Below are 72,089 nucleotides of genomic sequence, written 5' to 3'. Positions count from 1 at the left end.
AGAGAGAGAGAGAGAGAGAGAGAGAGAGAGAGAGAGAGAGAGAGAGAGAGAGAGAGAGAGAGAGAGAGAGAGGAGAGCACGCACAGGAGAAGATGAGAAACCATTTTCAGTGAAGGGAACCTCCCTGAGTTACTGCAGATGATGTTGAGCAAAAGCGTCTCTCACATCCCTCCTGCCATAGAGCCATCAAGGAAATAGAGTCACCCACAGGCCCACCGAGACACTAGAAACCCCAAAGAAGACAAAAACACAAGAAGGGGTAGTTGACTGAATGGAGACATATCCAATGTTTGCACTTCCATCCCTGTGCTAGGAGGCGGCAGAGTTGACTCAGGACACTGACTGCAGACAGCCTTGGGTGGTCAGCCACCACCATCCCAGCTGAGGCGGTCACCGGGGGCCAGTCCACAGCTCAGCTCCTCTTCCCTGAGGCAGAGGAGTCAGCAGCATCCTGTCGCAGTGCTCACAGCAGCATTTAGCCGCGGGTTCTTCCGATCTTCGCAGTTCCGTCATGCAGCCTGTGGCTCCTTCCCGGTAGTTCTGGCACAGCCCTGGGTGTTTTCAGCATTTGCAGTTGAATCCTGGCTCCCCTGTAATACATCCCTGTGAATGCTAATGCATAGCATGTGTAGAGTGGAGCACAGACCGGTGTGAAGCAATCCTACATGCAGGTTCGGCGAAGGATTGGGGAGGTGTTGCTGGTGAGGACGAGATTATCAGATGTGGTTCAACCGAACCCCACAGACAGCCGGGCTTCTCACATACAAGGCGAGTGAAGACGTGTGTGCAGTATCACTTCAAGGCCCCGCCCTTCCATTTCTCCACATTTACACGGAAGCCCACATCTGTTCCTGGACAATGTTGGTCCTCAAGCAAGGATCTTTTACGGCTTCTCGCTTCTACTGGTGTGCTTTAGAGAATGAAGAGAAGTTGGTGGTTCTGAGAGAAACAGAAGCGAGAAGAGAAGCACTGGCGAGAGGCAGTTCAGGCAGGTACCTTCCTGGCTCCCCACTGCCACCAGCAACCTGCAGAGTCCAGGGAGGGGCCCCCGGGGGCAGGGGAGGGGCCAGGAAAGGGTTCTCAAGCTCTGACATTGGACTGAAGCCTGATGGAAGCTGCTAATAACTTTACATTCAGACAAGATCACAAACAACTGCAGAATCCAGAGTTGTGTATGTGTTCCCACTTGCATAGGAGCCATGCCTTTCTCCACGCGGTGAGCAAGCTTCAGTGCCATCTGTAAAATGTCTTCTGTGCTATCACAGACAGTTATTCCAGCTGGCCAGCCACAAGATAAAGAGTCCAGCTGGATAAGCAATGGCTCTCTAAACTGTTGCAACGAGGTGAGTTCTACTTCTATTTTTTGTTGTCTTTGATATGGTAAAGGTAATGTACAGAGGGGTTACAGTTATTTACGTAATGTAGTGACTTCCTCACTGATGACACTGGATGAAGAAAGAAAGCACAAAAATACTAAATCCAATCTCTTGGTCTATGTGATAGGTAAAAACTGTGGCCATACACGAAAGTTAGTTAGGAGATTGCTTGTGATGATTTATTGAAGATTCCTTAGCCCTAAGTTCCTAAACAATCTTCATAAAAGATAGTTATTATAAACTTGATTATTTTCCTAGAAAAGCATAAGAGCTGCCCTTTACAAATTCATATTAATTATATCTGGAAAATTCTATACTTGCAGAAGGTTAAGTTTTAATGTGTTAATAAAAAAGAATGACTAAATATCTTTTGTGTGGTTAAAATAATACACAGTTCCAAGACAAGTAATTTGACTCCTACAGAATGCCAGTAAAATAAAACCAATTAATAATTGAATTGAAACCTCTAAGTGTTTTGTCTCTGCCTAGCCCAAGCAGAACTAGTGCAATAAACAGCATAATTAACAGAAAAGAAGGAAAATCTAAAGCGCATGGTGATATTGGTGTTTGTGCAGACGTTTTGGTGACTTGCATAGATTTAATTAGACATAGATATGTGCGAGGGACCAGGGCAAATATCTCCATTTTACAAACAATAGGGGCTAAGGCTTGCTTTGATTGCATGCCGGTGTGGATCCCTCATCCATTTCTTTGATTTTCATATGGTGGCCACTTCCGACATGGCTTGGATGACGTTGGACCTCTGTAGTCTGTGCACTGGGGCACGGTCCTTTGCAGGGCAGTGGATGTACAGCAGGAGGCCCCAGTGAGGCCCTCAGGCACTGCAAGCCTAGGTGGGGCCTCAGGGGCAACCCCCTTGAGAGGGCAGTGACAAGAAGGTCTCCGGTTTCCTGTGTTGAGTGGTGGTGTATTTTCCCCACACCCTCCTACCCACATGTCAGCCGTGAGTTCCTCTTCAGAGCCACGCCCAGGAACTGTCAATGCGACCGCAGCAGTGGGGAACACTTCAACTTGGGCTTTCAGCTTCCTAATCTGTAGCTAAACAAATCTCTGTTTTTCAAAATTTGTGTGCGCAAGTGAGTTGCTAAAGGAAGATAAAAATGCCAACACAGTCTCTATCTCTTTTGCAAGTATTTATGAATGGAATATCTACTCCTCAGTTCATCATCAAGATCAGTGACCACAGTCCTGCATAAGGATGCTTTTATAGATCGTCTTGTGTCTCAACAATTTTCTGTGAAATTGCTAATGCCTGATATCTCTGTCTGTGACATACTTAGTGACCATCTTAGTAACTGAAGTCGTTACCACTTGACACTTGATGTTCTGCATTATAGCATGAGTCATATCTTTATCTTGTCAGAGACACACAAAGGGAGGATCTGCAGGAAGATGAAGGTAGAAATCAGAATGGTGTTTCTACAAGCCTGGGCATGCGCAAGATGCCAGAAAAATTGTGCGAGGCCAGAAGAGAGGCCTAAAGCACCGCCTCCCCCCAACCCCCACCCCGCAACTGCCCTGCAAAGAAGCTAGCCCAGACGGTGCCTTGGCCTCTACTGGCCTTAGCTTCCAACTTCCTTAACTGTGGGGAATAAATATCTGCTACTGAAAGCCACTGACTCTGTGACATTTTATTATAGAAAACCCAGAAAGCTAATGCAAATGTTATCCTCCTTCTACCAGCAGTTCAGGAAGCGAATACAGATGCTAAGCTCACAAGAAACAAAGTCACAAACTGCTGAGCCAGGCTTACAACCACTCCCAGGATGCTGTGGGCCTCACAAGGAATTCCACTGGTGGGTCCTCACTTCTTGGTGACAGTTCTCCTTGTAGGCTTTATGTAGTAAAAGAAGAATAGACATTCGTTCCAAAAAATGTTGATTATTTACTTGTTGAAAACTCTTCTACTATCTCTGTTCTTTGTAATAAGTCTGCTCCCCTGACATGTACTTTTGGCTGATAGAAATGCCCTATAGTCACCTTTTGCCCTGTTTCATTGAAGAGTATGAGAGAATCAGTATCATCGGTAGAGCCACAAGTCACTGATTTACCAATTTTAAGCTGCTGAATATTTTCCAGAGCTCTTCATAGTAAAGGTTACAGAGTAAACAGTTCTTTTTTTATATTTTTTATTGTAATTAATAAAAGGGTTACATGATATTTGCCAGATAGAAGGTGCATTAATTCACATACATTGATACCCTTTCACATGTCTTGGTACCCATTACCCTCTCCCCACCCTCCCCCATCTTGGTCTCCCCCCTTCCCTATCAAATTTCAAATAACCAAATACAAACAAATTCAATATATCAGATAACAAAGTGAGATATTGTAACAATATGGGATACCCAAGGGACAGCAAAGGAGATGAGAGATAACATAGTACATTAAGGACAACAATCATTCATTATATGGCTTTTGTTTCAATATCCTGGAGGTCCTTTCAATTAGCTTCATACTATATGGCCTTATGTATCAAGGTTTTGCTCTATTGCAAATCTCTGCTAGTAGAGCCCAAGGTTTCTACTGATTATGACAAATGAGGGAAACCATTGGCCTAAGTTCCTTTGAGTCTGGCTTACTTCACTTAATATGATTTTTTTCTAAGTCTTTCCATTTCCTAACAAATGGGTCGATGCCGTTTTTTCTGACAGCAGCGTAGAATTCCATTGTGTACAAATACCACAACTTGTTGATCCACTCATCAACTGAGGGACATCTAGGTTGGTTCCATATCTTTGCTATGGTGAATAATGCTGCAATGAATATTGTTGTGCTAGTGGATTTAAATTAATTAGGAAGCCCACAGAGTGGGAGAAGATCTTCACCAACCATACAATGGACAAAGGCCTCATATCTAAAATATATTAACAGCTCAAAAAATTGAATCACTCCAAAACTAATCTCCAAAGTAACAACCATCCCATTAAAAAATGGGCCAAAGACTTAAAGAGAGTCTTCTCTGAAGAAGAAACAAAAATGGCCTATAGACACATGAAGAAATGCTCAACATCTCTGGTCATAAAAGAAATGCAAATCAAAACAACGCTAAGATTCCACCTCACTCCAGTTAGAATGGCCAGGATTAGGAAAACGAATGACAACAGATGCTGGAGGGGATGTGGCCAGGAGGGATCACTACTACACTGTTGGTGGGAGTGCAAACTCGTTCAACCACTATGGAAAGCAGTGTGGCAGTGCCTCAAAATACTAAACATAGAGCTCCCCTATGACCCAGCAATTCCACTACTTGGCATTTACCCAACCATCCAGAATCTAGGGCATAGTAAACAGTTCTTTCAGAAAGATTCAACTGTTGTGACAAGAAACTCAAGTAAATGTCATCCTAGCCCAAGCACTCATAAATCTATTATCTTTATCCCTTTAAAGAATTATTTTGTCTTCCTGATCTCCATCTCTGCAAATAAGTGTCAGACTGATGATAAAAGTTTTTTAGTGCTACATTTGAGTTTAATGTAAACTCCTATGTATGTTGGGTAATACACGAGTGATATGTGCAAAGGTGATTGTGTGGGTATGCGTGGGTATTCATATAGTAATGAATACTCTCTCAGTATTTGAAGTAGATTCTAATGGAGAGTATATGTACTGAGCACTTGAAATATAATCATTTTTTAAAGCTCACTGAGGTAAACCTTCCTCAGATATAGGAAAAGGTCACTACCTTTAAAATAGTAAGAAGTGGACAGGTTAAAGAACAGAAAGGAAGGAAGACAAGTGGAGTAGCAAAGCACTGAGGAAATCCTGAAAACAACTGAGAACCGTTTGAAATCAGGACTTGGGGAGGGGTCTCATATCACAGTGGTGATGATGAACTGATGAAGAAGTGTTTGTGCTCCAGTAAATTCATAAATTCTCTCATTTGATGGTCAACATTTTTTTCATCATGGTAGAGTTGCTTATTCTTCAAGGCAACAGCTTGCAAAAGTAACATTAGGTTAACTTGTCCCATTATGTAGGTGGCAATTGGCACCTATACGTTAATTTCTTTTCATTAAGTGAATCCTGATGGATTGGAGGATTATTTCAAAATTTTCAGTATGTCATGAGCAGAAATGATTCACATCTCCCAGGCTCTGGCAGGCAGTTGTTTTCTTCCTAATATTCAAGTGGACAAAATAATTTCCAACACATTTAAAAATTTTTAAATTCCATTTGCCATTTTTCTCCCAGGCTGTTATCTGCTCCATGCTTAGCTGGAGATGACAGTCATTTCTCAGCAGGAGGAGTTGGTGGGAAGCTCATGCTTATCCCTCATTACCTACGCCTTGTTAGCTTGGTTGTGTTGAACCAAGAGTTCCCATGGGCCAGAAGCAATTCCTACTCATCCACTTACTATAACGATTTCAAAGAGAATAGAATCATAATGAAAAATTAAGCCATATTACTTTCATACTTTGTAAATAACACATTTCTACATTCATGCGGATTTATGGTTATTGGTTTGCACATATCTAACCATCCTTGTCTTCCTGGAACAAAGACAAGTGTTGAGCGTTAACTGTCACTTATGTAAACTAGACGGAATAAAACAGGTAAAGCAAAAAGCCAAAGTCTCATAGAGTAAAAGAAGGACAACTAGGAAGAAGAAGGGGAAATGGAGAGGCAGGAGGGGTGTGAAGGGCAATAGGAGGGCAAACACTTTCAAAGTCCATGGCACACATGTATTGAAATGCCACGTTGACACCCCCTAAACTATGCCTAATTTAATATATGCCAAGAAAAGTCAGAAAGAGACATTTCCAGGTGGCAGTATGTGTCTGGCATTATATAAAGTGTCTTTCACATGAGGCCTGGTGGGTCTTGAGCTTCTATCACGCAAACTAAATCTCATGATGGTTATTAGATGAAACAAGATATAATCGCACGCCTCTTTAGAGTCCATCACCAATGAGCATGAACAGACGGGCAAGACTCTACAGAAGTGCATCAGGGTCTCGTCTGGTTGGGATGGGGCACGCATGCTTTGTGTGTGTGGTCAAAGCGCCATTCAAGTCTGGACCCGGGGCGGCGTGCCTGGCTCAACTGACCCAGACACAGGCACCAGGAAGTCGCCTGCTTCCCTGCTTGCTGCGCCTGAGCAGATTCGAAATTCCTAAACTCCCCAGTGCGGATACTTCAAAGTTGAGTATGGTGTGTTGCTGTGTGCCCATCCCGTATTTAGCCATCTAAAGCCAGGTTGGTCAGCAGGCATTTTGCTGGTTCCCTTATGATTGATGTCTCAGGGGGAATCACCCAGTAAGTTGCTTATCCACATGTGGCTTGCCCACATGTGGTCTTCAGGAGACCGGCAGGGTTGTGGCAGTGGGCCAAATCACAGGTGCTGTCCACCTAAACACATATCCTTTGTGAGGGGTGCCCATAACCATCCATTATGATGTCTCCCAGGTCACCACCATGGCCAAGCCTGGCTTCCTTGGCTGTGGTAGAGAGTGAGTTAAATCCCTACCGAGTCAACTGTGCTGTCAGCCTTATCCTTCAATGAGTGTCTAAGAACCTGCAAAGACAGCCACAGAGGAAGAGGAATTAAGCATGAGCGTGTGGAGGGAATGTGCACAGGAACTAAGAATGAGGGTGTGGAGGGAGTGTGCACAGGAATTAAGAATGAGTGTGTGCAGGAGTGTGCACAGGAACTAAGAATGAGTGTGTGGAGGGAGTGTGCACAGGAACTAAGAATGAGCGTGTGGAGGGAGTGTGCACAGGTATTAAGAATGAGTGTGTGGAGGAGTGTGCATAGGAATAAGAAAGAGCGTGTGGAGGAGTGTGCACAGGAATCAAGAATGAGTGTGTAGAGGAGTGTGCACAGGAACGAAGATTGAGTGTGTGGAGGGAGTGTGCACAGGAATTACAAATGGGCATGTGGAGGGAGTGTGCACAGGAATTAAGAATGAGTGTGTGGAGGAGTGTGCACAGGAATCAAGAATGGGTGTGTGGAGGGAGTGAGCACAGGAACTAAGAATGAGTGTCTGGAGGTGTGTGCACAGGAACTAAGAATGAGTGTGTGGAGGAGTGTGCACAGGAATAAGAATGGGTGTGTGGAGGAGTGTGCACAGGAATAAGAATGAGTGTGTGGAGGAGTGTGCACAGGAATAAGAATGAGTGTGTGGAGGAGGGTACAGAGGAATAAGAATGAGTGTGTGGAGGAGTGTGCACAGGAATAAGAATGAGCGTGTGGAGGAGTGTGCACAGGAACTTAGAATGAGTGTGTAGAGGGAGTGTGCACAAGAATAAGAATGAGTGTGTGGAGGAGTGTGCACAGGAACTAAGAATGAGTGTGTGGAGGAGTGTGCACAGGAATAAGAATGAGCGTGTGGAGGAGTGTGAACAGGAATAATAATGAGTGTGTGGAGGAGTGTGCACAGGAATAAGAATGAGCGTGTGGAGGAGGGTGCACAGGAATAAGAATGAGTGTGTGGAGGAGTGTGCACAGGAATAAGAATGAGAGTGTGGAGGAGTGTGCACAGGAATGAGTGTGTGGAGGAGTGTGCGCAGGAACAAAGAATGAGTGTGTAGAGGGAGTGTGCACAAGAATAAGAATGAGTGAGTGGAGGGAGTGTGCACAGGAATAAGAATGAGTGTCTGGAGGAGTGTGCACAGGAATAAGAAAGAGTGTGTGGAGGAGTGTGCACAGGAATAAGAATGAGCGTGTGGAGGAGTGTGCACAAGAATAAGAAAGAGCGTGTGGAGGAGTGTGCACAGGAATAAGAATGAGTGTGTGGAGGAGTGTGCACAGGAATAAGAATGAGTGTGTGGAGGAGTATGCACAGGAATAAGAATGAGTGTGTGGAGGAGTGTGCACAGGAATAAGAATGAGTGTGTGGAGGAGTGTGCACAGGAATAAGAATGAGTGTCTGGAGGAGTGTGCACAGGAATAAGAAAGAGTGTGTGGAGGAGTGTGCACAGGAATAAGAATGAGCATGTGGAGTACTGTGCACAGGAATAAGAATGAGCGTGCTCAGGCCCTGAGTTCAAGCCCCAGGACTGGCAAAAAAAGAGGAAGTATTCACGTACATAGCCACCCAAGAGCCTATCCTTATATTTACCACTTAAAAACTGGCTCTTGATAACAGGATAAATGTTTTCTCCTCATTCGACCCGTGGCTCATTTTTTTTTTAATATTCAAGACAAATCTGTGAGACAGAAGATGCATTCCATGAAAAAGTTGCTCAACAGATCATGTCTTTGTCTGTAGAAACTCGGTTCACGTTTGTTAAGTGAAAGACTCAGTCCCAAACTGTCAGGCTCAGGAAAGCTGACTAAATAACCCCACGTAAGTCCACTAACAAATGAGCTCCCTTAGATATATAATTTTCTCTCTTTTTTCTTTGCTAGTCCAGTGGCCTGAACTCAGGGCCTGAGCCCTGTCCTTGGACTTTCTCAAGGCTAAAGCCCTACCACTTGAATCTCAGCACTACTTCCAGCTTTTTCTATGTATGTGGTACTGAGAAATCACCCCCAGGTCTTCGTGCATGCTAGGCAAGCACTCTACCACTAGGCCAAACTCCTAGCCCTAAGTCTATAGTTTTCTAGATTCAAAGTCATTTCTTTCCTCCAAGTGCCACGATGTGGTCATGCCATCCACAGAAGTAAACACAGATTAATGTAAAAAGCACTAAATGTAGCGTTTCAAACACAAGGTTTGGTACCTGGACAAGATGCTGCAAGAACTTCCTAACGTCTGCCATTTTGCCTTCTGCAATGAGGTTCCATCCTGCACACAGCACAGGGATCGTGGTGTTTCATAACATCTGACTACATCAATGCCCGACGGCCTCCTCTGTCTTCCCTGCACTTTCTGGTTCTTCTTCCCAGAATTTCATCCCACAGGGTGGCAAGAATTCACTGTGTGAAGTGCAGACTTTCGGCCTATGACAACAAATGCCTAAAGGGTTTGGTTGGGACACAGCAAAAAGTTGTTTTCCAGTTCTCCCAAGTTCGCAGGGATCACGTATTCGCAGGTGCCCTGGGTTTTTCTCCCCACGGAGTGTGTTAAAACGCAGCAGGGATTCTAAGATGCTGCACAGCGTTCTTTCACTTCCTGCCCTTGAGTTTCGCCATCAGCGCGGTAAGAGCCACAATCCAGTAACACAAACCACACCTGGCTTTGTGGTCTGTAACATGCCCGGCGGCCACCGCCCTGAGGTCCTCTTCCACTGTGTCATCTTGTCCCTGTTCTTCTGCTCTGTCAGACAAGTCAGGCTTGAGTGCTATATCTCAGCAGGGCACAGGCGTCAGTGGCACATATCTGGAGTCACTCTGTCCTGGAGTGCTGTCAAACCATCTCAGGGAACAGCACAAAGGGAGGAGCCAGAGGCAAGAGGTGGGGACGGTGCATCGAAGAAAAGCAGAATGTGGGAAGGAGGCAAGTCTCTGCTATGAACCATACTGGGACAGGGGCTAGCTTGGCGCTGAATGGATATTTTAAGCTATGCAGATAAAGTTAATAAATCATAATGCATATGGTAGGATAATATACTGTATTATCTGTATAGAATAGAGAATAGAAAGAAAATTTGAATTAGTATAGGCTGTTCTAGAAAAGGGATTTATATATTTATTATTTATTAATTTTCTATTTTATGAATTTTGCATGTATTATTAGAAAAAGTACATATGGGAGAGACAAGAAGTTACCTTCAATATCTGGGGAAAATTCCTATATACATGTTTGCTCATGTTTCAATTCATTATCAAGGTAAGTAATTGGTTAAGGTTCTATAGGAGGTCCCACCATGCCTGGCGCTTTCTAGAAAGGCAGAATCTTTATCCAGTCCTGGCCCCTCATCAGTCAGTGTCCTAGGAAATCTCAGAGCGTATGCATGAACTGTGGACTCAGAAACTCTTTCAGCAGCACACCACAGTTTCAGCACCATTATGACATTTAGGTATTATTTTCTTCTTCTTCTTCTTCTTCTTCTTCTTCTTCTTCTTCTTCTTCTTCTTCTTCTTCTTCTTCTTCTTCTTCTTCTTCTGCTTCTTCTTCTGCTTCTGCTTCTGCTTCTGCTTCTGCTTCTTCTGCTTCTTCTGCTTCTTCTCCTTCTTTGCCAGAGGGGGTAAAATGATCAGGGTGCAGAGATGATGGAAGTTTGATGTCAGAACTTTGCAATGTGGGTGCCACCGTGGAGCTGGGAATTACTCACTGGTACTTGAGTCAGCCACCCTCAAATAGAACGAAGCCTGCCACAGAGCTGGGGTAGGTGAGCGTGTAGGGAAGGGAGGGGGTGGCCACACCTGTGCCCATCTAATTCCAGCACCGCTCAGCTCTGTCACAAGATGCCTGAAGCCCAGGAGCCTCGGTGACTCAGAGGGGTGGATGAGAGAGGAGTGGAGGCAGATGGTTCTCTCTTGCTCTTTTCTTTTTTAGAGTTTGTCAATGACAGTGGGTGGTTCCGCCATCCCACCACCACGCTCACAAAGGCGAGAGGTGCTTGGATGGGCCGGACATCTGTTTACTCAGGAGCCAAGGATGCACCCTCGTCACACTGACGTCGTGCGTGTTTCTGCAGGAGAAGCATGCCGTGTGTGACAGGTCAGGAGGATCTGTCTAGAGGAAGTATGACCATGGGAAAGTAGAGCGTCTGATCCATGGCTTCTGTGGAATTTGCCTGCTGTGAATCAGAGCACGGGCGCAGCCACGCTGGCATCTGTGGGATCTTGTGGAGGTGGCAGTTGTTCCTCAGCGATTCCAGGCTTCTGGAATGGGGTGGAGCTACCAGGCCTCCGGAGTGAAGCCTCTAGGGTGAGGCTGGTCCCCCCAGGCCTCCAGAGTGAGGCCTTCAGAGTGAGGCCTCCAGGGTGAGGCCTCCAGAGTGAGGCCTCCAGAGTGAGGCTGGCCTCCCAGGCTTCTGGAGTAAAGCCTCCAGGGTGAGGCTGTCCTCCAGGCCTCCAGAGTGAGGCCTCCAGGGTGAGGCTGGCCTCCCAGGCTTCTAGAGTAAAGCCTCCAGGGTGAGACTGGCCTCCTAGGCCTCCAGGGTGAGACCTCCTGAGTGAGGCTGGCCTCCCATGCTTCTGGAGTAAAGCCTCCAGGGTGAGGCTGGCCTCCCATGCTTCTGGAGTAAAGCCTTCAGGGTGAGGCTGGCCTCCTAGGCCTCCAGGGTGAGGCTGGTCCCCCTCAGGCCTCCAGGATGATGCCTCCAGGGTGAGGCTGTCCCCCAGGACTCCAGGGTGAGGCTGGTCCCCCTCAGGCCTCCAGGATGATGCCTCCAGGGTGAGGCTGTCCCCCAGGACTCCAGGGTGAGGCTGGTCCCCCTCAGGCCTCCAGAGTGAGGCTGGCCTCCCAGGCTTCCGGAGTGAAGCCTCCAGGGTGAGGCTGTCTCCCAGGCCTCCAGAGTGAGGCCACCAGGGTGAGGCTGGTCCCCCAGGCCTCCGGGGTAAGGCTGAGCTCCCACACTCCTGACAAAGGCTGACTGGCAGGTGCCATGTATGGCCAGGATGTAGACAGCTGACGCTCAGCCCAAGTTTATTTTTGCAGGCATTTTAGGAATGAACTGTTCACAAGGAGAAAGCTTGTGTGTGGTAATCGTGCCACCGATACTGTGCATGGGATCTCAACCCACCCAGGCTGCAAAGCTGCACCGAAACCAAGCAGTTGGGAAAGAAGGAGAGGGCGCTCCCTACCAAACCACCTGTGGGACAGGGTGCAGCGGAGGGACACGTGGTGGTCCAGGGGTGAGTTAGGAAATAGAATGAAGGCACAAACAGGGAGAATAATGAGAAGCAGCTGCTAGCTTGAAGTGCTCCTGCTGGGGATCTCAACAGTGTTCTGGGCTAGGGCTTGCGTGAACTCCAAGGGTCCAAGGTGAAAAGACTCAACACCCGGCCTGTCACTCCATGGGAGAGGGAACCAAAGATATACGGATGAGAAATGCCCACAGGGGAGGCAGGGCTGCCATCTCCTGCTTACTCTTGGCCTAAGAGCAAAAGGAGGACAAAGACATCCACGGCAAAGGGATGCTACTATAATGTCCACATTCAACCACAACTGACATCCACACAGAATATACTGTGACGTCCACATCCCCCAATGTGACATCCACATCCCCATGCAGTGACCCCCACACCCCACCACAGTCACGACACACTTGACCACTGTGACCACAACTCTACCACGTGACCCAACACTCCACCACTGTGACCCACATTCTACCACTGTGACCCCACACTCTACCACTGCGACATCCACACTCCACCACTGCGACATCCACACTCCACCACTGCGACATCCACACTCCACCACTGTGACATCCACACTATGACATCCACACTCCACCACTGTGACATCCACACTCCACCACTGTGACATCCACACTCCACCACTATGACATCCACATTCCACCACTGCAACATCCACAATCCACCACTGTGACATCCACACTCCACCACTATGACATCCGCACTCCACCACTGCGACATCCACATTCCACCACTGTGACCCCAAAATCCACCGCTGTGACATCCACACTCCACCACTGTGACATCCACACTCAACCACTGTGACATCCACATTCCACCACTGTGACATCCACACTCCACCAATGTGACATCCACACTCCACCACTGTGACCCCACAATCCACCACTGTGACATCTGCACTCCACCACTGTGACATCCACACTCCAGCATTGTGACATCCACACTCCACCACTGTGACATCCACACTCCAGCATTCTGACCCCACAATCCACCACTGTGACATCCACACTCCACCACTGTGACATCCACACTCCACCACTGTGACATCCACACTCCAGCATTGTGACATCCACACTCCACCACTGTGACATCCACACTCCACCACTGTGACCCCACACTCCACCACTGTGACATCCACACTCCAGCACTGTGACATCCACACTCCAGCACTGTGACATCCACACTCCACCACTGTGACATCCACACTCCACCACTGTGACATCCACACAGTCCACCACTGTGACATCCACACAGTCCACCACTGTGACATCCACACAATCCACCACTGTGACATTCACACTCCAGCACTGTGACATCCACACTCCACCACTGTGACATCCACACAATCCACCACTGTGACATGCACACTCCACCACTGTGACATGCACACTCCACCACTGTGACATCCACACTCAACCACTGTGACATCCACACTCCACCACTATGGCATCCACACTCCACCACTGTGACATCTACACTCCAGCACTGTGACCCCAAAATCCACCACTGTGACATCCACACTCCACCCCTGGGACATTCTCACTCCACCACTGTGGCATCCACACTCCACCACTGTGTCATCCATACTCCACCACTGTGACATCCACACTCTACCACTGTGATATCCACACCCCACCACTGTGACATCCACACAATCCACCACTGTGACCCTACAATCCACCCCGTGACATCCACTATTCACCACTGTGACCACACACTCCACCACTGTGACATCCACACTCCACCACTGTGACATCCATACTCCACCACTGTGACATCCACACTCCAGCACTGTGACATCCACACTCCACCACTGTGACATCCACACTCCACCACTGTGATATCCACACCCCACCACTGTGACATCCACACTCCACCACTGTGACATCCACACAATCCACCACTGTGACATCCACACCCCACCACTCTGGCATCCACACTCCACCACTGTGACCCCACAATCCACCACTGTGACATCCACACAATCCACCACTGTGACATTCACACTCCACCACTGTGACATCCACTATTCACCACTGTGACCCTGTTTTTAGCACTCTTTGCCTCCTGACCAGTAGGAAGGGGAAAGAGAATACGCCCCGACTAAGACGAGACCGAGAAAGGATAGGGCCGGCTGGCCACCTTCACCCAGCCCTCCCTTCTCCAGAGGGAAGACACAGAGGCGCCAGGGAGAATGTCACAGCAGACTCGTTTAATGGGAAGATACCAGGGGCTAAAGTAAGAAGCAGGATTGTCTATTAACATAAAAGTAGGTGGGGGGGTAGGTGCAGTCAGAGAGGGTGGCAGGGCCAATCCATGGGTTCGAGGTAGCCTTATTTTACATCACAAACCATAGCCAAACCTCCCAACCAGGAGACAGGCAGGCTGGAGCTCCAAAACCAGGAAGTGAGCACTGGGCCATGAGGTAGGCCTTTTACCTTTGATGTGACGTCCCCCACATCTCCTTCCTTTTGTTTTATTAAGCAGGTATTTGCCTTACTTGAGAAGTGTGCCTGTCTTAGGTTGTCCCCCTCTGGAGATCTTACCCATCATTGACTACCACTCTAGCACTTCAGGCTGTAGGGTTGGCATACCCAAATGGAGGTTTGAAATAAGGGGGATGGCCAACGTCAGCAAATGAGTACACCTGCACATCCCGGTAAGGGCCGGGGTCAACCTCACAGAGTTCCCAGTCCGCCATTTCATAGCACAGCATATTGTCGCCAGACCACCATTAGCTGAACAGCTTCCCCTGATCCTGCTTTCTAAGACACTGAAGGAGCTTATGGATTACACAGGATCTGAATGTGAATACAAAACCCACTGTAACCAAGGGGCCCGCCCACAAAGGGGAGAAGGCAAGGGAGCCAACCATAGTTCAGTCCATAGATAGTTTGTATCGAGTTCATTTTGGAGGCATTTGAGAACCTCCTGCATCCTTTTTAAGCAGATCAAGACTATTTGGAGGACTCCTGCAGTCAGGAAATCAAGTTGAGATTGTAGGTAGTGTCTTTGTGGATGGTGTGGATGATGCTCAGGATGAGGAGAAGGAAGGTGACTGAGGATTCCAACCACAGCTAAGCAGGGAGTCCGGTATGGTCTCCTTATTCCTGTGAACGAGAGGGAGAAAGCATACCTCAAGAGGGGGTGCTCTTGGGTAATTAATTTTTTGTTTGCTGACAATATTTTAAATCTCTAGCTGGTACCCAAATTGGGTTTGGTTCTCCCACCGAGAAAACACATTCAAATCCTCTCCCCACATTAATGAGGGGATCAGGGCCTCTCCAGTAAGAGGATCTCTTCAACGGACTTCAACCTTTAAATAAGGCGTCTGATTAGACCAATGTCTCTGAAAGGCAGTCAGAGGCTGATCCTTGGAAAAATTTAAAATAATGTAAGTATTGCTGTCCTCAATTGGTCATAGGGGTTGCCTCCCCCATTTTTTTTTTTTGCCAGTCTTGGGCTTGAGCTCAGGGCCTGAGCACTGTCCTTGGACTTTCTCAAGGCTAGAGCTCTACCACTTGAGCCTCAGCACCACTTCTGGCTTTTTCTATATATGTGGTACCGAGGAATCGAACCCGGGTCTTCGTGCATGCTAGGCAAGCACTTTAACCACTAGGCCAAACTCCCAGGCCCCCATTTTGTTTTATTAAAACAAGGCCCATTATCCATTTTAACCTGTAGGGGTAAACTTTTAAATGCAGATTTTAGAATCTTTAGAACCGGTTTCTTGTGTTTCAATTATGAATTTATCCATTGTTTGGATGCTGACAATTTAACCTTGAACATGTTTACTCACACCTATTCACACACACATTCATAAAGATCTTAAAGCACGCAAAATTAATATCGGCCGTTCATTTTAAGAGGATTCGTGTACACACACTCACACAAACCACAAGGATCCATATTTAGGATGGTTATCAATTTTACCATAATACTTTTTGCAGATGAAAGTTGGGTGGGAGTCTTAAACCTATGGGAACTAAGACTGAGGTCTGCATCCTGCCACCCCTGGTCTCTACTGTCACTACTAAGCCTGCTGAGTGGGAGGGGCCACACCAGGCCCTAGACCTACCCCAGGTGGGGACAAACTTTTGTTTTAAAAACAGAGAAGCAGACTTTTAAGAAACTCCTAAATTCTGATGGCATGCCTGGCCTTAAACTACCAGAGTGACGGAAAGACCGTGGGTCCTGGATTCGGGAATTCAGGGGGCGCCTCCCCTACGGAAATTTCCATTCCTTGGTAGCTGGCCTATGGAGGCCATCCTAACCTACTCTCAAACAGAACCAGACATTGACTTACAACAGAAAATGGGACTCAATCGGATACATTTAACACAACAACACAAACTCAGATGAACGCTCTCACCAAACAACTTATTTAGACAGACATACAGGGTGGTCGGCCGACTTTTACTTACCTCCGGAGGCCTCTGCTTTAAACCTGGGTGTCTTTTCCAAAAAAGGTTGTTAAAGGAAAACCACTGTTTCTAGAAAAAAGCAATCTTTTATCTCAATAGCATAAATATACAAATTATTAGGAACTGATGAAAGACTTGGGAGCCCTGGTTGGGTGACCCCATGAGCATACTGCAGGGAGAAACCTGTATTTGAAACTTGTATTTGCCTGATCCTTATTAACTTTAGTAGCTCCAATTGTTTTTCTGGCCAATAGGCCACTGCTCCCCATGCGATTAGACTGTGGCCTCTAGAATTGGGGGAGCAGTTGTATGTCAATTTTTTCATAACTAATGCAGTCATCATAGAATGTCACAACATCTATATCTTGTCTCTCCCTAGAGATTATAGGGCAGGTCCTCTTTAAGAGCAGTGGCTGAATGGCTCTGGCCAGGACAGGGGCATGCCAATGTGCCAATTGCTAAGATGCTGCTAGGCCAGCTAGCCCAGGAGCTGGGGCCTACAGCAGTTTTTAGGTGGAGTTAGGCCTTTTGTCTGGCCTGAAAGACTTCCCTGTGGGGGATCCATCCCCCAGGGCTATTTCTTTTGAATTGGCCTTGCTGGCCACACCCATAACAAACTCCTCTCCCAGCACCATTGGAAGAGGTAAGCATGCCTAGGCCTTTTGGGCTTGTAGGGCCGCAACCAGAGCCTGTGACTGGTGGGCCTGAGTGTCCACAGCTATCCAGCTGAAGGCTAGCACTTTGCCACTTTGAGCTCCAAAGCAACTCTGCCCCAGCATTCTTCTGCTGGCAGATTAGACAACACAGTCTCACAGGGACTTTGCTTTGCCCGGATTGGCTCAAAACTGCAGCTTTCAACTAAGCAATCATTTTGGTAGTCCTAATTTTTCTTGAAATATTTAGGACAACTTCACTCTCAAATTTTGTTCAGAAATCCATTTCTAATGTTCTTTAAAACTTTTACAGAGGGCCGGGAGTTTGGCCTAGTGGTAGAGTGCTTGCCTAGCATGCACAAAGACCCGGGTTCGATTCCTTGATACCACGTACTTAGAAAAAGCCAGAAGTGGTGCTGAGGCTCAAGTGGTAGAGTTCTATCCTTGAGAGAAAAAAAATCCAAGGACAGTGCTCAGGCTCTGAGCTTATGCCAGGACTGGAAAAAAAAAAAAAAAAAAAAAAAAAAAACCACTTTTACAGATATTTGCTTAAACACTTAACACTTTAGTCTTTATTTGCATTTGAAAAACCTTTAAGGGCTCAAGGAACTTCCTTTGTCTCCAGGCCTCCTAGGGCTCAAGGCACTCCCTTTGCCTTTTAGAAGAGGCTTTTTGTTTGTTTGTTTTTTTGTTTTGCAGTTTAGATTACTGTCTAAAACTCCAACAGTTCAAACTCAAATAAGTTTTTCTAAATCTGGACTTAGTTTCCTTCTTTTTCTAAGATACGTCCAATTGAAGGAAATAAACTTTTAAACATTCCTTTAAAATACTAATCACATTAGCATCCCATAAGTCATGGGAACTGGGGGATTAACAGCCTGGTTCCTCTCAGCCTGGGCATGGCACTCCTAATTTAAAAAAGGCACACCAGTTGAGATACAGGGGGCCAGAAAGCTCAGCCTTAGTTAAATTCTTCCAGTCCTGGGTGGTACACTGATGAGCCAGGCCTTGAAGGATGGTTTTGGCCTAGGGCGAATTAGGCCCATCTTTGGAGACTACTTTCTTAAGCTCTTTTAGGGCTGGTCTGTTGCCCCCAGGGTTAGGTTAGCATTTACCAAGCATGGTCGGGGGGAGTAAAATGGTGGCTTGACCCGAGCTTTTGGTTTGGGGGAGGAGCCGCCGCTGTATGGATAGTTAACCTCCTCTTCTGGTGCAGGGGAGGAGCAAGATGGCGACTTGACCTCCTCTTCCGCCTTAACATGTGGTGAAGTGTGGGAGGAAGGATAGTAAAATGGTGGAGGCCACTCTGCCCCCCAATTGTCTGCCGCAAATTCTGGGGCAGGAGCATTTGGTGTAGGGCTCTGGGGCCTGATCCCAGGATCAAAGGGGCCCAAAAATCCCTTCTCAGGGTGAGGCTCTAAACCCTTTCTTTCCTGAGCTGCAGAAGAGCCAACTCTCCACAACTCTGAGCTCTCCTCAATTAAAGTTTCCTTGGCCCTAGATGTACCTGAGCCAGGATAGAAGCAGGCCTTAAGGGCAGGCAGGGTCGTAGAGACCCCGAGGGGAGGGTCCTCTCCCAAGGTAATCTTCCTCCTTCTCACCAGGCACTCCACGCGGTGCGATGTGGCCCAATTGAAAAGAATGGCCGCCATTAAGGCGGCGCATGTTAAGGCCTCCTCGACCTTCTCAGTCTGGGGGTCTGAAATCTCCAAACCTCTGCTTTTAAATCTAGATGCTAGGAGCGCCGGCTCCTCATTCTTGGTGTGGGGTTGCCCCATCTTTTCAGGGAGACTCGTACCTCGTCATCCGCTTGGCTCGGCTCACAGACAATTCCGCTTCTGATGAGCGTTCCTCTCGTGCCCCACGTTGGGCGCCAGAAATGTGGGGGTTTTTAGAACTCTTTGCCTCCTGACCAGCAGGAAGGGCAAAGAGAACACGCCCCGACTAAGACGAGACCGAGAAAGGATAGGGCCGGCTGGCCACCTTCACCCAGCCCTCCCTTCTCCAGAGGGAAGACACAGAGGGGCCAGGGAGAATGTCACAGCAGACTTGTTTAATGGGAAGATACCAGGGGCTAAAGTAAGAAGCAGGAATCTATTAACATAAAAGTAGGCAGGGCAGGGGGAGGTAGATGCGGTCAGAGAGGGCGGCGAGGCCAATCCATGGGTTCGAGGTAGCCTTATTTTACATCACAAACCATAGCCAAACCTCCCAACCAGGAGACAGGCAGGCTGGATCTCCAAAACCAGGAAGTGAGCACTGGGCCATGGGGTAGGCCTTTTACCTTTGATGTGATGTGCCCCACATGACCCCACACTGCACCACTGTGACATCCACACTCCACCACTGTGACATCTACAATCCACCACTGTGACCCCACAAATCACCATTATGACACCACAATCTACCACTGTGACATCCACGCATCACCACTGTGGCATCCACACTCCACCACTGTGACCCCACAAACCACCACTGTGACATCCACACCCCAGCACTGTGACATCCACACTCCACCAGTGTGACATCCACACCCCAGCACTGTGACATCCACAATCATCCATTATGACATCCAGAATCTCATACTGTGCCACTCTCCTGGAGCACAGTTAGTACTGCAGTTCCCCCCTCTGATGTCCGTTCCCCTCTTCTGCGTGAGAGAATCAGGGTTCTGTGGATAGTCCAGACACTGTGACCACATCCATGTCTCACCACCTCCAAGTTCATATCCCAGGCATATCATTGTATCTATCCTTTTACAAGTGTGGGAACGAAGACACACCAAGTGCCTGAACGTCTAAATAAGTTTGAGTGTCTGGTTACAGATTCCACCTCCCAAGTGCATGTGGCTCTATGTGGTTGGTGATTTGCATTATATCATTTAACCCACCTGAGCACACGTGTAAAATCCACTTCAGTTCAAATACTGTCAGAATAATAAACCCAAAGAGAGTTCATTTCTGTATCCAGCAGCCTGATATTTATTATCTTTATTTTATTAGCACATTTTCCTTTCATCACCAAGCGAACTGTATGAAGTTTATAGAGATGATACGTTTTCATACTTGTGAAAAGTGGAACGACAGCCTTAATCATTAGGAAGGTGAGGTGTATAACCTCAGTACTCACAAAGGAAAGGTGAGGTGTGTGACCTCAATATTCACATTAGGAAAGGTGACATGTATGACGTCAATATTCACATAGGAAAGGTGAGATGTATGATGTCAGTATTCACATAGGAAAGGTGAGGTGTGACCTCAATATTCACATAGGAAAGGTGAGATGTATGACGTCAGTATTCACATGGAAAAGGTGAGGTGTGACCTCAATATTCACATAGGAAAGGTGAGATGTATGACGTCAGTATTCACATAGGAAAGGTGAGGTGTATGACCTCAGTATTCACATAGGAAAGGTGAGGTGTATGACCTCTGTATTCACATAGGAAAGCTGAGGTGTATGACCTCAGTATTCACATAGGAAAGGTGAGATGTATGACGTCAAAATTCACATAGGAAAGGTGAGGTGTAACCTCAGTATTCACATAGGAAAGGTGAGATGTATGACCTCAGTATTCACATAGGAAAGGTGAGATGCATGACCTCAGTATTCACATAGGAAAGGTGAGATGTATGACGTCAAAATTCACATAGGAAAGGTGAGGTGTAACCTCAGTATTCACATAGGAAAGGTGAGGTGTATGACGTCAGTATTCACATGGGAAAGGTGAGGTGTGACCTCAGTATTCACATAGGAAAGGTGAGATGTATGACCTCAGTATTCACATAGGAAAGGTGAGATGTATGACGTCAGTATTCACATAGGAAAGGTGAGATGTATGACCTCAGTATTCACATAGGAAAGGTGAGGTGTATGACCTGAGTATTCACATAGGAATGGTGAGATGTATGACCTCAGTATTCACATAGGAAAGGTGAGGTGTATGACCTCAGTATTCACATTAGGAAAGGTGAGGTGTATGTCCTCAGCATTCACATAGGAAAGGTGAGGTGTGATGTCAGTATTCACATAGGAAAGGTGAGGTGTATGACCTGAGTATTCACATAGGAATGGTGAGGTGTGACCTCAGTATTCACATAGGAAAGGTGAGATATATGACCTCAGTATTCACATAGGAAAGGTGAGATGCATGACCTCAGTATTCACATAGGAAAGGTGAGGTGTATAACCTCAGTATTCACATAGGAAAGGTGAGATGCATGACCTCAGTATTCACATAGGAAAGGTGAGATGTATGACGTCAGTATTCACATAGGAAAGGTGAGGGGTATGACCTCAGAATTCACATAGGAAAGGTGAGGTGTGACCTCAGTATCCACATAGGAAAGGTGAGGGGTATGACATCAGTATTCACATAGGAAAGGTGAGGGGTATTACCTCAATATTCACATTAGGAAAGGTGAGGTGTATGACCTCAGCATTCACATAGGAAAGGTGAGGTGTGATGTCAGTATTCACATAGGAAAGGTGAGGGGTATGACCTCAGTATTGACATAGGAAAGGTGAGGTGTGACCTCAGTATTGACATAGGAAAGATGAGGTGTGACCTCAGAATTCATAAAGGACAGGTGAGGTGTGTGACCTCAGTATTTGCATCAGCTGTATGACCACACCCCAATGTATGTACTTTACAAAACCAAGAGAAACTGCCCAGATGCCAGTGCAGCAGGAATATTTTAGAAAGCTCTTTGCAGTTATTTTTCTCATTTCATTTTCCTTCTTCTCATGTTAATTGCTTACCTCTTGGAGGGACAGTGGCATTTCCAGATTGTTTTTAATTGCATTTGGGCTCTGACTTTCAGGAAACCTAAGGCCCCCCAGAAGTGTGGAATGGCAGGGATCCTCCTTCCCCGTGTGGACTCCGACAGTAGATGGGAGGGTCACTTCACAGCCTCCCACGGGGGATTTGTAATTCATGGCTTCTGACCCTGGTTAGAGACCAGCCCTCTGGTGATGTGCATTTTCTCAGCCATTTTCAGCCTCGTGCATTTCAGTGCTCAGTGTCTCAGGAAAGCTCTGCAATCTATTGTGGAAGAGGTGAAGTGTGAACAAGATGCCCCACAAAGCCACAGATTGCCTCAAAGGGCGTAGTCTACCCAGAGAAACTGGTTTTAGAGAGACATCAAATAGTTTCTACTGGGTGAATACGGTTGATCTTCAGTTTATTTTCACTCCAGGCAGATTCGTCTCTTTCATGGCTGACCTGCTGTGCCCAGACTCCATAGCAACAGAATTGGGCTTTGAAAATACTTCCAGTAAATGCACCAGTGTTCACTGGAGCTTGAACCTCAAGACCCAATGTGGCGTGTGTGCATATGCATGTGCATACACTTATGTGTGTCTGAGTGTGTGCACATGTGTGTCAGAGAAGAGAAAGGTTCTTCTCTTGCTTATTATTATATTTTGCACACACGGCACAGCAACGTCTATTCATAAAATCTATAACACAATGTAATTTTGAATCAATATTTTATATCTTGTGTTTATAAAATAAAATCTCTATCCATACCTTGTATATTTTTAATGAACGCTCACAAGAAACCAGCCCCACTTGCTTAGTGCTTGGACAGCCCACTCACTTGTGAGAACTGTGAACCTCGGAGGCAGGGGACAGCCTGGCCGCAGCGTGGTGGGGGGTGAGTGTGGAGGCCCCCCTGTCTCCAAGGCAGAAGCTGTCCATGTCCTCATAGGTATGGATTATCGTTCTACGAGTGCGTGGAGAGCCCTCTGAGTCCACTGCAGAGTCAGGGTTGATGCTCCTTCTTCCCCTGTGTGTTCACGGTGGTGAGTGACCTACCCAGCTCTGACTATCGACAAGCTACTTAGTTGTTTCAACATTAGTACAAATACGAAGCAGTTTCAGTTCAAAATTCCTCATCTGTTCTCTGCCTCACCATGATTCTGTTATCATTAATTCATCTCAGGTGTGTTTTGTTTTGACATGTTCATGCAGGATTACAATGCACCTTGATCCAAACACTCCTGCAATGTCTCCCTCCCCTTCCCCTTCCCAAACCAATCTCAATGAGCTGCATTCCCCGCACACACAGCCAGTGTGACATCCCTCAGCTTGGCCCTTCCCTTACTCTCCGTGACTTCACCCTGCCTGAGACTCGCTATTATTGGGCATTTTTGTGAGACAGTTACTGAGAGTGGTGTGTGTGTGTGTGTGTGTGTGTGTGTGTGTTGTGATGTTGGTGTTGGTGGTGGTTTTCATCATAGTTAGCCTTGCAATATTCCCAAGCTCCCTGGCTAACTGCTTTCCTCCTACATTTGGGATTGGTTACATTAATGAGTAACAGCTGAATTTCCTCCTGATTTCCCCCAAATTTTGCCTTGTTCTTACCTTTGCACACTATTCCTCGAGTGGAGTTTTTAATGTCATACCTTCTGCACGTGAACTGGTGGCTCTGTCATGCTGACGACACAGGAGCAAGGCCTTTGTACCAGGAATCCGCCCCTCTCCACAGCCGAAGCTGTCACTGCGGGCCTGCTCTCCCCAGGGCTCTTCCCTTCTAGAATTATCTCCTGAAGCGTTGGCATTCTCGCATGGAGGGAAATGTAAGGTCTGTCCTGTCGCAGGACTTAACAGTGGATGCCCTGTGGTGCCGGGAGTCCCTGGAGACTTCCCTTCACTGGTCCGTGACATATTCATTTCCTCTACGTGTTGGCAATGGTGACTAACGTAATTATAGGTATGTAGAGTTCTTTCTTTTGTTAGGCTTTATGAGCAACACGTGGTACTGACATCCATGGCACGAAGAAGTCACGTACATCACGAAGAAGTCATGTATAGTTCGCTTCACACAAAAGGACTGGATTGGTTCCAGTCCCAGCTTTCCCACACAAGTGACTTACAGAGTTCATTTAAAACTTTGTATCTGGTATTCCTCATCAAGAGGAAGAAATACAACCTTAGACTTTCTGGAATGGATCAAAATTCAGATGCTGCATATGAAGAGAGTTATTCCTCAGTACCTATGTAGCGCATGTTTCAGGATCTGTGCAGACCTGGAGTTGTCTCCCGTTTCCTATGTGGAGTGCATTCTAGAACCTCTGCTGGAAGAGCTGTGCCCCAGCACTGTGTAGGGTGGGCTCTCGGCCCTGCCCACGCAGCTCCAGGCCCTGTGCACATGTGTGAGTCTGTAGACGCTCACAGCCCTCACCTGAGGTGTGCGAATTTTGTTCTCGTGTCACCTCGGGCCATCTCTAGAAGGGCAGTGGGTTCTGGTGCAGTACTCGAATTACTTAGAAGTCCTTTCCCCTTGTCATTTAGAGTATCATGACCAGAAAAAAGCCCGTGCATGTTCAAAATACACTCAATTTTTCAAGCATTTGACTCGACCACTGCTCAAATCTATGTTGCTGAAATCCACAGCTGCAGAAGGCTAATGACCTGTGTGCATCCATTAGTTCATTCTGCCTCCTGTTTCCCTTTGCTCCTTTGACCACCTCTGCAATCCCCAGCCAGGCCATCAGGGGATATCTGATGGTACACATTTTGGTTAATTTTTCTACACATTACTGCATAGTTAGACACACAAGTTCACAACTGGTTACTTGGGTTGATAAAACCAGTGGATTGATTTGACTTCGTTCCTAAGAGATAAGATGCTTGACACTTAGCATGTGTGGAATTCTGACCCACTGCTCGCTTTGGTCACAGTCTCAGTTCTGGCAGCAACACACGGAAGACAGTTTCTGCAAGGTTAAACTTCAGAATTGTGAGAATTGTAGGAAAGCTTCACCACTTACCAGATTTGTGATTTGTGCCAACCTTTTAGTCTCCTTTTAGCTAGGATTTTGCTTTTTATGAAATGTATAGAGGGTGTTTCCATTGTAGATAAAGTCAGATAATTAACACTTTGTTTTATCGAAATTAAATTTACTTCCTCAGTGTACTACATTTTGGTAAACTTTTATTTCATCCCTGCATTTTTATAATTTTTGTCATTGTTTGGGTCTAATCCTCCCCCCTTACTTACCCTGTCTACTACCTATATTTCTATTTATTATCCATAATCATAAGAATGTATTGCATTGGCTTTCTACTACTAGTCTCAGGGTGGTCGCTGCCCCCCCCCCCCCTCTCTCTCTCTCTCTCTCTCTCTCTCTCTCTCTCTCTCTCACACACACACACACACCTCTGTGTGTGTGTGTGTGTGTGTGTGTGTGTGTGTGTGTGTGTGTGTGTGTATTGTAATTGTAGGTGAGCACATCTTCCCTCTAGTGACCCTTGTAGTCCTCAGTGGATGGTTTCCTTATTAGGTAAGTGGTCAAACAGTCGCGACATAAACGTTACCGTTATAACTAAATTAAAGACGAACTCTGGCTGGGATTTTGTTTTTACAGCCTTGTTCAAGTGGCATTTATTTCGGCACCCGAAGGGAACCCCCTCCACATTACACAGTCTCTCCATAGTCCCTCCTCTCCCCTGGACTTGGATGACTCTGGCGAGTGGAACTGCAGCCTGATCTTTCTATGTCACTGAACTCAGGTTCTCAAGGTTCCCCTCTGCTGTGACCCGCAGGCACGTTGCCCTGTCTGTGGCTGAGTGAAGTTCCCGTGTGTGTCCACCACATCCATCATCCCTCTTCAGACGCTGACGGGCGCTGACGGTACATCCAGGTTCTCACCACTGTGGAGAGACTTAGTGCACAATTGTGCTTGGTCAGTACCTGTTGAATACCTGTTTTCAGGCAAATTCTCTCGATCCTAGCCAGCCCTTGTCATTTTCCATTCCTTCTTGTCAGAGACGTCCTCACATGTGACATGGCGTTACTCATGGTGGGTTCCATTTGTATTTCCCTAAGGACTAAAAACATTGAACTTTGCTCGTCTTCCTCCCTCCCTTCCTTCTTTCCTCCATCCTTCCCTCCTTCCTGCCTTCTTCCCACCTTCCCTCCCTCCCTCTCCCTTTCTTCCTTTCTTTCCTTCTTTCTTTCATATTCAGAGACTCATCTTCTTGCTATCAGCTAGTGCTCTACCATTTGAGCCATGCCCCCACTTGCAACTTTTTGCTGGTTAATCAGAGCTAAGTGTCCTCTGAATTTTTCTTCTTGGATAGCTTTGAACCATAGCCTCCTGAGTAACTGAGATTATTCGTTTCAGCCATCCCTGTTTCTTGGCTAGCGCTAAGCGTCTCTCATACTTCTTCATCATGTATATGCCTTTACTCTACAAATTTATATCCTAGTCTTTATTACTTAAATTTGGTCGTTGCTATTGTAATTTCTAAAATAAACCCTGAAGAGTTGAGAAGTTATACATTTTAAGATTTGAAGCTATTTTCTTTTACTTCGTGAAAATGTTTGACTGTCTTGATAGTTTATTTTAATGAATAAAGGCTTTGAATATTTCGGTGAGGTCTAACTTTCCTACCATGTCAAACTCTATCCCACAGGATGGACTGATGCTTTTGTTAAGAGTCGTCGTTGCTGAGGTTGCAGTGGTATTCCAGAGCTATGCTTCAAAGGCCTGGAAGTTTCAGGCACAGGGACGTGTGAGAGTGACCATCACACAATGCACTTGTCAGTCAAGGTCGAGTTGTACAAGAATTCATACATAAAATACTGTCTTTTTTATGGTGCTAAGGTTTGAACTCAAGGCCTCACGTGTTCTAGATAGACACTCTATTACTTGAGCCATGACTCAATCATAAGAATATTTTGTGTTTTATTTTTCAGTTTTAGGGTGACTGAAGTTAAAGAGTCTTCTTTGTTCTCTCTCTTTAATTAAAACTATTTTCATTATTTTAAAGTCATCTCTACTAGCAAAATTTGATACAGCCTGTCTTTCCTCTTGAGGGAAAAGTCACACAGGTTCAAGACTGGAAATGTAAGAAAGACTTCCAAATATCAGTGCATTATTTTATGCCTTCATACCAAGTACGATAAGAGGCTTAAGCAGAATTTTTGGAGTGCATTTGGTTATTGTGAAGGTGATGTACAAAGGGTTTACAGCTACGAAAGTAAGATAAAGAGCAGATTTCTTTTGAGCAATGTCATCCCTCCCCTGTTTTCTTCCAGTTTTCCCTGCCCACCCCACCCCTAGCTCGTGTCATTCATTTTCCACAGTGTCTAGTGAGTGTCCCTGCTGCATGTATCCTCTCTATCCCTCCACTATGCCGTGTTCTGTGACCTGTGGCCCTCCAACGCCAGATAAATGAATATACAGAACAAATGAGAGAAGGAAAAAACCAGCAGCAAAGAGATGAACTTCTCCTCTCATTCTCTGGAGTTCATCTTGCTAGAGGTTGGTTTATACACTCGGATGTCCATAGCTGTTGAGTCTCTGTGCTCCTCTCCTGAGAACATAGACTTCTTCAGTTTCACTGCGTGCGAGTTAAACAGAACTTCTGAATGAGTTCCAGAACTCAGTTCCTGGAAGTCAACCCCATGCAGCGGCAAAACAAATAAACATGGTCTTTCTCCCCTCTTAAAAAACCCTAAACACTGCCCGTTTTTATTTAATTTGATCATTTCTGGTGACATAAACAAATGGTCATGTAAACATAGGCTAATTGTGTGTAATAATTTCATCATGAGAAGTACTCTGTATCCTCAGGCTGAAGAGGCAGTGTAGGAAGGCCTGTTTTTACCCTTGTTACCAGCATGGGTGCTTGGAATCAGGATCTCAGGCTTCCTTGCTTGGCTTTTGTTCAGCTGTTCCAGCCACAGCAGTACCTGCTTGTCACCGATTACTCTGGAGATGGCAACCCACAGGCTTCTGCCTGGGCTGGCTTGCAAATGCCATCAGTAGGAGCTCAGTCTTCTGGGTGGCCGGGACTGTGAGCTTGGGGCACTAGGGCCTGGCTGAATCTTTCTGACACCATGTTTGTGTATAAAGGCCTGTAATTACTTATACTTCAAATTGGAGCTCCAGATTTATGGAGAATTTTTGAGAAACCAGCAGTTCACAGTTTATCAGAGCACTGTGTCACACTGGTGGTGTGTGTAGCACAATGCCTGTGGCTTCAGTTTCCAGGTCTACCCAATGCCCGAGACTAACCCCCACCACCCTCTTGCTAAGAAAACATTCTGAGAACTGGATGGCCTCTGCACACTTTGTGAAAGTTTGAGGCCAGAAAGAACAATGATGAAGATTTCAAAACCATACAGGTCTACACTTTTCTAAAGCTCTGATGGTTAATTAGCATTGGCGTGACCCCACCAGCTCCTTTGTGCACAGCAGTGCTCTTTCAATCAGGCCAGTATTCATCAAGTCTCAGACTACTTTTTTCCATGCATTTTTCTTGTAATTAATAGAAGGGTTACATTATATTCACCAGATAGAAGGCACATTACTTCACACACATTGATACCCTTTCTCATGTCTTGGTCCCCATTTCCCTCCCCCCCACCCCTCATCTTGTTTTCCCCCCTTCCCTATCCTATTTCAAATAACCAAATAAGCATATATACAATATATTAGATAACCAGTTGAAATACTGTAACAATATGAGATAACCAAGGACAGCAAAAGAGATGAGAGATAACATAGTACATGAAGGACAACCATCACTCATTATATGGCTTTTGTCTCTGTATCCTGGAGGTCCTTTCATTTAGCATCATACTATATGGCCTTATGTATCTAGGTTTTGTTCTATTGTAGATCTCTGCTAGGAGAGCCCAAGGTTTCTACTGATTATGACAAATGAGGGAAACCATGGAGCCTATGTTCCTTTGAGTCTGGCTTACGTGCATGTTCACGGTTGAGGGTGCCTGCACGAGTTACCACGTCCACCCACCATTCCCTCTGCGAAAGGGGAGGACGAGAGACGAGACATACCAACCGCGTGATTCCTTCAGATTCCCAGCTTCTGCCCAGGCCTGGCCTCGAACCCAGGGCTTCTCACCAACCCAGCCCATCCATAGTGGCACTGGTGTATTTAAATGTTGGACCATGTTCTATGTTTCCTACTCTGAGAAAATGTCAAAACTTTCCCCAGGAGAGACAGAAAATACCTGTAGTTAATATTTCATCCAGAGTGGAGCCAGGATGAATCTGCCTGTCATCTGAACCACAGAAGTGTGCCAGGCCAGAGGAAAAGGAAGGCAGAGGAAAGGAGAACAGGAAGACCAAGAGAAAAGGAGACCAGCCATGAGCAGAAAGATCTCTGATCCTCTGTGAAGACAGATACAGCAAGGGGGAAAGTTAGAAAATCCACCTTCTCCCCCCCTCCACCCTCTGCACTCCAAACCCGTGGGGGTAGAGTTTTTGGTGCAGTGGATGTTGAGTGTGACACAGTAGAAGGCCAGCATTCATGTTGTCTTTAGGGTAGACATCCCTTGGGCGTCGTCAAAGCCTCACCTTAGTGGCTCTGTAGAGCCAGAGTGTAAGTCAAGAGCCACAGGTCTGAGCTTCAGGAATTGGGGCTATTGTGAAAGAACTCTGAGAATTAACAGGTTAATTATGCCTGAGTGTGTGTGGGGGGTCACATCCCATAACGTAGACTTCCGAAAGAAGTGCTTCCACAAATATGTCTGTATCCTTTCATGCACGTACCTTTGACGGTCCGTGTGTACATACAGTAGTGTTATGCATGGTGCTAGGAGAGGATGCTGTGCAAAACGTTCTGTGGGCCTGAAGTCATGGCAGAAAACAAAGGAGGCAGGCGAGTGCTGCACACTGAGTGAGCTAGAACCTTCCATGAGATTTGCCAGAGGCCAGATTGGCACATCCACCCCTCAGGGGCCACCCCGCGGCAAGGGCTGGATCTGCCTTCCTCAGATCTGCCTGGCTAGCCAAACGTTGAACTGGGAACGTGCTGAGCTGGCTTCTGCCTAACCTGGGGTGTCCCGTGGCACAGCACCTCGTTTTGCTTTCCTCAGCGTTGAGTTCCAGGGCTCAGAAATTCAGCCTCAGAACTTGGTGTCCCAGGAGCCCAGATTCACCAGCATGGCTGTTTGTGATGCTTCAGCCCCATGCACGTCCACCCTCCCTCCGCCCATCGCCCCTCCATGTGAGCATGCATGCGCGCTCACGTCGGGGAGAGCACACCTTGCACTTGAATGAGGGTGCCTACCTGCTCTGGAAGTTACGTTACAAGGTTCAGTCAGCCCACTGGCTTCATGAGCAGCTAAATTCTGCCTGTGATTTGATAAGAGCGATCACTCTTTTGAAGCTATTGTTCACATCTGAAAAGATGATAATGATAACTTCTATCTTTTCATCTCCTTATTGGAATCCCCGCTGGAAGCTATGAAGAATGAATGAATGTGAGTTAAGGTACTAATGTCAGCACATGCAACCCCTGGAAGCTTCAAAATGGGTGTCCAGTGAGGACTTCCTCTCCCTGCTCTCTCTTGGCTGTCAGAGCCTGGTTGTTTGTCTCGGGCAAGGCATACAATCGTGTAACTGACTGTAATAAAACACGGAATGGAGTCTGGGCAATTTGCGCACACCCCATCCTTAACCAGCCCCTAAACAAGGCTGTAATAAAGACAGCTACATATGCATGCACTTAAACGGTGTGTTACAAGGGCTACAGTCACGCCTTTCCTCGAGGAAGAATATTTATTTGTATGGCACCATTTGCTTGTTTGCTTATTGGTATTTCCCTTAATAGGTGACAGAATTGGTTAGTTTTTCTTTTTTATTTAAAGCTGATCATAAACAACAACTTAGTTACTCTTTGAACAATAGGGGGACATTTGAACATTCTACAGTTTGGGCTATTGTTTATTTTATGGGGGGTATTATTTATAATGCCACATTGGACTTAGCCCATCCTCATCTTTGTAGGGTGGTATGTTTTCCATTTCCCTTTGCTAGATAATGAGGAATAGAATTCAGGGATAATAGGAAGGCTTGTTTTATCTTAAATCTTCTAAATACAATTGAAAAGTGATTTCCAATTTGGCTGCAGTATTTTGCATTCTGGCCAGGCCAGCACTATAGAAGGGTTCTAACTTACATCCCTGCCAAGGCTTCCTCTCCTCCGTGCATTCTCTCTGGTCACCTCCCCCTTCTGGATTCTGTGCAGCGACACAGATTTCATGTCAGAGTTCTGTGAAAGGAAGAAACTGCAATAGAAAAGGAGGGCGCTGCTTCTCTGCTGCCCCGCCTGAGCTCCTCCTAACCCGGGGCATGGCCCCTCCCTCCATCTCCCGGAACCCACTCTCTCCTTCCCTGTGGTCTCAAGGCCAAGGTGGAAATGGCCTGGTTCTCCTCAGTGCCCAAGTGTGTTAGTGGACTTTGAAAGACGTACCTCAGTGGTTGAGGTCAGTGCTGTCTACGTGAGTTGTTTCTGTAGGTGGGGTTTCTCTGGATGACAGAGAACATGAGAACATTAGAAGCAGAACATGTATGAGTCCTGGTGCTGGGCTTGTTGGAAGTTCATAAGATTAGCATTGGATTAAGTGCTTTAGGAAATCTATCCTAGAGTGACACTTAAAACCAAGAGCATTAAATTGCTATGTATAGTTCATTCTTGGAAGGTGAAAAACTTACAGGCCAAGTAAAATACTTTAGTAAAAAGATATAAATTAGTTTTTATTCAGAGTAAGAAAGAATGCACTGCAGGAAAGTTGTTTACTTGTTATGTTCCAATTCTGGGGCTTAACTCAGGACTGTTTTATCCTTGAGCTTCTTTTGGCTCAAGGCTAGTGCTCTGTCACTTGAGACACAGCTTCACTTCTGGCTTTCTGGGGGCTTTAGAAGAAGGAAAGTGTCACATAATCTTTCCTTTGCAAGCTGGCTTTGAACCCCGATCCTTAGATCTCAGCCTCTTGAATAGCTAGGATCACAGGCATGAACCATTGGCACTGGGCTGGGAAATGTATTTATATAAAAATGACTAAATGAGATAAATTTGATTGCATGTACCATTGGGTGTTTATAATATGGATTTGAGTTAAGCTGTCTTCTCTCTCCACCTTTTTGAAGAAAGCTGGGCTGTCAAAATCTATAAATTAATTGGAGTCTATGTTTGTTACTTCCTGAATGGGAAGTATTTGTCTTATATCAAAACCATTCTGTGTGTGTATGTGTGTGTGTGTGTGTGTGTACATGCAAATATCTAAGATCACAAGTTCAGTATTTGTATAATTGTTGGACCATTACTAAAATTTTTTTAAATTCAAGTATCATTTCAAAAGCAGGGCTTTATAAGGGCCAGAAAAATTTTTAAAAAATACTTGCTTTCTCAAGATTAGGATAAGGACAGGAAAAGGAAACCGACTGTTCAGAGCTTGTGGACCATGTAATCAGGTACAAACCATCACCAATGGAGCTGTGCAATGCATTTAGCTCTGTGAAGGAAGTTGATGAACTACCAAATTTTACCTTTACTGTGTAATTTATAAACAAATCTGCTGGCATGCAAATTATAACTTGTCCTAGAACACTTCTTTCACTAATTAAAGCCTGCAGAAGCCTGAGAAGGGCTGAATAATTAATACGACGGTCACATGTTTCTTAGTTAAGTGAAGTATTACCAAATTAGATGTCAAGATTGGGGAAAACGAAGTACTTAAAGACAGCATTAGTTTTTGAACTCTTTACTTTCTGAATGGCATCCATGGAACCTTGTGTGGCTTCAGCACCCACATCCTGTGGTCCCCAAGACCCAGCAGAGAACTGTGGCACCCACCATCTGCTTCCTGCTCCTTCATCGGCCCCCTTCCCTGCCCACCCGGGGCGGGGTCCCGGCCTCCTCCCTCCCGGCCTTCCCTTAGCTGCACACCAGTGCTGCAGGTGAAAAGAACAGAGTGCTGAGCGTGAGAGGGCCTGTGGGCGTGCCCCCCTCCACTATGGCCTCCCCAGAGGACCTTGTGCTGCTTCCTTTCTTATCCTTCCGAATGCTATGGCATCTAGCAGGCTTGTGTATGAATCAAATCAAAGAGAAGGAAAACACTTATTTTTCTCCATTTCACTGTGCCTGGGCCGTGGTATGTGCACTGGGTCAGGACGCCGTCTACTTGGTAGTGAGTATGGCTGATGGCCCGGCTATCTCACGGAATCCCCGGTGGGCACTGCACAAAGGCCCTGGAGCTCTTTAGGAGCTGGCCCTCACGGGAGGCCTTCCATTAAGGACAGGGGCTACAGGGGGATGGAAGGGGACATGGGGTGATTGGCCCCTTTCTTTGTTCTTTTGACTTCCAGACTGTCACACAGCCAGTGAGAGACTTCTGTTCTGTTTGCACCAGGCTGTGCTGCCCACTGACTCAGAGCTGGCAGATCAAGTCACCAAGAGTCAATAAACCTTCTCTCTTCATAAGTCGATGGTCTCAGCTCTTTTGTTGGAGAAGCAGAAATCTAATGCATGGAGAACCAAGACTGGGTGTGTGATATTTACTCCTTTGAACCATTAGAGTCCTGATAAGCTATGTGCTGTGTGAAAATGGAACCCGGGAATGTGATGAGATGGGTCTCAGAGGGAGGAGAAGGAAGGGAGGATAACACAGCAGGGCGTACCCTCATGATGAAATGTGTAATAACAAATACGTGAAAATAATAAAACACACCATAAATTGTCTAATAATAAACGAAGGCTGGCTGTGGAGGTATGGTGAGTTGAGTAGGTTTGCCTTTACCTTCCTCAAGTAAACAAAATGAAATAATTGCATGATGGTAAAATAATGTGAAATAGTGGAATAGCCCTCTGGCTTTCACACGCACGGAGTTGCAGAGTGAGGAACCCTTCGTGTCAGAGGGCCCAGCACAGCACAACAAGTAAGCACCCATCCATTCGTGGGAGCAAGCACAGGTTCTGATGCACTTTACCTTTGTTTTTCCCAGACTCTGCCACTCAGGTGGCAGCTAACAAGAAGTTAGGCCTGAGCCCCACTTTTCACCATCTACACTATCCTACCATCTACCCTGTCCTCACTCAGCACTCGTGGACACAGAGGTTCTTCTGGAGAAGGTGGAACTTACGCTTGTTGACCTCCTTTTACTATCAGGAAGTGCTAATGTCATAGGCTAGGACAGAAGAAGCATCTTGGTACCTGCGTGCATGTATATGGAGCCCATGGGATGTAAATGTCAATGCCGGAAGATAATGTGGTTTTTATATACTATGTGATCTTTGCAATGACAGGAATTCTAAATGCAGATATTCCAGACACTGCACTTTTCCCGAGCTTCCCATGGAGGCCAACAGACCAATGGACTCGGGCCAGGAGTTCAGAACGAAGACTAGACCCCGACCTCTGAATGAATAATCAATTAATAACAAAGTTTAAGATTCTAGTAGTCAAGGCAAACTCACGATGTCACAGTGTTTATTGAGGTTAGATGCTCCTAGGGCTCATGTGACCACTTGTGGTCCCTTTGTCCCTTTCTGGTTAACGTCTGGTGAGAATGGTCTTCCCAGGGGAGAAGACTCCTGGGGAAGGCCTCGCGTCGTGGGAGGCATGGCGTGCCACTCGTGTGCTCAGACACGACTGATTTGCAGCAGCTGCTATGCTCATGCGTCATCGAGGACGTCAGTGTGTTTTTAACATGCTAATCATGGTAAGCACGGACAGGAGGAATGAATGTGAAAGACACATTCTTACTCGGCCTGGATCTGAAGAGCATGAGTCCATTGCAGGAACTGTTGAGAAGGTCCCGTCAGATTGTGGCAGATGCCAGAGGCACCTAATCCCTAAGGCAGGAACTGGTGATTTGAAACTAAAAGAATGGAGACTCCAGCTACAGAGAAAACTGCACACGACACACTGGGCGTCGGCCAGCGATGGGGAGGCTTGGAGGGCAGGACTGGGCGGGGCTGGCCCCCGGGGCTGTCCAGTGCCAGCTGCCAGAGACATGCTTCCCTCTCAGAACCTCAGAACTCGTCCTGCCTGTCTTCTGTTGGTAATTCGTTTGTTTTGTCATGTTACTGTGTATGTATCTGTCTAAGAATTCTGTTCCCTGTGCTCCTCAGAGCAAATATTTGGGCAGTTTTGAAAATTGCTTTCTGGTCATTTTTTATGAACAAAATTTGGTCCATATGCAAATAATGTGCCACTCCACTGTTTATATGCTCCAAGTAGCTGAGAATATTTATGTGTTTAAGTTTTCCCACATTTCATTGCATCAAAAGGAGGCCTTGCACAGATTTTACGTAAGTCTTTTTCAATTTCACCAAATCGTATTTTTGAACTCCTATATGCTTGTGTGCTGCTTTAAATCATTTTTAAGTGGAGTTATTTGATTAACATTTTGTAATGTTATTGACCTTTGATATTTACTTGAACTTGAAATTTGTATTAAATTGCAAAATATTTGTTGTTCAGTACCTTTTCATAAAATGTTGTTCTTTAAAATATTTGAACTATATACATACTCAAGGAAAATAATATGGAATAGTCCATTTCTATCAGGCATTAAGTTTTTATTTTAGACTTATTTACGTATAAGCACAAACAATAATTCCAAAGCAACACTTCTTTTTGGTGCCTGTAGCTTGAGAAATTATTTCCGTAACATGTTAGCACCAACGTGTCAGATACCCTTGGACTCTGTGGGCCTATGTGACAAAACTGATTAAAATGATTGGAATTGCTTCTTCTGCTTCCCATGACTATGACCAGTGACCCTTCTGCCATTGCACAGCACATCATTCCTAGAGGACTTTTCCCGACTGGGCTTTGCTTACTCTTTTTCTTCAGGCTGGATGGTGCTATTTGTCCTGTGCTTAGTCTGAGCAGGCGATGTGCAGAAGAAATGTTCAGAGAAAGCTGGCTCTCCAGCTTGGAGATCAGGTAGTCAAACCAGCCATAGAGGAAACGAGCATAAACATAGGGTAGACACACGCAGGCTGTAGGTATGGGCAAAACAGGCAAAGCAATGAGGTGGAATAGGAAAGGGCTGAATTTTAACACAGCCTGGAGGACCAAGAGGAACTTGGATAATGTGGAAGGAAAAAGAGGGAGGAAAGAGATATTAATTTCCTATGCATTCCCGAAGCACTCTCCCCATTCATGTCTGTCACATGGATTAAATCCAAAACCATTTTCCTGAATCATTTTTTTGAGATTAAAATTTGGAATGTACCAAATATATTAATTATATTAGGGTTACCACAGTTATTTTTGTGAAAGCTACTAGTGGAACCATAAACCTTTCTGAATTCAAATGGTTTTTCCCCTTGATTAATGGACCAGGAATTCTGTGTAGTTGATGTGCTTACCTATAGAGTTAATTGAAGCGAGAAAAAGGAGGATGAATAACTTCTTGCATTTTTTATTATAAATGTCATTTCAATAAGTCACTGATGCAGAAGAGGGAAACCATGATAAAATTACCCGCTGTCCATTCCATCAAAACCCGAGGGTGCTCAGCATGTGGATTAAAGGAACTCGTCCTCTCCCTTAAGGCGTGTATTTCTGGGGAAATCGCCGAGGCTTCAGCTCTTCACCGAGCTGGGGATGACCTGCGTGGAGTCAGTGCGCCCAGGGACATGAAGGTAAGGGTTTGCTCTTGGCTGGGCGATGTGCTGTTGCCTGCCGCATCTCCTTCTTTGAGGGCAGCTTTGCCCTTCCATCCACAATTCTAAAACTGTCTTCATCAGGAAAATTTACTTGAAAAGCACTTAGACTATTCACAAAAACATGAGAATTCAGTGATTGCTCCTCTGAGGAGTTTCAGAAGTGACTGACAGCTTCCGTTTGGGGACCTCTCTTGAGGTCTATATATTGCTAGGTCGTTCCCCTAAAGAAAAACAGGGAGACTTTCGTGAGAATTCCACAACTGCTTAGGAGATGAAAGCACCTCGAAGGGAAGGGCTTGGTTTGGACACTGTTGTCAGATGATCGGGGACAGGGAGGGATGTGGTGAGCCTGCTCTTGAGTGATGTCAAGATGGAGCTGGCGACGCAAACCCTGCTGTTGGAATTGAACTGAGAGAGACCTGCGATGGAAATACAAACAGAGGATGCAGCGCAAGAGGGCACTCTGGGCTCTGCCTCTGGGATGCAGGCAGGAAGGCAACACCACCTGCCCAAGAGGAGCAGGGGCCATGCTGGAGGCTAAGGTCTGGGCCTCCAGTAAAGCTTGACTCCCATGAGGCAAAAACTTGAAGCTATGGTAAAGTTGAGGATCTGTTTCCAGTGCCAATTCACCTACTAGAATCCAACATTCCAGTCACTTTCCCTAGTAGATGGTAAAAGCAAACCGCTCAAACAACATCGGTCCTTTTAAGGGGTGAAGCAGGCCTCAGGTTCCATGCCCTCCCTAGCACTCTGGATCTAAAGCCCCGAGGGGAATCCCAGAGTTGCAGATGGTATAAACCTGACAGAGTGATCTTAGTCATGTCAGGTGGTATAGACCTGACACAGAGATCTTCATCAGGTCAGGTCGTATAGACCTGACACAGTGATCATGGTCAAGTCAGGTGGTATAGACCTGACACAGTGATCATGGTCAAGTCAGGTGGTATAGACCTGACACAGTGATCATGGTCAAGTCAGGTGGTATAGACCTGACACAGTGATCATGGTCAAGTCAGGTGGTATAGACCTGACATAGTGATCTTCATCAGGTCAGGTGGTATAGACCTGACACAGTGATTCTCATCAAGTCAGGTGGTATAGACCTGACACAGTGATCATGGTCAAGTCAGGTAGTATAGACCTGACACAGTGATCATGGTCAAGTCAGGTGGTATAGACCTGACACAGTGATCATGGTCAAGTCAGGTGGTATAGACCTGACATAGTGATCATGGTCAAGTCAGGTGGTATAGACCTGACACAGTGATCATGGTCAAGTCAGGTGGTATAGACCTGACATAGTGATCTTCATCAGGTCAGGTGGTATAGACCTGACACAGTGATTCTCATCAAGTCAGGTGGTATAGACCTGACACAGTGATCATGGTCAAGTCAGGTGGTATAGACCTGACACAGTGATCTTCATCAAGTCAGGTGGTATAGACCTGACACAGTAATCTTCATGAGGTCAGGTGGTATAGACTTGACACAGTGATTCTCATCAAGTCAGGTGGTATAGACCTGACACAGTGATCATGGTCAATTCAGGTGGTATAGACCTGACACAGTGATCTTCATCAAGTCAGGTGGTATAGACCTGACAAAGTGATCATGGTCAAGTCAGGTGGTATAGACCTGACACAGTGATCTTCATCAGGTCAGGTAGTATAGACCTGACACAGTGATCTCCATCAAGTCAGGTGGTATAGACCTGACATAGTGATCTTCATCAGGTCAGGTAGTATAGACCTGACACAGTGATCTCCATCAAGTCAGGTGGTATAGACCTGACACAGTGATCTTCACCAGGTCAGGTAGTATAGACCTGACACAGTGATCTCCATCAAGTCAGGTGGTATAGACCTGACATAGTGATCTTCATCAGGTCAGGTAGTATAGACTTGACACAGTGATCTTCATCAAGTCAGGTGGCATAGACCTGACACAGTGATCATGGTCAAGTCAGGTGGTATAGACCTGACACAGTGATCTTCATCAGGTCAGGTAGTATAGACCTGACACAGTGATCTCCATCAAGTCAGGTGGTATAGACCTGACACAGTGATCATGGTCAAGTCAGGTGGTATAGACCTGACACAGTGATCATGGTCAAGTCAGGTGGTATAGACCTGACACAGTGATCATGGTCAAGTCAGGTGGTATAGACCTGACACAGTGATCATGGTCAAGTCAGGTGGTATAGACCTGACACAGTGATCATGGTCAAGTCAGGTGGTATAGACCTGACACAGTGATCTTCATCAAGTCAGGTGGTATAGACCTGACACAGTGATCATGGTCAAGTCAGGTAGTATAGACCTGACACAGTGATCTCCATCAAGTCAGGTGGTATAGACCTGACATAGTGATCTTCATCAAGTCAGGTGGTATAGACCTGACACAGTGATCTTCATCAGGTCAGGTGGTATAGACCTGACACCGTGATCTTCATCAAGTCAGGTGGTATAGACCTGACACCGTGATCTTCATCAAGTCAGGTGGTATAGACCTGACACCGTGATCTTCATCAAGTCAGGTGATATAGACCTGACACAGTGATCATGGTCAAGTCAGGTGGTATAGACCTGACACAGTGATCTTCATCAAGTCAGGTGGTATAGACCTGACACAGTGATCATGGTCAAGTCAGGTGGCATAGACCTGACACAGTGATCTTCATCAAGTCAGGTGTTATAGACCTGACACAGTGATCTTCATCAAGTCAGGTGGTATAGACCTGACACAGTGATCTTCATCAAGTCAGGTGTTATAGACCTGACACAGTGATCTTCATCAAGTCAGGTGGTATAGACCTGACACAGTGATCTTCATCAAGTCAGGTGTTATAGACCTGACACAGTAATCTTCATCAGGTCAGGGGGTGTAGACCTGACAAAGTGATCTTCAACCGGTCAAGTGGAATAGACCTGACACAATGATCTTCATCAAGTCAGGTGGTATAGAACTGACAAGGTGATCATGGTAAAGTCAGGTGGTATAGACATGACAGAGTGATCATGGTCAAGTCAGGTGGTATAGAGCTGACACAGTGATATTCATCAATTCAGGTGGTATAGACCTGACACAGTGATCATGGTCAAGTCAGGCAGTATAGACCTGACACAGTGATCTTCATCAAGTCAGGTGGCATAGACCTGACACAGTGATCTTCATCAGGTCAGGTGGTATAGACCTGACACCGTGATCTTCATCAAGTCAGGTGATATAGACCTGACATAGTGATCATGGTCAAGTCAGGTGGTATAGACCTGACACAGTGATCTTCATCAAGTCAGCTGGTATAGACCTGACACAGTGATCTTCATCAAGTCAGGTGGTATAGACCTGACACAGTGATCATGGTCAAGTCAGGTGGTATAGACCTGACACAGTGATCTTCATCAAGTCAGGTGGTATAGACCTGACACAGTGATCATGGTCAAGTCAGGTGGTATAGACCTGACACAGTGACCTTCATCAAGTCAGGTGGTATAGACCTGACACAGTGATCTTCATCAGGTGAGGTGGTATAGACCAGACACAGTGATCATGATCAAGTCAGGTGGTATAAACCTGACACAGTGATTATGGTCAAGTCAGGTGGTATAGACCTGAGAAAGGGATATTCATCAAGTCAGATGATATAGACCTGACACAGTGATCATGGTCAAGTCAAGTGGTATAGACCTGACAGTGATCTTCATCAAGTCAGGTGGTATAGACCTGACACAGTGATCATGGTCAAGTCAGGTGGTATATACCTGACACAGCGATCTTCATCAATTCAGTTGTATAGACCTGACACAGAGATCATGGTAAAGTCAGGTAGTATAGACCTGACATAGTGATCTCCATCAAGTCAGGTGGTATAGATCTGACACAGTGATCTTCATCAAGTCAGGTGGTATAGATCTGACACAGTGATCTTCATCAAGTCAGGTGGTATAGACCTGACACCGTGATCTTCATCAGGTCAGGTGGTATAGACCTAACACTGTGATCTTGGACAAGTCAGGTGGTATAGACCTGACACAGTGATCTTCATCAAGTCAGGTGGTATAGACCTGACACAGTGATCATGGTCAAGTCAGGTGGTATAGACCTGACACACTGATCTTCATCAAGTCAGGTGGTATAGACCTGACACAGTGATCATGGTCATGTCAGGTGCTATAGACCTGACACTGTGGACTTCATCAATTCAGATGGTATAGACCTGACACAGTGATCTTCATCAGGTTAGGTGGTGTAGACTTGACACAGTGATCATGGTCAAGTCAGGTGCTCTAGACATGACACAGTGACCTCAGCAAGGCAGGTGGTATAGATCTGACACAGTGATCATGGTCAAGTCAGGTGGTAGAGACATGACACAGTGATCTTCATCAAGTCAGGTGGTGTAGACCTGACACAGTGATCATGGTCAAGTCAGGTGGTATAGACCTGACACCGTGATCTTCATCAAGTCAGGTGGTATAGACCTGACACAGTGATCATGGTCAAGTCAGGTGGTATAGACCTGATACAGTGATCTTCATCAGGTTAGGTGGTGTAGACTTGACACAGTGATCATGGTCAAGTCAGGTGGTATAGACCTGACACCGTGATCTTCATCAGGTCAGGTGGTATAGACCTAACACTGTGATCTTGGACAAGTCAGGTGGTATAGACCTGACACAGTGATCTTCATCAAGTCAGGTGGTATAGACCTGACACAGTGATCATGGTCAAGTCAGGTAGTATAGACCTGACACAGTGATCTTCATCAAGTCAGGTGGTTTAGACCTGACACAGTGATCATGGTCAAGTCAGGTGGTATAGACCTGACACAGTGATCATGGTCAAGTCAGTTGGTATAGACCTGACACAGTGATCTTCATCAAGTCAGGTGGTATAGACCTGACACACTGATCTTCATCAAGTCAGGTGGTATAGATCTGACACAGTGATCATGGTCATGTCAGGTGCTATAGACCTGACACTGTGGACTTCATCCATTCAGATGGTATAGACCTGACACAGTGATCTTCATCAGGTTAGGTAGTGTAGACTTGACACAGTGATCATGGTCAAGTCAGGTGCTCTAGACATGACACAGTGACCTCAGCAAGTCAGGTGGTATAGATCTGACACAGTGATCATGGTCATGTCAGGTGGTAGAGACATGACACAGTGATCTTCATCAGGTCAGGTGGTATAGACTTGACACAGTGATCATGATCAAGTCAGGTGCTGTAGACATGACACAGTGATCTTCAGCAGGTCAGGTGTTACAGACCTAACACTGTGATCATGTTCATGTCAGGTGATATAGACATGACACCGTGATCTTTATCAATCAGGTGGTATAGACCTGACACAGTGATCTTCATCAAGTCAGGTGGTATAGACCTGACACAGTGATCTTCATCAAGTCAGGTGGTATAGACCTACACAGTGATCATGGTCAAGTCAGGTGGCATAGACCTGACACAGTGATCTTCATCAAGTCAGGTGGTATAGACCTGACACAGTGATCTTCATCAAGTCAGGTGGTATAGACCGGACACGGTGATCATGGTGAAGTCAGGTGGTATAGACCGGACACAGTGACCTTCGCCAAGTCAGTTGCTAGCAGATCTCCCAGACTGAGGGAGGAGGAAGGAGACAGGGATCACACAGAACACATGCTCTAAATAATTTAGCCAGGAGGTGAAGGAGTTGCAGGGAAGGCGGTATTATTTGCTTCCCCTTAGTGTAACATACTGCAAGATTAAATCTGTGGGAAAATTTGTCCTCTAATTCGTAAGAGTCGCACTGAATTTCGATATTAACCACTAAAGACTTCTGGGTGTGACTGCACCCTGGCAGGTTACCACAGCAGAACGTGTGTCACAAGCCTCTCTTGATGCTAATTGACATGTCACACCTTGTCCAAGGTGTTAGCACCTGGAATGCGGGGAGCTTGGGTGTGAATTCGTCTCTTTCCACGAGGACGATTAAAATATACATGACATCTTGTGCACAATGTTGCTGTCACCACCACAAATCATTAGAGAAAGACAGTTAAAAAAAAACTATACTGTGTGTGTGTTTAACTGAGAAGGTAAAGCTTAAGTGGGTATCAGATTACCTCTTTTGTGAAGAGAAAATATCTGATACCACCAATAAACAAATCCGTGGTCATTTTTGTCAGTCCTGGGGCTCGAACTCAGGGCCTAGGCATTGTTCTTGGACACATTTTTCTCGAGTCTACTGTTCTGCCTCTTGAGACACAGCACCACTTTTGGCTTGTTCTGTGAATGTGGTTCCAGGGAATCAAACCCAGGGCTTCATGCATGCTAGGTGAGCCCTCTACCACTGGGCCCTGCGCCCTGGGAGGGCCATCTTTTATGTTGCAGGAATTTTGTCTGGAAGGTCTGAGAGTATTTTGTAACAGCTGTAATGAAGAGAAACTCAGCAGGGTAATGGGGTCTGGTTATAGTAACATCACATAGAGATCTAAGTGTCCATCCCCGCTTGATTAAGTCTAGCTCTGTTGGCCCTAGCAGTGAACGACGGCATCCAAGCCCAGGGCTGAGCAGGCCCCCTCTTCCCAGGAAACTTGAAGGCCACAGTCCCAGGGAAGTGTCCACAAAACAGGAAGTGAGCAATTAGAAACTCAACAGCGTACTGGATGGTGGATGGTTAAGTTACCTGCTTATGGAAGGTGGTTGTTTTCTGGAAGAGTAGAAAGACATGAAGAAAAGAATCGAAACAATCCAAGGTGGAAAAGCGTGGGGCACCAGAGTGGAACGGAGAGTCCATTCTAACCAGGGAGTCCTACAGCACTGACAACCGGGAAGCAGAGTTAAAAATGCTCCAAAGATTTGAAAGGGTTGTGCAGTGGCACCAAGGTGCCGAGTCTTACCAACCCCTTGCTGGACTGGAGGGGATGTAGAGGCTGCACTCAAGTCCCAAACCCTGGCGTCCCACATCTTCCCCGGGAGGTCGATTGTAAGGCCGGGGAGAAACATGCTCCTTCTCACTCTGCCCTCCCTCAAGATCCTGGCCTTTCTGGTCCCAAAGGCCTTGATTCCCCAGGGCCACATCCCAGCGCCCTGACTCCACTGAGTGTGTCCTTGCACTAGAGTCATGTTCCCTTTGTTCCTGTGTCTCTGAAGATGGGCTGTGAGCTTGTCCTTCAGTGTGTGTCCTGGGTCTGTCCAGGAAGACGCTTTCCTTCAATAGTCTAACTGGGTCTTTGAACAAGAAGAATCTGAGAAATCAGGAAGATTGGAGATCGAAAATGGAACAAAGAAAGCCACAAAGAAATTCAAATCAAAACCCCAAGGTATCTGTACCTGTTGTGGATAGCTACTTCTGTCTGTCTGCCTGCCACTAATGGGACAAAATAAACACGAATGTCCATGCTCAGGTAACCTCACACATGTGTGTAGCTACAAGAACATGGCTTTACATCAGGTATTTGCTGAGAAGGGAACTCGACATCGGTTCTGATGAAGAGCGGGCAGAAGGTTTCCCCAGGGCCGGCTCAGGGTCAGCTGTAGGAGTCCCAGGTGCTCTTGCAAGCTGCACGGTGCTGCTCTGATGTATAGAATCTTGGCCACAGAGGCAAACCTAGCCAGTTCCACTGGAGCAAAAAGCTACTGTGAGAGAGCTGCTGTGATCCTGTGCATGCGTCTTCTGGAAGCAGGGTCTCCCTCGTCCACACAGCGGGAAGGCTGGCTCTATCACGTGCCAGCTTCTCACTAAGATCTGGCACCGCTTTTATGGAAATTAAAAGAAAATTCATAGGACGGATTCTATATGTGTCAAAAGGATATTTCCTTCTATAAAATGGAGATTTCTGGTACAGAATTCTCACTTAAGGAATGTATAGCACATTCTGTGTTGTGAAATAATCAGTCCTCAAAATAAGGAGAGCAATCCATACGTGGGAATGATTCCATGGCATAAAGAAGAATATGCTCGTAGAATCAACATGTAAGACTATGAAGTTCCTTATTCATCTAAGCTGAGGCTTAGATTCTATTGCAATAGAACATTATTATTTATTATTGAAAAAATAACCAGCTCTCGTGGGCTGCATACATCACTTGAGAAAGTGGGGATTTGTTGTGGTGTTTCAGCACAGGTAAACTCGGTGTCTCCTTCGACCTTGTCACTTCTGTCACTTTCCCATCTCTGCCCTCTTCTTGAAACAATTTTAGCAGAATTCATTCATCTGTTTTCATATTCATTTGACCTCTTCAGCACACTCCACCCTGTACTGGTGACCATCCGCATCTGAGTCTTTTTTCTTCTCCTCTCCTTCATTTACTGTGTGCCAGAATGAGTTAATTGCATTGATTTCACCATGTTATGCAGATGTGCATATCCTAAGTTTTGCTCGGAATGATTTTCTCCAGATCTTTCTCCTCCCATTCCACTGTGGAGTCACAGCCTCCACTGAGGTGTCTCACGTTCTGTTTATTCATAGTTACGCTGTGTATGTTGCAAATTATTCATCCTCCAGCTTTCATTTTCCCTCCTCACTCACCCTCCTACATAATCCCATTGTTAGAATTCCAATATATATGCAGGATTCATAATCTGTTTATATGTTTTATGTTTTCCAAAGTTAAGCATTTTACTTTTGTTTTAGCTTTAATTATTTAACTGCATCGTGTGAGTTTTATTTAAATGGGATCCTTGGAAGCAACTTTCAGGTTCTGAGTGGGCTGAAATTAAAGGAATAGGAATTTAATGTGCGTGTTCTAGTCCATTCCGTATTGATGACTCCAGCCCTGGAGAATGGACTGAGAAACGTGGCAGAATCATCTTCAGAGTCATTTTTTCTGCCATTTCAGCTCTGGCCAGATTGGATCCAGGCGCAAATTGTTTCCAATATTGCTTTCTGAATTGGATTTCAATTTTCTGGTGTGTGTGAGTACACCTGTGCTGGCCGAATACCATGCTTTTTCTTTCTCTCTGAAAACTGTCATAATTCAGCATCTAAAAGGACTTTTCACAGCCTGCATTCAGAAGCTCCTGTCAATAGGCTTAGAAGTATGTGGCTGCTTAATGGAATTTTCCATGTAGTGCACACATAATAGAGATGATTAAAAAAAAAAACAACTTCCATTTCTCTGGAGAAATTTCAGGCTTAAATGAATTTAGGACTCAAGATAAAAGTAAAAATGGCCCAAATGCCATAATCTGTAACTATTGTCAAGACCTGGGAACAACTGTGGACGCCTCACGTGTGTCTGGACTGAAATCGCTTCCAGAGATGGGACTTGGGTCCTCAGACCCCCCAGCACTCGGGCTGGGCCAGGCCTGGCAGCTCACCTCCCTGTGAGGGGCAAAGCCCGTGGACAGAAGCGGGGTGCAGTGCACTCCACGTGGGTAGTGAAATCCCGCAGCCGGGGTGAGAGCGCTCGTGGTGGGGTGGTTGCTGTTCCTCAGGGATGGTGCTAGTTAATTCACATGTTTGCCTGCTCTTCCTCATTTTAGGCAGAGAATATACAGCAGAATGTAAGAAGAAGAAATGTCAGCAGCACCTGTAGCCCAGTTCAGGTCACCGAGACCCCCTTCCTCGAGCTGAACAGCAAGCTGCTGCTTGTCCTGCTGTTGACACTGAAGCCAGAGCTGAGGTCCGGCATTGGCAGCCGGGCTTGTGGTTTGTCCCAGATGTCACAGTGTGAAGTGTTCCCGCTCTTGCTTGGAAATGCAGCACAGAAAGCCATGCACTCGCCAGTCCAAGGCAAGGATCACAAACTCGTGGTCAGGGGAAGTCCCTGCTGTGCCCACGCTCACTCTGTGTGCAGTCCTGAGTGGCAGAGAGTCCTGGGCCCCAGGCCCTTCCTGAGGACAGCAGCCACCTCCTCCAGCCACGCTCACGGTGTCCGCTGACTCTGGGAGGAGTGGAGCCAGGAGCTCCTGGGGCGAACCCGCCGCCCTTCCACCCCCTCAGCCTCCTCAAGGCGGGAATGGGCCTCATGTCGTGTGCGCCTCACCTCGTGTGCACCTCTTAACGCACTAGCCCACCTTTGAAAGTGTCCCAAGATCCGATAGTTCTAGCTCTGTAGAGAAGTGTAAGTCAAAGATCTCCCGCGTATGTTGGTGACACACAGGGTATATAAGTGTGTCAACTGAAATGTGGTAGATTCAAGGGAGAACTTGTGAAATTCCTTAGGCAAAATTAAAGTTCAGCAAAATAAAAAAAACCAAGAAGCAGATGCCAGAAAGGGATTGGGTTGGGTTAAGAGGAAAGGGGTTCAAGAATGAAGAGAAGAGGGGTGGAATGCACTCAAGAATCTTATGTGTGCTACAACATCTAGAAGGATGAGGTAAGGGGGGCTGGGAGTTTGGCCTAGTGGTAGAGTGCTTGCCTAGCATGCATGAAGACCAGGGTTCGATTCCTGGGTACCACATACATAGAAAAAAGCTGGAAGTGGTGCTGAGGCTCAAGTGGAAGAGCTCTAGCCTTGAGAAAGTCCAAGAACAGTGCTCAGGAAGCTCCATGGGACCAGGGCCTCAGCAGGGATTTTTCATTCTCAAATCTGTGATGGTGAGGTTGGGCTACAGCCAAAGGTGCCTTCAACCGGTCTTCTGTGATGACCACAGGCGAAGCACTGAATTTACTGACATTTCCCTTTCTGGTTTTGATTTTCTTTCCTGTTTTTTGTTTTGTTTTTGGTGTCGATCCTGGTCCCTGAACTCAGGGCCACCTTGTCTCTCTTGGCGTTTTTGGTCACATTGACTTTTAACTAGTTGGATCATGCCTCTGATCCTGTCTCTTTGCTGGTTGGTTCAAACTCTTGAATTTGTCTTATCTGTCTGGACTGGCTCTTAACCTGATCCACAGATCGCAGCCTCCTGATAGCTAGAATTAGAGATGTGAGCCAACGTCTTATTTTTAATGGCACTTACATGTCAATGAACTCTTCTGATGAACTACATTTTATTTTATTTTTATTTTTTATTGTGATTAATAGAAGGGTTACATTATATTCATCAGATAGAAGGTGCATAACTTCACAAACGTTGATACCCTTTCTTAGGACATGGTTCCTATTTCCCTCCCCCCCCCTGCTTATCTTGATTTCCCCCCTTCCCTGATGAACTGCATTTTAAAATTCTTTCTGCTGTCTCTTTTGTTCTCATTTCTCACAACAAACCTGGCTGAAGGAAGCTCACAATTTGCACAAGACAGCCTAACTTCTAAGCAGCTTTAGGTTATTTAGCCTACCCCATCAAACTCAGCTTCACACAGAATCTCAGGACATGGGAAAGTATAGAAAGTTCTCTGCTAGCTGAATGGCTTCAGTGAATTTGTGGTAAAAATCATTCTGAAATTTTGTAAGCACTGCTTTTATGGTCCATATTTCTCTCTACCAACCCTTGTCAATCTTCTGAACTCCCCACCAGAGTCTCTTGGTAAATCTGCTGACAGGTCAGCACACTGGGGCTTCTCAATCCCAGCCATATGGGGGCTTCCTCATGTTCTCTCCCAGATCATTTCCAGAGGCTTCTGACTGCACGGTCCTCAGTCATCTGGAGTGACCTGCGCCCCCGTGCGAGTGTCCCCCTTGTCAGGTCCCCACAAATGAGTCTGTTAGCCCCCAGCCTGTGGCAGGCCTTCCACATTCACGTGAGAACCCCTAGTCTCCTCTGGCAAGGTCTAATGTCACCACAGGTCTGGAAGTAGAGAAGTGAGGTTGCACTCACTCATTCATGCACACTTCCTGTAACTGAGGTTGACATGGTGGAAGTCCTCAGAGACCCAGCACAAACATCCACATCATCAGTTTCTTCAGAGTTGATTTTAATAATCGTGGACTTCTCTTGATCTATTAGAAACCAAAAGCTCTGCCTCTGAGGAATATATATATATATATATACATATCTATATACCTATCTACATCTATAGACACATATACAATACATTTATGTATATATGCAAGACAATTTATTCAATGAAAATAACTATAAATCCACTCAGTTCTCCACGTGGGGGCCGTGGTACCTGTGAAAAGGAGAATGCTGCAGGAGAGGTTACAATGTCTCTTGATTTCACAACTATCGATGTTCTGAGTGGAACAGCACATACTTTCCTCACAATTTCTCATGAGCAATTATTGTAATAATTTGCATGCTTTAAAAAATTCCCAAGGATTTATAGTTTTGGAGTTAGGGTGCTATAATTTCAGAGTTAATGCCATGCCGTGTGTGTGTGTGTGTGTGTGTGTGTGTGTGTGTGTGTGTGTGCGTGGTTCCCACTAAAATAGCAGCATGCATTTCTAGAGCATGTGATATTCGTATTTGCCATCACTCCTCCAGGGAGGCAGTGAACACACTCTTTAGCTGTGAGCATGTGGAGAATTGTGCCGGGGATGGCTCAGGGGAGTCACGGCCAGCCTGCCAGGGGAGCGGGGTGAAGGACCAAGGTGCAGCTGGTCTCTTTGGAATGCATGGGCCCGGGTTTTAAGAATTCCTCATTTCCTTCTCATAACTTCACTGGAAATAGGAAGAAGTTGTTCCTTGGGAATTTCCTTTCTTCTTTGGGTTTAGGTGATGGCAGAAAGGGAGAAAGGTTTCTTATTTCTGTTAGCTTGTTTGAAAGGGCAACATTTTCCCCAGGTGACTCAGAAAGTGAAGGTATTACATTTACTTAACATCAAACTTCAAACATAAACCCGCCTGACATTTAAGAATCAATAAAGGATAGATTACTCTGGCTGTTAGGCGATGTGTATGGTAGCCAACCGTTTTAGAATCTATAGTCACTTGAGCATTCTAAGTTTGAAAATTAGTTGTATACAGAATCTGATGAGAAATGGTTTGCTTAATAAATAACTATGTATCAAAACATTTTAGTGACAACTTACAGAAAAGAATTCTTCTTTAACAACCATCAAGCATAGAATAAATCATGATTGGAAGAGTAGGCCAGAGCTGGCAGAAATGAAGAGAATGCCACAGGCAGGGATGGGAGGAGTGTAGAAACTGCCTGACACAGGGATCTGGTTGGCAGGAAATAAAAGACGGAGATATCCAGTAGGGCCATTGACTATCTCTGCTGTCACTGCCCTCAGGTTGGCCCTCCCTGACAGTGTGGTGTTGGATAGTTTATATCACCAACAATGCTTAGACTGAGGGGAGTTAGTAGACAACCAAATAACCAGGATGCTGTGATCTGTTTCTATCTCCCCAAAACTGTAATGCTGAAGTCGAGTGAGATGGTTTGAGAAGGTGACACAAGGAGGTGATCATGTTTACATCACTGGGGGTCTCCTCTTAAACATGGGATTAATGAGCTTGTCACAGGCTATCTAGAGAGATTCCTTGACCCTGCCCCACACAGACACAGAAAGGATGTGCCAGCTCCAACACCAAAGGTGGAGGCTCAGGAGATGTGGGTCCTGTTAGAACCTTGATCCTGGGCTTCCTGGCCCATGGAATGACAAGACATGGATTCCCATGGGTAATGAGCTGTTTGTCTCATGGTGTTCTGTTCTACCAGGCCAAGTACATGTCTAGCCACCCACATCCACACAAAGGCGACCACATGGGCCTTTGAGCGTGAACCCTGGGCTTCTGTGGAAAGACGGGATCTGAGCCAGGAAGAAAGGACCAACGGGCCGATCTCCACGACAGACTTTCAGCTGGGAGCAGAGTCCTTCTACGGGGTGCAGTGCTCCCTCTCAGGGTCCCTGGCTGTAGTTTTCCTTTCTATGAGATGGAGCACTGACCCAGGGGACCCTTGGGGGAGGAGCCAGTTTCCAGCTGAAGATTGGAGCCTCAGATGACTGTCCACCATGTCTGCGAGAAGGAAAATCCTCGGGGAACTGCAGCGAGCATGACTAGAGAAGGAAAAGCATGAGGCAAGTATACCTGGCATACCCATCGAGAAGGAAACGTAGGTCCCAACCGAAAGATACCTTTAAAAATGCACTTTTGATAATGAAAAGATAGTGCAGGATTTGTGGAATCATAGTATCAACTTATTGGAAGGGCTTTTCATATTCCAAGATCAATTTATTAGTGTGAGTTGTTGCAAAGTGCTTTATCAGACCAAGGAGGTGAGGTAGAACTGGATCTGGGACTGAGATGGATCCTTAAAATGTATTCCTTAAAAAAGATTCAAAGAAGAATGTGCAGGTGGATGGGACTTGTGCAGCATGCACAGTACGTTTTGAACAGAATCATCAGTAAGGCAGCTGGATGTGCAGCTTTCCACTTACACGAAGCTGGCTCACCTGGCTCAAGTCTCGCCGAGGTTGAGGCAGCTGAGGTGGGAGGAGGTGGGAGGAGTGATGCAGGGAAAGCTCTACAAGTGCAGAAGGTTGAAGGGAGAAGGTCTCTTGGGTGGTTGGTAGTATAAAGACCAATGTCTTGTTGATGAGAAAACAGGACCAGGCTGGGCGGTCTTCAAGCTCTTAGCAAGCTCAGAGCTCGGTGCTCTGCATGCGAAGAGAAGACTTGCATTTCCACAGACAAGGCCTCCGAATGCACAAAAGAGGAATTCGGACCCATTGGCACAGAAGGGTTGAGTTTTGTTATCCCTGTTAACTGTCTGGCTTCCTCATTGCGTTCATGACCGCAATCCAGCCATCTCCCTTCCACATCCAGGCACCTTTCTTCCCTTGGGAATGAGTCCAGGTGGACACGGCAAGTGAGGAACCGCAGCCCACACGCGCTCAGTGTGTCTCCACGTTCCCTCGGCTGCAAAGTCAGAGGCCTGAGACGGGGCCCAAGTCATCAGTCCAACAGCAGCTCTGCTTCCTTCAGTCTGGCAGGAGGTTATGAAAGACTGAAGATAGAGGCCAACGTAATAATTTTGCTTAAGCTTGTGTCCAGTCATTCAGGAGGGAAATTTCTTTCTACTAGCCTTCAGCCTCTAGCCTATTTTTCTCCTAATGCCAGAGTTTGAACCCAGGGTCCAGCAAGTGTCTGGCTCTACAACCAAATGTATCTGATAAAATTCAAACACAAACCCAGACCCAGTCACATAGACACACACACACACACACACACACACACACACACACACACACTCTACAGAAAGCACACATTTATTTTTTATGTTTTATTGACAGGGATTCTCTATGGAACCCTATGGAACCCTAGCTAGTTTGGAATAGGTAAACAGGTATGTGGGACTGTACTCAGGTATTTCATTCTTTGAAGTTGACTTTTTTTGTTGTGCTTTGTTTGTAGTGCTGGGAATTGAACTCAGGCCTTATGCATGCTAGTGAAATGCTCTACCTCTGAGCCACCTCCCCAGTCCTAAAATAAACCTTTGATTTCCAACTTAATACATATGAAAACTTCCCACATTATTATATCTCGTGTGTGTGTGTGTGTGTGTGTGTGTGTGTGTGTGTGTGTGTGGAGACAGGCCTTGAACACGAGACCCTCCTGCATGAGCCCCACCATGTGTGTGGATTGTGAAAGTGCACACTTCTTAGCCGTATCACACCACAGAAGTAGCATGAGGACTGGAGAGCCGTCCTTCTCTTCTATGACAAGCCTGATTATTATTTTTACATAAATAGAACCCCGGTCAGGCTGCCAGCAGATCAAAGGCAGAGCTGCACAAGGGTAGCCAGGTTGCTAGGGCTGGCTGGCTTCTGGCAGCTCTCTGTGGCTTTGATCAGACCCCTATCAGCACTTCCAGGCACCATTTCTGCCTTTTGTCTGAGTGAGGAAATGAGAGAGATGATAGCTGCCTTTCGGACCTAATCCTCGCCACTCGCTTGACGGGAGCTGCAAGGTGGGCCCGCGACAGCGGGTAAGATCTGCCTGCGCTGCGCCTTCGTTATCCCAGTCATCATTACAAATTACACGCTACTCTTGGTGACCTAAGGAAGGAAATATTTAGCGCTAGCAAACTCTCCCAGCAGTGTCTGATGAGCCCTGAGAGAAGTGTCCTCGTCAAAGCACATAGAGCCCAGCCTCACCGGGCAGAAGGCGAGGGTTCTCGGCCCATCTACTCTGTCCCCCGATGCGTCCCGCTGGGCACTGTGGTTGAACACATGGGACAGCATCTGAGGTCCCAGGGTGTTCTGAAGCCTCCAGATGCGTCCTCGAGGGTGGGGCAGGGGGGCCCTTGGGGAAGGTCACAGATTGGACAGCATGTGGCACTGCATCACTGAAGCAAACCCGAGTTCTGCATCACCACAAGAGCATCGTGCTTCTAGAGGTGCTGGGCCGGGGGCAGTCAGGCGAGGTGCGGGAGGTGTCTGAGATAGCAAGCACAGGAATTTCAATGTTAGCAACCCCCTTTCGCGTGTGCGCGCACGCGCGCGTGTGTGTGTGTGTGTGCGTGTGTGTGTGTGTGTGCATGTGTGTGTGTGCGTGTGTGTCTCAGTGCACATGGGGTCAGAAGGGTGGAATTCAATAATCCTATTTTTAAAAGTTGAGAAATATTTGAAGTATGAAAGTAAGACAAGCAAACGGTGGTGCCAAAAACCTGAGAAGATGGAAGTGGCGTCTGTACCTGTAATTCCAGCTTTCCAGGCCATGCTTGAGGACTCCTTGAGGAACATACAGCAAGAGTGTGCCTCAAGGAAATATACACATGGTGAATATTTGTAAGTGTAATAATAGCAGTAATATGAAGTTAGTACTATCAGGAAAAAAGAAGATGATCCTTGGCACAGGTTGAAACTTTCTTAATAAGGACCCAGAAACAACAAATCAGAGAAAGTCTGGATAAGTGGGACTGCATTAAACTGCAGCGCTTCTGTATGGCAAAGGACATAGCTAGTAAATTAACTAGAAAGCCTACAGAGTGGGAGATCTTCACTAACCATACAATGGACAAAGGCCTCATATCTAAAACATATCAACAGCTCAAAAAATTGAATCACTCCAAAACTAATCTCCAAAGTAACAACCATCTCATTAAAAGAAGGGCCAGAGACTTAGAGTCTTGTCTGAAGAAGAAACAAAAATGCCCTATAGACACATGAAGAAATGCTCCACATCTCTGGCCATAAAAGAAATGCAAATCAAAACAATGCTAAGATTCTATCTCACTCCAGTTAGAATGGCCAGGATCAGGAAAACTAATAACAACAGATGCTGGAGGGGATGTGGCCAGGAGGGATCACTACTACACTGTTGGTGGGAGTGCAAACTTGTTCAACCACTATGGAAAGCAGTGTGGCAGTTCCTCAAAAGACTAAACATAGAACTTCCCTATGACCCAGCAATTCCACTACTTGGCAGAAAGAGGGACATACTAAAGCCAGTAGCACAGCGATGCTCATTGCAGCACTATTTACCATAGCAAAGATAAGGAACCAACCTAGATGTCCCTCAGTCGTTGAGTGGATCAACAAGATGTGGTATTTATACACAGTGGAATTCTATGCTGCTGTCAGAAAGACATTTGTAAAGAAATGGAAAGACCTGGAAAAAATTATATTAAGTGAAGTAAGCCAGACTCAAAGGAACTTAGGCTCAATGGTTTCCCTCATTTGTCATAATCAGTAGAAACCTTGGGCTCTCCTAGCAGAGGTTTACAATAGGGCAAAACCTAGATAAATAAGGCCATATAGGATGAGGCTAAATGAAAGGGCCTCCAGGATATAGAAACAAAAGCCACATAATAAGTGATTGTTGTCCTTAATATACTATGTTATCTCTCATCTCTTTTGCTCTCCCTTGGCTATTTCATATTGTTACAGTATATCACTTTGTTATCTGATACATTGTATATATGCTTATTTGGTTATTTGAAATTGGAGAGGGAAGGGGGGAAAACAAGATGAGGGGAGGGGTGAGGGAAGAGAAATGGGAACCAAGACATGAGAAAGGGTATCAATGTAGTGAAGTAATGCAGCTTCTATCTGGTGAATATAATGTAACCCTTCTATTAATTACAATAAAATATATGGAAAAAAGAATATCAAAGAGCCGTGGGAACACAGAAAGTAGATACTGTGTATTTAAACAAAAAAAGAAGATAAAACACTCAGAATCTGTATTTTGAATAAGAGATGGGTCACAGCACTGTCACACATGGAAAAGAGTGGTGAACAATGAAATGCACCCAAATTCAACAATATAGATGAATGAGCACATTTCTCAAAAGAAACAAACCACCAAAGCTTTCTCCATAAGAAATGATTCATTTGCATAGCTCTCTGCTTAAAACTGAATGTGTACATGAAAAATTTCCTACAGCATACCTGAAGAGATAGGTTGGACTCTTGGTGAATTTTAGCCAGTACTCAAAGAGAAAAGAAGATAATTTCTGTACAAATTCTCCCAGAAAATTTAGGGGGAGGGAATAACTCAGACTACTTTTCTGTTCACTCAAGAACAATAGGCGGGGAGTAGTATCTTTCACAAGCTTAGAAGCAAATTCCCATGAAAACATTTTAATTAAAAATTCCAATACCATATTAAAAGAATAGTAGACCCTGACAAAGTAGTGTCTGCCCAAAAATGCGATGTTGCTCAACCCTTAAAAGTCAAATATAATTCAACACAATAATAGATTGTAAAAGAATGAAACGTATCTATCATACGTTAAGTAGATCCAGAGGAAGCTTCTGCAGTATTCAATATTCATTTTCTTAAAAAAAAAAAGAGTAAAACAATCAGAGTAAACTGAGCGGAGGAAGAAACAGACTGAGAGCAAGAAAAGCCTGTACAAAGGCCTGCCGGTAGCAAAGAATATCATGAAGAGAGGTGAGCTCGGAACGTCTTCACCCAGTGCCAGGAAGTAGCTGGAAATGTCCTGGGGTCCTAGTGGCTTGGAGAAGACCAAGAAAATGAACGAAGGGCGACTCATCTCAAAGGGAGAAGCAGAGCTATCTCTGTTCATGGAGCTCAGAGCCCCGCACTACCTAGTCTGACAGGACCCATCGGCAGCTAGCAAAGCATCAAGGAGAGTTATCAGCAAATATGTTCGGTGGTACACAAGTGTATACAAATGGTTTAATGGAAATATGGTAGATTCACGAGATAACTCAAATAGTGCAATTCCTTGGAAGGACACGCCAAAGTTTAGCACAATAAAATACCAGGTAGCTGGTACTTGAAAGGGAGGGGGTGGGGTCAAGGGGAAAGTGGTGGAAAAATGAAGAAGAGCAAAGGAAGGGGTGGGTGGGGAGGGCTGGGGAAAGGTGCTGATCAAGATGTACAGCTTTCATAAAGTGCTTGGATGAATGGCAACTCCTTTGTACACCTTCTTTTTTTTGTTTTCTTCATATAACTTTATTTTTTTAATTTTTTTATTGTAATTAGTAAAAGGGTTATATGATATTTGCCAGATAGAAGGTGCATTAATTCACATACATTGATACCCTTTCACATGTCTTGGTACCCATTTCCCTTCCCCCCCACCCCCCACCCGTCTTGGTTTTCCCCCCTTCCCTATCAAATTTCAAATATCCAAATCTTTGTACACCTTCTTAAAGATAATTTTAAAAAAGAAAAAAATAGGTAAACTTTTACTATTGTAAAAAATAACATGACACTTTATAAGGATGTTTGGATCCCGAGCAATCCAAAATCAGTGTCAAAGCATCTGTTGTGCTTGCTTAGCTATGAATTACAATACAAATCAGAAATTAAAATCAAAGTAGCACCCGGAAGAGCAAAAAATAAAATTGGATCATGGCAGGCAAGTTTGAGTGAGGACAGTTCAATACACTGTAAAACAGAGGTAAAGCGAAGAGGTATACACCCAGAGAAATGATTTCCTTTTGGGGGCAGGCTGATGGCAGGCATGGGGGAAACTGAAGAGCAAATAGCCTCAGTTGCTGCAGGGAGCAAGGGAAATGGAGCAGAGGACTAAACATACCTGAACTGTAGAAATCTGAGACCAGGAGATAATGTCACATGTGATTTACAAATTGCTAAAGAGGGAATGAGTTGGCAGAGCAGCGAGGGTAGAAACAGGGGCCCGTGGGCACCGTGTGGAGAAGCCAGACGCTCTCAGGTCAGACACCAAGAAGGCTCACACTCACAAGCCCTTCTCAGCAGTGAGGAGGATGAGAGAAGTGGGCTTTCCTTGTCGCCATCTCTGTTTATTCCCTGCAGCATCCAAATTTCTATAGCTATTCCCTGTGGCAATACCAAGAGTCACTTATTTTGAATATGTATTTATGGTTGCATTATCGAATATTTAACCATGTGCGGGATAATTTATGATAGCACACAGTGTATTTGTGGAAGACACCGGGGTGAATGCCTATAAGCCAAGCTCTGTGGGAGGCATTAAGTGAGAGAGTCGCTGTCCACGGCTGGCCTTGAGCAGGACCCAGTTACGTACTTTCTAACAAGGAACTTTCTAGTAAACTCCTCACAAGAGGGAATGGAACAATGAGGTTGTTGTGTCGCTTATAGTTCCACAGCCACCACTCTGTCTCTGATTTGGGGTCATCATGCCATAAGCAAGGCCTATAGCAAAGCATGCCTGAGATCTGAGCTCCCTCTGTCACGACCTGCCTTCCAGCCACAGAGGTGCTGTTCTCATTACAGGGAGCCGCTCTGGTGAAGGAACACATTGACAATTGACCAAGTAACCAATGCTCTGTCAGAGACACAACTTGACCCTTGAATACGGAGAGAGAATTTGAACATGATCGTATAATACTTGATTTCAATTAAGTACCCCCAGTACTATGATACTGGCATTCCTTGTAGATTGCCAGCAAGCAGGAGGGGTGGCTGAGCTCAGGGCCTCTTTGCTTTGAGTCCTTCAATGAATCCTGTGGGATGCAGGGTAGCTGGGCAGATAGGTGTTAAGTCATTTGTCTGAGGCGAGAATTCATCCGGCCGAGGCCAGAGGCTCCTTCAGTGACCCAGGGCCTCATTCAAACATTGATCGTAATATCCCTCAACTGCACTTAGGTTTCAGGGGCAGACACGAGTTCAGAGGAATATATCAAGAAAGGCAATGATTTAGCAAATATTGCTAAATATCACCATTCTTTCCAAAGTAGCTCTGCTCGCGTGCCTTCCTTTAGGTGGCCTGACTTCGCTGCAGCCTGTGGTGCTGTTCTCAGCTGGCTGTTCACAGGGCTAATTCACCGACCACATCCTCATCTCCCACGGCTGCCTGTGGTCTGCAATGTCTGACTGCTGTCTGCAGGCCATCAGCCTTGTTTGTCTTTGAGTTATGAAAAACAGAGGATGGGACTTACCTCTGGGTTTGCTCCCTCAGATTTGTGTGGATTTTATTTAGACACACTTTCAACTATTCAAGAATGTACAGCAAAGGAAAAGAGAAAAGCTGGGCAATTGAACACTATAATAAATTTAAGTGTGCTAATTAAAGCAATGGTATGTTTCTTTTATTTGGATTGCTCTTTAACAGAATATTTAGATTAAATTGATGGATTGCTTTCTTTGTTGGTGATTCTAAGAATTAGACTAATTCAGAGAAGAATACAATAAAGACCTGGTCCCTTTACTGCCTGTATTTAAAAGCAAGTGCATGTGTTTGGGGGGGGCTTAAATAGTAAAAGAAAGAAAGATGAGATTACTTTTGTAAGACACCATATACATATATATGACAGCATGTATATATAAAACTGATGGTTAAAATTTAAACTCTGGTCTTTCAATTTGTGTAATAAGAATCTATGTTTTTTGTGAGTTCTGGGGCTTGAACTCAGGGCTCGAGCACTGTCCTTGGGCTTTCTCAAGGCTGGAGCTCTCCAGGGCGCTGTCCTAGCCCGGGCTGGTCGCACACCTCCATCCTCACTCAGGCGCTGCTTTTGGTGGTGATTGTCACAAGAAACGGCAGGTGTGACATTCAATTTCACCACTCGGCTTTACAGCAGCCCACAGATGTGCGGGGTACAGACATCCCTATTTAATGAAGGGAATGCCGTGGTTCAGGGTCTCGGCGTTGTCTTGCAGTGTGCTCGCCACCCTGGGCTGTGCTTGCCCAGGCGCTCAGCTGACCACCCCGCCGAGCCGCTCCGTGCTGACCCTGCCCCGTGGGCCAGTGTCATTTAAACCCTGGCTCACCCCAGGTGGTCCCCAGGTCATCGCGTAGCACTGGGACGCAGCGCCGACTGTAGTGAACCGGCCGACAGCATCCTCCCGGTGTTCGTGGGCTGTTGTGGCAGGGGGACGAGGAGCCATGTGGAGGGAAGCGGCATCCTGCGGCCCGTCGTCAGAGGGGACTGACGGACTCAGCGGGGACCATCCGGATCCATCACTCACCAGCACGGAATGGGTGGAAGCACAGAGAGGCAGCTTCCCTCCCGCATTCTTGTCATCTCACGGTGACATCATCAGAGTACATCTCGCAGGAGCTGTTTTTCAGAGATGACAAATAAAATGGAAAATGACCACGGTCCATGTCCAGGCAGGGCCTCTGGCGTGGGGGACCGTATCTGGCTTTGCTGGCATCCTGTAATACAAAGGTGGCAACTTGTTTTCAGGATTTCTTGTTTGCATTCTTCCTTCTCAGGTGCTCTGAGTCCACACCCCTGTGAGACATCATCTTGGAGTACTTTGAGCAGAGGCTGTGCCTCGTTCCGTAGATGGTAAGCATAGCCATTCACTCAGCTTTTTATCTTCCTCGCAGAGTTCAAAGATAGTGTTGGCTTTGCAAGTTGATGACAAAATCCGAAGTAATTAGAAAAACTCTCCCAGTGGCTCGCACTGTAGTCCCAGCCCCTCAGCAGGCTGTGACGGGAGGACTGAAATGCAAAGTCAATCCATATAGAAAAGTCCACTAGATCTCATGTTTACAGCACCCGCAAAACACAGGGTGGTGTTGGATGCCAGCAGCTCACATCAGTAAGCCTGGCTACCCCAGGGGCTGAGATCTGAAGATCCCGGTTCAAAGTCAGCCTGCCAGAAAAGTTGATGAGGTTATCTTCAACTAACCACCCAAAAGCTGAAAACAGAGCTATGCTGAGGCATTGGGATGCTCAATGGAGCACAAAGGGGCAGAGACGGGGCCTGGGCCCTCATCTCAGGACTGGCACAAACAAAATAACAAAACAGCAACAGCAACAAAAGCCAGGGTAGTAGGTGTGGCTGAGCAAGGGGGAGGCCCGGTGTTTAACCCACAGGACTGCCAAATGGGGAAACAAAGAGAAAAGAACGAGGAATGTAAACAAGGAGAAAAAGAAAACCATCAGGGTGGCCCAGCTGTGAAGTAACATGAAGGTAACTGGGTGCTGGGTTAAACCTAGCAGGGGAGGAGATCAGGAAAGTCTGGTGTGTTATTGAACTGTACACTTGAAATAAAATTACAAAAAATTACATGGAAAATTTTCTCCATAAAGAAATGAGAAATGTTTCAGGAATAGGTACTTTAACTTGGTTTTAGCATTCCACTAGATAGATAGGTAGATAGGTAGATAGATAGATAGGGAGATAGATAGATAGATAGGTAGATAGGTAGATAGGGTAGATAGATAAATAGGGAGATAGATAGATAGATAGATAGATAGATAGTAAGAAACAGTATGTGGCACTCCATCAATTGGTATAATTATATTTTTGCCAGTCCTGGGGCTTGAATTCAGGACTTGGGCTCTGCCCCTGAGCCGGTCCCTGCTCAATGCCTGCGCTCTACCACTTAAGACATCAACGTGTAATAAGCACTCATCGTACCCTGTGAATTGATAGACGACAACTGGTCTTGGATTCTTTCTTTCTTCATTTTGCTATCGGGGAAGGGGTGCGTTGGTTGCTGTACTGTTGCATGCATTGTTCAAATCCTGAAGCGTGAGGGGCAGAATCCATGACCTCCACCCATTTCCAGATTTAAAATCTCTAACAATTTACTCTCTGATCTGGTTTTACCCTAGGGCCAGTTTGGACTATTGCTGTGATCTCTGCCACGTGGAGATGGGGAAGGAATTTGGCTTGAAGATGCATCTCATGGCTACCAGAAGCCCATCATCCAGAGGCCAAGGGACAAGGACAGGGACAAGGACAGGGAGAGGACGTACCAGGAGGAGAGCCACTTGCACAGCCTCTGCTTCTGTCTCTACCACCTAGGATTTCTGAAGCAGAGACAGGAGACCTTGAGTGGCCCATCTGTTAACTCGTGTTCTCCTCTCCTGACACACTCCCTCCTCTCTGACACACTCCCTCCTGTCCTGACACACTCCCTCCTGTCCTGACACACTCACTTCTCTCCTGACACACGCCCTCCTCTTCTGAGATGGAACTGCATCTCTGGGTCCTCAATGGCTCCTCATGGTTCTTCCTGTGAAAGAAACAAGGCCCAAATTCAGACTTCACTTCACTAACTCCGGGAGTGAGGGGCCCATGGTGGAGACACTGTCACCGCCTTGGCCTGTCACAGGTCCTCCCTGCTCTACCTCAGCAGAGAGAGCACTGGCCCTCACAGCCAGGGCGGGGCCCCATCCTGTGCCAGGCCAGTGGCCTGGGCTGCAGAAGCCTGGGGACTGCGCAGATCTGCTCTCCACAGGGGCTGGAACTCGATCCTTGGCAAATTCGTGGTGACATTCTTGGCACATGTCTCCTTACTTACTGTTTGCACCGTAAACAATTCTCACTGGCTGTGCTAAGAAGGCCAAATTCCCCCTCTCATCCAGGCCTTATTTCTGAAGGGTCTGTAGGCATTGCCTTTGTCTCGGGCTCACATTCAATGACCCCTCCTGCGGCAGTGTCTCTGCAGGGCCAGGCCCCTGCTGAAAGGAACAAAATGCTCAGCTGCCAGCCCTGGAGCCTAGAGCTCTTGAACTCGTCCCCCAAGTGAAGTAGTTAAAGTGGGTGGGGCCTCCCTCTCCTCCTCCCTCCTCCCCACACCTTCATTGTCTGCCCGTGCACTCTGAGAATAAACACACTCAGGGATGCCAACATTTCATTAGAATCCTGCTCAGTTTAGTCTTTGGTCTGTTTATTAAGTTTCAAAGTTAAATCCCTTGTCCTAGATGAAGATGTAAAATGACATTTGCGAAATGTTTTAGGGTTAACACTAAGGAATATGTATGTTAGTTTTTAATAATATGTACTTAAATCTCATAATATAAACTCTTTGCATCTTTAGTTCTCCAATTTAATCCAATAGACTAATTGCCAAGATGACAGTGAATTAGAAAGTGAAAATATTTGTCAAGTGTATCTTAGTGTACACCAAGCCCCTTTATCTTCTCTCCCTTGCTACTAAACTTCAAAAGGTCGATCCTACGTCATGTCCATTTTGCCATTCCCACAGAATGCACACAGGAAGTAAAAAGTAAATGTAGGCAGCGTTTGATGGAACAAAGAAGCAGTTTTCTCCTGTGTGGAATAAATAAAGACAATAAAATCCAGCGGCAACTCAGGATATTTCTTTTCTTCCAAAGAGAACTATTATCCCGTTTCCTGAGGTACTAAGGAAGTCACTACTGTATGCATGTCATTGTGATTGGATTCCTGGGAACAAGAATGCAGGTACTGAGCTCTAGAACTGGGGTAGAGTGTGCAGAAATGCTCCTACAAAAGCCCCGAAGGTTCAGAAAACGCCTTCCAGCAGGAAATCTGACTTTCTTCACCTGCAAGGACAGTGGTAACACAGGGTAAAACTGTACTGGCTAACGTATAGGGGCTGTAAGGGGAGAATCCTCAACCTCATGTGGGTTACAGAAAGTAAGCTGATGGTTGACCTGAAGCAAGAATGATGAAGCTGTACTTGCTGCACCTGCAGCTATCTACTTCGAGGTTTCAGAATAATCTCTCTTCAGTTCTCTTCTCCTTCACTGGATCTTTCTCCAAGAGGCTGTAGCCATCACCTTTTTTTCAGGTGAGCTAATGTTCAAGCCAAGGAGATGGGGAGGAAAAGGAGACTTAGGAATTAGTGTATACATTCTGTTTAGTCAATAAGCTATGGCTTCTGTGACCTTCAGCATCCCCATTAAATATTCCTCAGAGTGGCTCTGGGCTCGTACAGGAATCAACTGTCAGACAAAAGGAAGGTGTTATTCAATGAGCTTATTCTAAGTTTTGTGAATTTTTACTTAATTGTGTTTGTACCTGGTCAGACTTCCAACTAAATCCAAGAATTCAACTTGACTTTTCTTACAGTCCACTGGTGTGTTTCCTCATGAGTTTCCAGGAACGCCTTGACTCATCTTTTCTATCAATTATTCTTTGAAGAACATTATGTTGTAATATAATTATATTTGGTTTTATAATGGAAGACGTAGCATCTACTGAATTTATGGTTACCTGAGGAGACTGGAGCCTCAAATCTTCAGAGCCTGGTAAATTCCCTGTGCACAGAGGTCTCTGTCATGACTTGAACCAGTGAAAGAATGAACGGGTTTAGAATGAATGAGTGAATTAAACCCATGGTCATTGAAACCTGCTGTAGCACGTGTGAGATGAAGTCTTCGGATATGATTTCTGCTCGTGTTGTCTCGGCCCTTTCTCTCCATCTCCCTTCACTTCAGTACAGTCACTTGGGCTGAGCACAGGGTGAGCTTTAATCTTATAGTCTAAGACAAGAACTCTTCTTTAGGAAAGTAATTATGTTGATGCTGGCATTATTTATACTCATCCTTTGTCTCACCATACTCCACATGATGGAAGCAAAGAAATATGGAGACAGAAAATCTATTCCAAAAGTCAGCTCTGGGAGCATTTCTGCAAACATCCTTGTCAGGTTCTTGTCATGTGTGGACGTAGTCTAGTGATGGATAACTCCCATTGCTTCATGATTGCCGTCCATGTCATCGAATTTTTCACTCGCCATGTGTGTGTGTCACTTATGTGGATAAAGCACAGTGCGTGGTGGTCAAGGATGGTGCTATTGTAAGTGTTTGCAATTGAATCATGACTTTGGCTAACAGTCACTGGATCAAATTTAAATCCTTGGTAATTGTTATCAAATAAGGTGCAGAGAGAGAAAGTGATTCAGTAATATATCCCTCATTGTGATGGATCTAGTCCAAGCATTCCCACCTGATATCTGAATTGTCTTCCCTTAATAAAAATTAATTAAACCAGGGGCCCCAGAAGGCTGAGATTTGAAGGACTGAGGTTCAAATCTAGCCTAGACAGAACAATCTGCAAGAGTCCAAGACTTATTAATCAGAAGAAGCTAGGCTGAAAGTGCTGTTCAAGGGATAAAGTGCTAGCTGAGAAAACAAGGCAAATGAGAGGAGGGCTGTGAGTTCAAACTGGCAGGGAAAGAAGCTTTAAAAGCCCAGGATTTTGGCCTAGTGGCAGGTAGAGTGCTTGCCTAGCATGCACAAAGACCAGGATTCAATTCCTTGGTACCACATACATAGAAAAATCTGGAAGTGAAGCTGTGGCTCAAGTGGTAGAGCTCTAGACTTGTGAAAGCCCAAGACCAGTCCTCGGGCCTTGACTGGCAAAAAAAAATCTGAACTATGTCAGCAAACCCTTGGTTTTTTGTCAAATAGTTCTGAAGTGTTCATTGACATTGGTAGATTTCATGTTTGTTATCAACATTATTAACTCACTGATTAGCCAGCTACTTGAACAATTTGCTGTTGTATAGTGCTTTTATTTTCTCATATTCACATGATTGAACACTACGATCTTCTAATTGTTCACAAGACAATATATTGTAAACAGACTTTACACCTTGGGAGGGAAAGTGGGAGAAAAGCATGAGAAAGGGGAATGATGTTGGAGAAGCAATGTACTCACTACCTTACAAAAGTAACTGTGACCCCTCTGTACAGCACAAAGTAAAGTTTAAAATTTTACAATTGTTATCTATTTATTAATTTCATGTACATGGTTGCATCAATGTGTCTGGCTACCAAGGTGACATTTGCACATGGTGTTGGTATAATCTGGAACACGAGCTTGTACCAAGTTTAGGAAGTTTTTATACTCACACGAATTGTAAATAGAGTAATGAAATTATCATTCACCATGCGCACGTGTACACACATACAGACACACACACACACACACACACACACACACACACACACAAAGTGTACACGTTTGACAGAGACAGAGTTTGAATTCAGGACCTTGATCTTGCTAGGGAAGCACTCCAGCACTCAGGCAGGTTCCCGGGTGTTTAGTTAACTTTCAGACAGGATGCACTGTTCTGCCTGGATTTGCTTAGGGCTTCAATTCTCCTACCTACTTCCCATGTGGCTGGGGTCACAGATGTGAGCCACAGCACTCAGCTGGTTTTTTTTTAAATGTAAAGGATGTGTCTCTTGTATTTTTGTCTAGGCTGACCTCAGAACTCTGAGTTCCCAATCCCTAACTCCCAAGTGTCTGGGATTACAGTCTGAAGCCTCTGTTCCAAACAAAACACATATTTTAATAGCACACTACTAAAAGCAAGCAGTCCCCTGTGTTCTGTCTAGCCCGAGTAACAGGACAGCATTGTACAGACCTGTCCCCATCCGCTATGTGGTCCCAGGAGGAATCATTGTGATTGATTTTCTGCACGAGACTATCTTAATATTCTGTTTGGTTTCAAAATATATGTGCAGTTTTCTATCAGCCTATTGCCTCATTTTCTGGCTTCTGACATTTATATATATAGCGTGCCTTCACATTCTTTCTTGCTTTCATTTTTCAACCAATCTGATGCTTTGTAATTCCACCGAGTGTGTTTCTGTGTCTTAACTTTTCACTCCTATGTATCTTGCTCTATGTACACAGATAAGACAATTTAAATATATTACCTTTTGGTGTTGTTGAGTGTTTGATTTCTCCCCAATATGTTCTTACTGCAGAATATGTTACTATAAACATTGTGTCAACTAAGATCCATTTAAGATAGAAGTATTGCCAAGTACTGCAGAAATTGAATTAAAAACAGCAAACTGATGGGATATCCCATCTAGGCCATGGAGAGGAGTAGAAGGGGCTGATGACAAGCCCGGGACTGGGGGGTTCAGAAGGAGCTGGAGGGTCTGAAGGATCCCCTGGGGAACAGGCTGAGACCCTGACCTCTGCACGGGGTAGAGATCCCGGTGCTACACACAAACACTTCGACTGGTAGGAGGAACAGTCGAAGAAGGCACGGGCAGAGCTGGTTCATTGGCACAGCCCACCGAGCAGCCAAGACAGTGGCTTGGTCAGCAGATGGCCATGAGAGCCACGCTGTAGAGGCTCTGTAGGTGTTCACTTGCAGGCTGCCACGCTCAAAGCAGCACACAACAATTGGACACAGAAGCACCTCCCCTGCTAAGGTTTCTAGTGAGTTTCTGATTTCTCTTTCGAGCAGAGTCAGCCGGTGGAGGAGAGCTGTTGGCAGCGTGCATCTCTGCAATATCAAGACAGTGGATTTGGAGCAGGTTTTTCATAACCTAGAATTTTCAAAAAGGGAATGGAATCTCTCAGTGCTGACAAGCAAGGCTTGTCCTGGACCCAGGCCCGAGAGGAAACACGCCTCTGAACTGTCAAAACCCACAACTCCTCCCCCGAAGTGACCCCACCATTGTGCCTTCCTGGAGGTGAAGTGCTGTGTCACTGCACGCTGGATTCTTATATCAGATGGTGGAGCTGATTTTCATGTTCTTGTGGATACTCGTCAATTTCCCTTCTGCCCAATAATTCCTTATATCTTTTGCTTATTTTCCAGTGTGTGTGCCTATGTGCCCTTCCTTTACTGTACTTCTCAGTTTAGTAAAATATATTATAGAAAGAAAATCTTTCTAGTTAGATGTTTTGTAAATATCTTCCTCAAGTATTCTTTTTATGAGAACCTACAAAATATATAAAGATTTTAGATTTTTTTTTGCATTCTACAATCCCAAGAGTATTGTTATTTGTTTACTGAGGCAAATGTCCAGTCTTCAGTAGATGAAAACAAAGTAAAACATTCTCCTTATGTTACTTTTCTCATTGCTACAACAGCACAAGGATTTCAGATTTATCCATGACTTTTATTAAACCATGGCTTTTCTTTAACATTTTAGTGTTTGAATAGATTCAGATTTGAATACTTTTCCTAAATGAATCAAAACGTTCCTTATTTCTTATAACTTGAAAAAGTTTCTGCCACATTGGGTTAGTTTGTGTCTTCTTTAGTTTTAATCAAAGTTTTGTCTCAGTGGGTGACTAGTGTTTGGTTTGGTTTGGGGATTGTACGGGCCTTGTACTTGCCAGGCTGGGCTCACCCTTTAATCATGCCTCGGGCTCCTTTTCTAGTTAGGGTCCTGCTCTGACTGTCTGAGCCCACCTGGCCTCTGCTCCTCCCACTGGTGTTTCTTTAGGCCACGGAACCCAGCCATCGGTGAAAGTGGAGACGGCAATCAGTCTCCATCTTCTAAGTCAATGGAAACACAGACACTCTTCGTGAGCCTTTTCATGGTGAAAGAGAAGGAAAAACAAGAATGGAGGTATGGATTCCACGTCTAGGATTGTCCTAGCAGAGGATCACAATAGCTCTATAGCTATGCACACACTTGGGTTTCTTGAGTGCAGATCTGTGATCCAAACACTTTGGACTGGAGCAAATTTCCTGGGCCCTTATAGTGGCCTCCTGGATCCTTGACAGGTAGAAGGTAGGCAGACACAGACAACCTCCTTTCAAGTGCTAGTCCCTCTTTGGATCATTGACTGCTGATGGCTCAGTCTGCCTCAGCTGTCTTCTGCTCTGTGTTCCTGGCCGGTGGCAGAGAGATCCTGGTACTCAATGGCAAGGTGGAATCTGCCACTCCTGGAGGGGCACGTCCGCAGCCCTCAGGCCAATGTGAGTACACACATCTAGGACCTCCACTGGTGCCTACCACAAGCCACTTTTGGATATATTTGGGAGACTTGTACGTTGTCTGTTCCTTCACACCTTCGTGAGGACTGTGGTGCCATTGGTGAATGGAAGTTTGGAAACAGACTCGTTTTCTTCTCCCTTTAGCGTGGCAGTCACAGAATGGATCCACCAAGTCGTATTATGAGTGTCTGTGTCAGTTTTAAGAAATTGCATAACTGCATCTCAACATGGCAGTGTCAAGTACATCCGTACGGTGTGGCCACAGACTTGTCAAGCCTGTCACCGTCCCTCCTTTCTGGCATATCTGCTCTCGAGTGAGAAGAATGACATTGTAGAGTGGATTCATGTGCTGGCAGTGACGCTCGGCTCTATGCGTTACTCGTGTGTGCCACTTTGGTAAAGATGATTGGTTTTTGCCTGTTTTAGAAATGGCACTCTTGGGCTGGGGGTTTGGCCTGGTGGTAGAGTGTTTGTCGAGCATGCACGAAGACCCAGGTTTGATTCCTCGGTACCAAATATGTAGCAAAAAGCCAAAGGTAGTGCTGTGGCTCAAGTGGTAGAGCTCTAGCCTAGAGAAAATCCAGGGACAGTGCTCGGGCCCTGAGCCCAAGCCCAGGACTGGCAAAAAAAAAAGAAGAAAGAAAGAAAAAAAAGAAATGGCACTCTTTCTCTCCTGGAAGTTATTTTGGCTTTTTGGATATACATCCTTTATCAGACACATGAATTTCAGACATTTACCCTCAGCCTTCAGCTTCACATGTCACTGAAAGAGCTGCCTTTTGAAGGTTTTATGGACTTGCAGGTCATGTCAAGAAGTGCAGACTTTGTGTGAAGGCAGTTAAGTTTCCTCGGGTCTTAAACAGAGGCAGGGGAAAAGATCAGCTTTGCATTCTAAGCAATCATTTTATGAGCTGAATCATGCATGTCATGCATGAATTAGAAGAATCTGAGGTGGGAAAGGAGAGGACTAACTACCACAGCTGTCACTTAACTCAGACTTGACCATTAGTTTAATAAAATGATAGGGAAAAATCCTTGTAATGAGAAGCAGATCACTGCTGCTGCTCTCAAATGTATTGCATGGTATGTAATATATGCATCGAATCAATATATTGATTTTATTACATATACATGGGTAGTATTACATATCATGTCATGTCACACAAATTGCATTCTTTAGGTTCACGACTCATACGTGCCTTGTTAAATACCATACTCATAACGGCTTTGTCATCACTTGCCTTCACGTTGGATGGAGAAAGCAGATTTGGCGAGGTGGAAAAAGTAGCCTGGGTACTAACGAAAGTGTCATCAGGCAGCAGGGCCAGAGAACAATTTTTAAAAACAGTCTGCTTAAACCAGTTTGCTTGGCAGATCAAAAATACAAACTAAGAGTCATTCTGGATTGAGTGCAGCAGGGTGAAATCAAATCCCATGTTTATGACCCTGCCATTACATTTCAACCCTGCTATTTTCCTCCACAGTCATTACGCCTGTAGTAGTTGGTATAGTCTTTAAAAAGTGGCGTTAATTCTTGTTATTTACAAACCATGGGCCACAGAATATTGGTTTTCCATGGAAGACCCCATTCTGAGTTCTCAGTACAAGGCAAACCCTGGCCCCCCTGAGATGATGTGGAACAAGAGGCTGCTGTGTGCTGACAGCACTGAGGTCCACGAGGGGTCTGGAGGACATGAGCTCCCACGGGGGGGGGACAGGACTCCTCAGAGCTGAGCTCCCATGGAGGACAGAACACGTCAGGCTGAGCTCCTGCTTTGCCTCTCCCTCATTGGCTTTCCCATCCTCTTGGTGTCTAAGCACATGGCTGGAGAAGGCTGCAGCAGTGTATGCCAACTCCAAAATGTAAAATTCTGATCATTAAAATCAGACTAAATCTTCCAGGATCCCTGGGGAGTTAAGGGGCTTCATGTCCTTCTTTTGTCTCTTTGTTATTTTATGCTGTTTTATTTGATCCCATTCCTCACTTGATTGGCTTTTGGTGGGAGGGGAAATGAAGGAAGCTAGAACTTCAACACAGAAAGGATAGGACAGGGCAATATTTCTATGGACTCATCTTGAGAGTTTTGTTATCTGTTACTTTTGAGATCTAAAATCATTCTTAAATTGTAATATAGTCATGTGTAGATTACTGTAATGCTAGAATAGTAAGATATGTTGAGAAATTACAATTCATAACTTTTACAGACTTGCAGTTTTAGTGTTAGGGAGCAATGGAATTTTCGCACAAAAAGTACTGTGGACCCAGAGTTGCTATATGTGGCAGTTCCGAGCAGCCTGAGTGCATTTCCAGTTTTCTTGAGTTTATCAGGATTATACAGCTGTTGCTTCCCTGAAAGAAAGTGCCAAGAGGAAGTCGTGGGATCATACAGCAATGCAAGAAGTGAAAACTTTCATGGCAAAATCACAGAGCTAGAAAAATTATGAAAGAGATGAACAGACCAAGCTCCAGAGAATCTTTCTTGCTGATTTACATAACATTACCCTGAACACTTTCCATTATCATTTTTCTTTGAACAATTGGCCTCTCTCAATATGCTAAAAACCAAGTTAGCTTCTTTCAGGAGCTGGCACTTGACTGATAATTTCTAAGCAAAAAGTACACAATTCCTATTTCCTCCTAAACTTGAACTTCAGAAACTGTTCATTCGCAAGAATGCCAGGCCAAGAAGGACCCCTCACTCGCTCAGAGAGGAAGAAACAAGGACACATCTCTGGTTTTGAATAAGCAAACCATTTGATTCATACCAGTTAATTTCACGAGGGTTCACTTCTGTTTCTTGGAGATAAGAAAATGTAAAGGATTTAGTCAAATTCAGAATATTGATAACACTGCAGACACAGCAACTCTGGCTGTGCATGTATTACACATAACGTACTCACACAAAGTGTTCTGGGTAATTTGCAAAGCATGTCTGAGCAAGTGCAACTTTACTCTTACCATTTAGCATTGGCTGAATCCATGTTCTGCCTAAAAAAAAAGTCTGCTGTAAGATAAGGTAAAATCTTGTGAAGCTACTTTGGGACTCTCAATAATGAGAAATTCTGAAAATAATATGTTTCACACTTCATACTAATTTCATATTAGAATATAAACTAATAATTCCAAGTATGACAAGCGTTTACTTAGTGAAACACTGTAAGTCTGACTAGGCAATCTTTTCAAAAACCTCTTATGGATCTCTACACATGAGGTAACTGCGTAAAGCGTTTACTGTGGTTAGTGTACTGGCCTAGGTCAATATATGGACATTTTTGGTTTTATTATATTTGAATTAACTTATATAACTTATAGTGAGAAAATTTTAAAAAGAACTTCGTATCTAAGACACTAAGTAAATAGCGTGTTGAGCACCAAGTTTAACTCCCAGGACCCCTGGTCTCCATCTCCGGGAACCACTGCCCTGAGGGATAGATTTCATTGTATTCAGTTCTTACCCTCTGGTTTGATCTCTTACTTCCTATTCTCCTTCCTGTTGTTAATAATAACATATTATTACTAAATTTCATCAAGAGGGATTCTGGAGTATCTGGAGTTGTGTATAGACTATCTGTTTAATAGTGGGGAGATTCACTACCATAGCTTGACACTGTAAAATCCATCCATCCCTTGCTATGGCTCCTGTGTTTATCTCCTGATGGGATGGATTTGTTTACAAATAATGGTTTCTCTCTACTAAAGGCTCTCATAGAAGGGACATCTTCAAATTCCTTCCAGTTTGGAATGGTTTTCTACTTCCTGCACATTAGAAGGCAACCTAGCTGGATTTATTCTTGAGAGGATGTTTTCTTCCTTTGTAATGTTTGTCTTCTTGTCTAGGATGTCAAAGATGAGGTGAGATTCTTCCTCACTCACTCTGACTGTTTGGAGCCTGAGTCCTTTAATAATGCTTCCTTTATCATGGAGATTCAAAAGTTTCTCATGATATGAGACAGGGTTAATAGTACTGTATCAATGCTTTTCTCTGGGTAGATTTTTGTGCTTTATTTTATAAGTACAGAAAAATAAAGTCTGATATAAGCTATAAATTTTTATCTTTCACTTTTTGGTCCCCATCTAATCCTTAGATTAGTGGAAATTCTCCTCATTTTTTATCACCATTAAGTTTACTTTAACTGCTCTCAGTCTGAATTCTTTTCTCACATTTGATAATTTTTAGTTTAATAGATATGTCAGTAATTCAAGAGCCAGACATGGTTTTAGTCCAAATGTTCAGTTCCATTGTGCCTTGGTGCTCAGTTACTGTATTTGCTCATTAACTGTCATTCTTGTTGGTTTGCTTTTCTAATTGTATTTTTCCCAACAACATATCTTAACTAAACTCATTCTTTACATTGATTGTCTTATTAGGTTTTCTAACGGGGACGATGTTAAAGGTATTTTTAAAAACTTTTTCCTCTATTCCATTCTGACCTCAGTCTGAGGGAGTTTTGCTCTGAACAGTGCAATCTCTCACGTTTTTTTTTATCCCTTCGATCTCCACCTTGGCTAATGTTCAGCACGTGGGACATCAGACATCTCATGTCATCCTGATGTAGTGTTTGTCCATGCCTTCTCTGTCACTGTTCTCTTTCAATGACAACTGAGACCCAGGAACTGGAGGTGGAGCTCTGAGCAGCATCTTTTACACATGTAGCTTTTCTCTCTACCCCTACACTGTTGGAATACATTTTAGCAAAATTCACTTTCAGAAACTTTGTGAAAAGAGTTCCAGGGCCACAGCAGATAGGAGAGAGACTTGAGAAATGGGATTCTATCAAAATAAAACATTTCTGAACACCAAAGGACATAGTTACTAAACAAGAAAGAC

The sequence above is a fragment of the Megascapheus bottae genome, chromosome 7, assembly GCF_031878675.1.
Source record: "Megascapheus bottae isolate mThoBot1 chromosome 7, mThoBot2.hap1, whole genome shotgun sequence".
In the NCBI taxonomy this organism is placed as follows: Eukaryota; Metazoa; Chordata; class Mammalia; order Rodentia; family Geomyidae; genus Megascapheus; species Megascapheus bottae.
The sequence above is the reverse complement of the archived record's forward strand: the minus strand, read 5'-3'. Positions refer to the sequence as shown.